The sequence below is a fragment of the Erithacus rubecula genome (assembly GCF_903797595.1).
Source record: "Erithacus rubecula genome assembly, chromosome: 5".
In the NCBI taxonomy this organism is placed as follows: domain Eukaryota; kingdom Metazoa; phylum Chordata; class Aves; order Passeriformes; family Muscicapidae; genus Erithacus; species Erithacus rubecula.
In genome coordinates this window covers 9,074,777-9,146,865 of record NC_136687.1, presented here as the reverse complement: position 1 = coordinate 9,146,865, position 72,089 = coordinate 9,074,777, and the positions used below count along the sequence as shown (strand labels likewise).

General features: G+C 38.5%; 2 protein-coding genes across 4 annotated transcripts; one reads left to right on the top strand and one right to left on the bottom strand.

Moving 5' to 3' along the window:
• Window positions 1-19,445: 19,445 nt before the first annotated feature.
• ACOX3 (acyl-CoA oxidase 3, pristanoyl) lies at window positions 19,446-52,453 on the bottom strand. Of its 3 annotated transcripts, XM_079306647.1 has the most exons (19): window positions 52,299-52,439; window positions 51,679-51,743; window positions 49,996-50,173; window positions 48,355-48,588; window positions 47,596-47,667; window positions 46,797-46,886; window positions 46,201-46,344; window positions 45,288-45,376; window positions 34,318-34,414; window positions 33,760-33,942; window positions 32,357-32,479; window positions 30,635-30,755; window positions 30,041-30,160; window positions 28,747-28,860; window positions 27,205-27,320; window positions 24,500-24,674; window positions 23,965-24,032; window positions 23,195-23,281; window positions 19,572-20,075 (listed from the first exon to the last, which is right to left on the bottom strand). In XM_079306647.1, the coding sequence occupies exons 3-19, from the start codon at window positions 50,161-50,163 to the stop codon at window positions 19,956-19,958; spliced, it is 2,121 nt and encodes a 706-aa protein (XP_079162773.1). In that variant the 5' UTR covers window positions 50,164-50,173; window positions 51,679-51,743; window positions 52,299-52,439; the 3' UTR covers window positions 19,572-19,955. The 3 variants fall into 3 exon arrangements, with proteins under 3 accessions (XP_079162772.1, XP_079162773.1, XP_079162771.1); XM_079306646.1 differs by lacking the exon at window positions 51,679-51,743 and having other exon boundaries at window positions 19,446-20,075; window positions 52,303-52,453; XM_079306645.1 differs by lacking the exons at window positions 51,679-51,743; window positions 52,299-52,439 and having other exon boundaries at window positions 49,996-50,174.
• TRMT44 (tRNA methyltransferase 44 homolog) lies at window positions 52,397-68,772 on the top strand (the record flags this gene model as incomplete). Its single annotated transcript, XM_079306648.1, has 11 exons — window positions 52,397-52,799; window positions 54,331-54,448; window positions 55,299-55,518; window positions 56,598-56,666; window positions 58,811-58,918; window positions 60,324-60,395; window positions 63,067-63,173; window positions 63,800-63,983; window positions 64,584-64,974; window positions 65,791-65,907; window positions 68,325-68,772. 11 exons carry the CDS (start codon window positions 52,397-52,399, stop codon window positions 68,555-68,557), a joined length of 2,022 nt encoding a protein of 673 aa, XP_079162774.1. The 3' UTR covers window positions 68,558-68,772.
• Between the last annotated feature and the right edge of the window lie 3,317 nt (window positions 68,773-72,089).

Here is a 72,089-nt window from a genome sequence, read left to right as displayed (position 1 = left end):
TGTGTCTGCTCCTGTCTGTAGCTCTTGATAGAGTAGCTAATTTGGGGCAGAAATTGCAGATTTCCTAATGAATTGACCAAAACTTGTCCATAGTAAGGATGGCATTGCCTGTCTCTGAAGGGCTGGGGTCCAGCCTCTGCTGTGCAGAATCAGCCTGTTATTGAACAGCCTCGTGTCCAGGACAGCTCTGGACATGGCAGGGACAGTGCTGGGCTGGCCCCACAGAGGGGCCCAGTGCCACAGCCAGGCACCAGAGTCACTGGGCACTGCCTGTCCTGCCAGCTGCACCAAGGACACTGGGATCATGTCATCCCACTCAGGGGCATCATCTGGGCTTGTGTCCTTGCACAGACACTCACTTTTCAAAGGCTCAACTCAGAGATGACATTTAAAGAATAGTTGCAGTGAAAGAAGGAATAGGCAGAGGCAAAACTGGCCTTTTAGGTCATATCCTAATGATTACAAATTGAGCCAAAATATGAGAGAGGTTGGGTGATTTGTCTCTCTCTCTTTCATTTCTTTTTTTTTTTTTTTTTATTTGTTTTGGGGATTTTCCATTATTCCTTCAGCCTAGGAGGGCTCCTGGCTGGGCTTTGCTTTATGCCATTGTGTTGAGGCAAGCATGGATGTGCAAGTGGGAGGCTTAACAGAAAAAGTGATCTGCCAGTAAAATGTAGCTTGTTCCAGGATTAACAGCAGCTGAATGAGACTTTTCCACATCACACTTAAAAACTTAGATTACTATTAAACTATAGCTGACTCCTTTGGAGTTAGCCTTTAACCCCTCTGCCTGTCTTTTTCTCTCTATTGAGGATATATCTCTCCCTCCTTGTACCTCAAAGAAGGGTTTATTATCTATCTTATATTACCTCATCCCTTCCACCTTCCCACCAGTAGATGATTGCTCCTGGGAGAAGTACTTAGGATTTTGTGTGGTCCAGTTTTAAAAGACTTTGGACACAAGAAACAGCCTCTTTCCTTATGGCATGGCTTCACCTCCTATTTTGCTCATGGTATAAATTGTATTCCAGTTTAAATTTTCCTTTTTCCAAACTTTGTCCTGTGAGAGCCCATTTAATTATACCAAGCAACTAAGCCAATTCTCATTCAGCCAAATTGGTGTTGGCTTAGTCTAACTCCCCCTGATCTTGGAAAAGCACCATGCATGTGACAGAGTGGTAAAGCACAGACATTCCCCACAGTGTCCAGTGGGTTTGCTGAGACCTGACCCTGACCCTGCCATGGACCTGTGGAAAGTGAACAGCCTGAGCCCACACCCCCACTGTCCATCCAGATTTTCTATCAGTCTGATTTTTTTTCCTACAACCTGCTAAAAATGTTGATTTTCTTTTCTATTTAAAATAAACCCCTCTATTTTTCAGAAATTGTTATTTACTACAAGTGGGACTGAATCATGTTTCTGCATTTCCTCTCCCTTTTTCACTTCCTGAATCTGGGCTAGAGGCAAATTTGAAATGCTCTGTGGCAGGCAGCAGGGCATATGGAACATATGCTGAGCATTTTGAATGGACTCTGGAAGGAAATTTAGCATTTATTAGAAGATGGAAACACTTTTGTTTCTAATGTGCAATTAGGGAATTACAAATCTTTCAAGAAAATCCAAATAGTTCGGAATAAAAAATTCCAACAGCCTAATACCCCTAGCAATATCCAGGCCTGGCACTTAAATTAAGCATCCCTCTCTTTCAAGGTGTGATCCTTTTCACTTTCCCATCCATGGCCCAAAGCAACATTTATGACATTTGTACACTTTGAAAATCCAGTCCTTCTGCTCTATCAAGGATTCATGTACCCTTTTCTTCTGCCCTTTCCCAAAGCAGGGAAAGGGTCATTTAAAAACTAACACTTTCTAAGAGAAGTTGTTTAACAGGAGTTGGGCAAGATTGGATTTTTTCCAGAGCAATTCCTAGAGCAGCAGCTGTGAGGGTCCTGTCAAAACACCAGCCTAAATCATTTACTTGCTGTCCTTTGCCATTCCTTTATTTGTGAGCAGACTAAAAATAGAGATGAATTATGGGGCTCCAAGAAACTACACTGAGTGTAGCATTTGAGATGATGGTGTGTACTTAACAAGAAATGTTTTATAATTGAAACAGAAATAGTAGGAGCTAAATACAGACCTCTAAATTCATTTGGACTCTGGAGCTGGCAATTTTGTCTTTATAGGATTTGTATGATTTCCTTATTTGAACCAACATGAAGTGGTTTTATTTCTCTTTTCTAGACTGCAAGCATTTCGATGATCCAACATTTTTGGTACACACCAGCATGGAATATCTAGCAAGTACAAGCCAAATTTTAAAATCAGATTTTTTTCCCCTTAGACAAAGTTCCTGTGATGAAATCAAACTGGGCAGTAGTGAACCCCTCAATGGTGACAGAGGGAAATAACTTTTTTTGCCAAATCTATTAGTTTTGTTTAATTTTGATTAACAGGTCTGGGGTGGTGATTCTTCCACTCTATTTGTAGAGAGACATGAGTTATTTCCTCCCACACTGATGCCAAGCCAGAAGTGCTCAGAGACAGCTGAGTCTGCTGTGCACAATTCATTGATGCTATGCCAAGCTAGTAAGTCCTCTTCTGTGATTTTCCCCTTGAACAGCTCTTGAAGAAATCACTGCACCACATTGTGGATCTTCTCTAAACTCTCCTGGACAAGTGGGAAGCAGTCTCCTTTCCTGTGGGGCAGATGTTGCCTAGTCATTAAGAGCAAAGGCACATTGGGTTGTCACTGCCCGTGGACACCTGGCTGCTGGGCAGTGTGGGTGTGACAGAAAAGAAACCAGGGTAAGAAAAACAAAACATCAAGGTTTCTTAGTCCTTAAATTTCCCAGTAAATGGGCAGTAAAACATTGAGAGTCCTCCTTTCACCTAGCTGCAGCTGCCTATAAAACAGGAGTTGGGTATCAGCTAATTGTATCATTCTAAGACTGGGAGAAAGAGGATTAATCCCATTGTAATACAGCATTAGTACTGCCTATTGGAAGTGTGCCACTCTAGTGGATACTGAAAAAGCCTAGATGCCAGTTCAGAGTCAGACAACCCTATTGGAGGAACAGAATTACCCAGAAAAACTCAAAGATCAATGTGGGTCAATAAATAACTTGAAAGTGTTCCTGTAAAAGAGATTTTAGACAACCTTTTCTTTCCAAAACAAATTATTTGGCTGAAGATACCAACACTGCTTCAGTTCAATCTCAGTAGAAATAAACAAAAAATATTTTTCATTAAAACCAACAATTACTGAATAACAGGATATAACTTCCCACCACATCCTATTTCTAGCTGCAGGCCTTTTGAAAATGCACCAGCATCCCAGTGGCAGAAGTGGCATTGTTGTCTGAGCTCTCTGGTGAAAGAGCTTTCCAATAACAGCAAGTCTCATCTTCACCTCTCCATCAGGGCTGCCAGGGGTGAGTTCAGAATTAAGTCAGGAGGGGCAAAGACATCACTGCATCATCTTTCAGCCCTTCGAAAAAAACAAAGAGCACATACTTGGCAGCACTTTAATTTCTATGGTTACTTATGAATAACAGCACAGCTGGGGAACTGTTGCTACAACCCACTAGCAGAGATCATTTAAGAGGTCACACTTAAGCAGACCCATTAAAAAAGCACTTTTCTTTCAGAGATAATAAAACTGAGGACTGCAGGTTGTACTTTTTATGTTACTACCAAGTGGACTATTCTGCTAGCCATAGATTCGCCCTCACTGTTTTGAAAACAACAGGAGGAAGGATGGCTCTTTATTTAAGACAACAACCAAGGCTGATGATTTCTGGACAAAATCTTGACCAGGAACATGATTCACTGAGATTTTGTCAGTCACAGATGTGGATGTCTCCCATGCTAATGCAGGCCAGTTGGAGAGCTCTCTGGCTGAGAGACCTGCATCAAGGCTTTGCTTTCTACCAAGGGGACAGCAGAGTCCAGAATTTTCCAGCAAAGTCCAGAAAAAATAATTGAGTAATCCTGAATCAGAATGATTTGGGAACTGTGACACAGATTTCCTGTACAACCTGGGTGAAATGACTGCTTTGTGCCTTCAGTTTTGGTCTTTATTTTGTTTCTTTGTTATCAGGGCAGCCATGAAGCCCTGGCAACATCACTGCAGCAAAACATATCTTTAATTGGTGGAACAGACTTTAAAAGCCTTTTGGCCAAGGAAAGGTTATTGCTTTGTGTTTCATAGTGTTCTAATCAGCAGGGAAATGAAGGCACAATTCAGCCTTATTTTGTCTGCCATGCACTTACTGTGGTGTCCTCTGAAGCAAATTCACTCCTGAACAGCCAGGGATAAGGAGTAAAATAAGGACTTCAAGTATTCTTTTACTTTTGCAAATTCAAAGAGGCAGCATGTCCTCAGGGAATGGAAAAACTGTTCTTTTACATGTTTCTGTGAAGAATTTTAAAGAACACTATTACAAATATAAAATAATTACCAAACGTAGAATCACAGAATCATAAATCTCGGTTTGGGAGGGACCTTAAAGATCATTTTGTCCCAACCACCATGGGCAGGGATGCCACCCACTGGATCAAGTTTCTGCATTAATGCCCTGAGCCTGTGAGCTGGCCCACAGAAATGCAAAAGTTGTGTTTGGACTTTTTATTCAATGTAATGCAGGATTACTGTCAGAAGAGACAAATGAAATCCATCTAAGTCCTTTTTCAAGATTCTTGTTTTTACATACTGTCCTTGCACACACTGGAATAAGCACATCATCCCAAATAAAGCCACTGACATCAGCAGAGTTTCACCTGGGACAGATTTGGCTTACTTTTGCTAATTGCATCACTACCCTCAAGCTACACTGAACAATTCATTAGTGGCAGACAGCTGAATTTCTAAAAGTGTGTGTAACCTAACTCTAACCAGCAGCACAGTAGAAACTACTCTCAGTAGCTCCTCTGGGCAACCAAGGACACCATGAAATTGAGTAAATAAATATAAACAAATAATGTTTTCCAATCTCCTTCCCATCTGGAGTACTGGCTATTTTTCCAGCTCTTAAATTGAGGCATCTTTGCATTCTGTTAAGACAATCCTCTGCCTTTTGCCATCTCTGATGACTCCAGTGAATTTAAGAGTATTTCTGTAGATTAGAGATTTCTCTTTTCAGCACTTCTAAAGAATAAGCCAGTCTGCCATGGGTTGCTAAATTTTGAAAATTCCTTCTTAAATCTTTTTGTTGTTGTTGTCGTCTGAGGGAAAAGTCAAAGTATGATTTTGATTTTTATTCATTCTTCCTAAATTTTTCTTGCCCATTTTCACCCACCCATTCAATTCTTACAAGTAGTGAGGCATTGCTGGGCATGGGGCTGAGTAGTGGCAGGGCTGGGTGACAGGGACAGGCAGCTGCTACCACCATTTAAAGAGGAACAGAATTGCTTCATCCCTCTTGTGTTAGACTCTGGATAAACAGGATGTTTCCTACAGAGCTTGCAGTTTGACTGGTGTGTCTAATACCCAGTGTAGGATTTAATTAAATAAATATCCCCAATCCAAACAATCTTAGTTGTTGGCTAATTTCATTTCCTGAGACACAAGAAGTTACCTAACCTAAAATGTCATGGTTCTTGTCCTCATAGTTTTTGTCAGTCAGGAGAAGAGGGGCCATCACTCCATGAGTGGGATACTCTTCTTTCTCCCCATGATGGCTGGAAGGCTGTGTGTAGATACCCACAGGCTTTTTTCTGGATCTCACCAGTGCTGGTTGGGTGCAACTTCAGCAGATCTGGGGACATGTGAAATAGACCTGTAGGTATGTGCCCTAACAAACATTCCACTCTGGAAACAAATTACTTTTTAGTGTCTCCAGAAAATGTGGTTCATCTCACCCCACCACAGACCTCTGAAAAAGCTGCTATGAACTGTACCCTGCAAGATCCTGTTTCTATGCAGTGATTATAAGGCAAATCCAGATGATCACCTCAGCTGCACTTTCAATAGATTTCTAAGGCCAGGGGAGGCTGGTTCAGACACCAATCCCCTGATGAATGTAGGTCTAGGTGGGGAATTCTCAGCTCATCACTTCATCAAGTGTCACATACTGTATCACAGATTTTCTCACACAGGTACTTCCTACAGAGAAAAATCAGAGATCAAATCTTCTGTTTCTCCTACTTGTCTCTCTCCCCTATGTATTCAGAACCCTTTGGCCAATGTTCAGCTTGCAGACTGAACCCAAGTTTTCCTTACACTTGTTTTTGAGGAAGACCTATGTGTTCCAGTCCCAGAATCAGCATTTTCAAATTTTTCAAGAGCTGGGGTTGTGCCCAGAGAAATGCACTGGGGACTGCATTTGTGAATATTCCTGGTAGATGCTGACTAACGTGCACCTGCTCCTCAAACAGGTCCCTGTCAGCATCCTGGTTGTGGTCTGGGTTTTCTGTTGTCTCAGAAGTGCTGACTCATCAGAGCCTCTCCCATTATATGCTGGAGCAGTCTCTCCCTTTGTCCTGGAGTTTCTCCAGACTTTATCACCTCTAACAGCACAGGGTTCCCAGGAAAACAAATCATCCTTCACAAATGACCGCATAAAACAAGCATTTAATTGTTCCCCACCTCTGGTGAGCTGCAAAAATTCCATATAAATAAAGAAGCTGAATCATCTTTTTCACAAATGTTTAACTTGACCCAGTCTATAAAAAAAAGGAGAAGAGTAGAAAAAGATTTTTATAAACATACTGTACATGTCCAATTTATCCTTCTTCAGCAAAGTGTAACCAAGAACTAGAGAGGCATTGACCAGTACCTGGTAGAAAATTTTCTTATCTATCTATCTATCTATCTATCTATCTATCTATCTATCTATCTATCTATCTATCTATCTATCTATCTATCTATCTATTTTAAGCAGATTTCTTGCTATAATTATCTCATGAAAATAAGTTTAATTTTTTGTCTGAAATAGCTAAAAGATTTTAGGGACCATTTAATAGTTATGTACAGTCCAAGCACATAAGTAGAACAGAAACAGCTTTTCAAATCTTAAGGAATCATAGCATGCAGCAACGGTAATTTGACACAGAACTTACAAAACAGATTTCATTTTTTCTTAACAGAACAACAATTGAAAACTGGCTAAGCCCCTTAAATAAACCAGTGACAGCTGGGAAAATCAGCAGATTGGCCCTTTGTGCTTGTTTATAGTAGATTTTGGCAGCAAGATAGTTGATTTCGTCTCTATAGGACGCAGCTATTATATCTTCCAGATGTGGTTGACCTTTATCTTGGATAAAAAAGCATCTTGCCATAGAAACTATCAATTTATGTACTCTTAGCCCAAGTCATCAGCTCCTTTAAGAGGCTGAAAAACCCCTCTTGTGATGGTAATTATTCCACTGCCATTCAGTACTGACACCTAACTTGTGAGTGTCCAGATTTTTCGAACATGAGTCCATAATTCAGATCAATGCACCTCAGAACTTCTAATATGAGGAAGATCTGTAACAGGATAAGGGTTCTCAGTGCTAGCAGAAGGACATTTGGGAGGTCCTTTCTTTGCTAGCTGCTCACAGTGGATGAAAGTAGAAAGAAAAATTACAATGGCTTTTTCACAGGTTGCATTATTATTTATTTATGTGTATAGAGTGATGATACTGATGTCTTTAGGGCTTTGGGCAAACCATATCAGACACAGTGCCCAGGGAAGAGCTGAGCTGCAGGCAGCTTAATGTCACCTGCCAGTGGAGAAGGTCACAGGCCACCTCATACACTCTGACTCAAGGGCACATCTGTGGCAATGTTAATTGTCCCACTGGAAAAACCCCAGAGCCACGAAAGGATAAAGAGGAGCCTCTGGCTGTAAATGCACTTGAGTCAAAGGAGGATTTTCAGTAGTTGATTTGATTCAAAATTTGTGTCAAAAACCACAGTGGCACTCAGAGTGGCACAGGAACAGAGTGAATGTCAGACATCAGTGTTTGTGGGGAGGAGAATAGGGGACATAGTGGAGCAGAGGAAAATAGGGGAAACAGGAAGAGTGTTGTAGGATGAGAGAGAGCCTGTGAGAACTCTGGGCTTTGCTTAGAGGCACAGAGGAGAGGTTGAGAGCACCACATCATCTTGAAAGAGGACTTGTTTTGATAGAAAATAAAGCAAGATGATATCAAGTGTGTTGTACTTGCTGTGACATACTCAAGCCTCTGTGCTACTAGCTGAAGAGTGTGACTACCTGCCACCCAATGGTTTTGTGGCATCTGCTAACCCTATGGTGACTGAATTTCTTGCTTTTCTATTTCACATAGATCAGGCATGAGCACTCCTGATACAGAATACGGGTTCAGTGCAGGAATCCAGGCTGACACACTCACTCAGATCTGACCCCTGGTCAGTGCATCTCAGAAAACCTCAGTGCAGAATTTCAAACCTTCTCCTTTCATCATGGCATGATGTGATTTCTTGGTCCCCCTGTGACTAGGCAGGCTCCTATGTGTGCTTGTCACCTGCTCTGAGGCACAGTTCTCCCACAGGGCCACCTCATCATGTGATTTTGCATGCAAATAACTTGTGCTGGGAATTTAAAGGTTTGAGGTGAGGTGTGGCAGGGTAGATTAAGGATCCAGCAGAAGAAACCTTGCTGCAAGAAAGCTAGAGCTAAACTGAGTGAGCCTGTGGACCACTGACAATGATGGATACAACTTTGCCCTCTACATTGCTGTGGGAGAGGAAGATGAGCTTACAGAAAGATGGGAGCATACAAGTGATGAAGGGAAGAGGGAAGAAAGAAGCTGAACAACATTCTTTCATGCCCACATTTCACCTGGATATGAAACTTTTGAGATCCTGTGACACAACACCCAAAGGAGTAGGAGGATTCTGGAATGCAGTTTATGGAATAGCATGCAGCACTGTTTCTGCAGTCGATTTTCTGAGGAATTCTTTGTGGGAAATTAAAAAGAAACAAACCCACAGTAACTGCTCAAATTTGACCTAAATTGAGCATTCACCAAAAATCTTGGTTTTCAGCCTTTGCGTCTGTCTTCTGGCTCTTCTACTGAGTCAAAAATTCCAGCTGGCAACAGATGGATGGCTCTTTCTGAGATGTTGTTTCGTGGAGATAGGAATATTTTTAAGAGAGGTGATAGGCAAGGCAGGACTTTACTTCATACAGAGTGTCTGGTGCAATGTTGTTGTAGGACATTGCTTAGTTTTGTGAAGTGGCAGCTCTAAACAGCTCTGCAGAGCTTCCTGGAAAGGATGTATTCTGTCTATAAATCCCTGCTGAGGAAGATGCATGGTGCATGTGCCAATTCATCCACATGATTTAAGCTATTTCACAGGATTTTTAAATCTTGAAGCAAAACAAGGGGGACAGTAAAGCAATATGGTAAAATGTATTTCATCAAAATAACCAAAATGTTGAAAAAGGAAAAAAAAAAGGGAATTTGACTGGTAGGAAGAGGAAACAGCTGTGTCAGTAGCAGTTGTTACTTTGCTGTGTAAACAATTTAAAGCAATTATAAATATGCTTCTGGTCACACTTTGTTGTAAATAAAAAGGTTTTTCACGTACACTCTTGCTCTGCTTTCAGCATAAGTCCTGCTCCTGGATCCTGCTGCTGTGGCAGTTTGGCAGTGCTGGTGAGTTTGTGCAGGGACACAGATGTTGCAGACAGATGTTGTGCTTGTCTGCACCGCTGGGAAGGGCAGGTGCTGTCAAACCCCAGGGCTGGGCAGCTGGGCTCAGGCCATGCCCTACACTCAGGCTTGGTGCCAGGCTAGACCTCAGCTCATCTCAGTGCTCCCCTGTGACCCGTTCAAAATGCTGCTCAGGTTTGACCCACACCTGCCACCTTTGACAGAATTAATCACTTTTACTCAGGCACCTCACGATGGTTCAAGACGAGCAGCATGTCCCAGACTAAAGCCCAGGGACTGTCCCTGTCCTGGCCCAGCTGGGGGACCCTTTGGGGAGCTGCTGCCCTGGGTTTTCTGTCCACAGGCTGCTGCACACCCCTGGTTCTGGGGGGGCAGCTTGGGGTGCATGGGGCACTGCCTGCTGCCTTCTTTCAGCTTCATGAGCTGAAACCCTCTGGCTCAGAGAACACTGCTTACTGTAGGCTATTCACTATTGGTTTTGGGGGTTTTTTGCTGTGGTTTAACCACTGACTTACTTGCTGTGCCATAGACACACACCATAACCTGCCTGAGACATGGCAGAGTTTGCATAGGTCTCAAATTTGAGGAATGGGTTTGGGCAGAATTTGCCTTTGAAGTGTGGAAACAGTACAGTGAAATAATTGAAAACACATTTTATTGCCTCAGTAATCAGAGAGGGTGTATGTGTTGACATGGAGTTTGCATGAAACCATCAAGCTTTTCTAACCATTTATAGTTTACATAGCTATATGTTAATCCACAGACAATCTATAGCTCTCAACAGCCCCATAGCAACCACAGATCAACAAATGATTTCCCTGGGCTCCCAGGCATACCACTGCCATTAGGTCCTCTGATTTTTAATTAAGAGGAAATGTCTCTAAACATCTTGAGGTAATTAAAGTGGTAATATCTTCTGTAAGATGCATTTGATAAAATAACAGGAATTCCCCTGTGTGACTCCAAAATATAATTGCAACTTCATTACAAAAATTAGATTTACTGAATTATTCGTTTTGTATGAACTTAAAATGTAAAATATGCTCACAGTTCTGCTGTAATTCTTGAATATAATAAGAGAATTCTTTCCCCTGCACTTTATAGTGCAACTCTTCATATAATTATCTCATTAACTTTTATTATGATTCTAATTAATATACCACATTACAAATAGCTCCTTATTGTCTCTTTGCTGTTCTTTACACTTTCATAAGGAGATGATCACTGTCATAATGTTATGACTCTTATAAAAACATACATGTTAACCTAGATTTAGACATTTATTTCTGGCTGAATTCTGACAGAAAGAAGTAGCACCCAGAAAGAGAATGATTTCCATAAGCCTGCTTAAAATTGTTTATTTTTGCTTCTGAACACACATGCGTGGGTTGAGTTTTGTAAATAAGTGTGTGTGTATGAAACCTGCATATGGAAAAGTTGCAACATGTTGCAATGAACCACTGGATTTTAGAAGATTTTAGAAAATAATATTATTCCAGGTGTTGCCTAGATACATATGGAAGCAAAATAACTGAATAAAAATTTTAACAGATGTAATTACTTAAAGCAGTGGTTTAGGGAGAGATTTCCAGTGTGGATGAAAGCTCACCATCAGCCAGTTTTGTTCTTATGTCCAAACTATCTCGAGACATTAAAAATCTTTCGAGTTCTCTGTAAAAAACTATTGACTTCCCTCTCAAACAGAAAAACATACTTATAGAATATGTACCCATTATTCTTTTTTCTCTCTCCTTAGAAAACACACCTCTGCCCTTATCATTTCCATGCCAAATAGAAGACATTGCCTGCATTTTCTCTTAGCACAGGACTTGGCACTGTCCTTTGCTTTCTTTGTCTCTCCACTGACTTCATTCCTACATTAAGTGTAAACCCTTGGTCTTTGCTCTCAGGACGCATTATAGTGTAATCCTAAATTTGAAACCTTTTATTCACTGATGGGATATTTACTCCAGACTCCATGATGCCATTCTGGATGCTGAGCACTGGCTACCATTTTTCATGCAAGCTTCTTTTCCAAATTAGGAAGGCCTCAGAAAATTTTGGCTAAAAATGGCAAATGGAGCATTGAGATTGCTGCATGTAGTGCTAGCCAGTACTGACATACTGATTTGTTCAAAGTGCATAATTTCTTGTCTTCTCTTTAAATTGCAGTGTTATGGAGATCTATTTGTTTACAGCACTTGGGATGGTGGCTGTGATTTCCTCTCTCATGCATTACAAGTCCACCAAGAATCTACAAAAACATGTGATGAAAAAGTATTAGATTTCTAAAACAAGATCTATGCCTGCCTGTTCCAGGAAGTAAATTACAATTTAACATTTAATCTGTACTGAAGAAAATGTGAGATTTCAGGACTAACACAGCTACCATTAATCTTGCCTTGAAAAACAGAACTTGACCATATGACACTAGAGTAACTCCAGTTCCTGTGATGTGGGAACATCTATGAGTGAGTCTTTACTGGAGCTCCTAATTGTTTTTCTTGTTGCATCCCTGAATGGGAATTTGAATACATGAGTGAATCTCTCTGCAAGTTCAGAGGTGAAATGATGGTTCTGAGAAGTTTGAGACACACCTCACTACAAATGATGATGCCACCATATTCCTCCCTACTAAAACAAGCTGTAATCAATCATGGTACAGATTGACCTTCTAAGGAATGTGCCTTTCTGTAGAATTCTTTTGCTCTCTACCCAATTAAAGCAAAATACAGCATGAGCCTTTCTTCAGTCAAAATGAAAAAAAAAGACAAGAAAAGATTTTTTTCTTCAAATATCTAAAATCCTGTCTTGTGAGATTAGTAAGTGAATCAAGTTTTGAATAATATTATTATGGGAGAAGTCAAGCAAACAGAAAGATGACTCAAACAGTTTACTGCCAGGACTATTTCTTAACACAGAGGAAAATCATATCTGGTTGCATATGGAATCCTCCCACAATGAACAGGGAGCCTGGCAACAGAAATAAAACTGCAAATGCTCCAACTTTTGCTGTTGAATTGTCCTCACAGCTGAAGTGTAATGAGAAGACACCAGAAATTTGGACACTGAGGTGGAGAAACCATAACATAACCATGCCTATTGCCTTCCTTATTGTCAAAACAGACAACCTGGTCATCAGAAAGGTAAAATTTGGACACTGAGCTGGAGAAACCATAACATAGCTAAGCAATTCTATGCCTATTACTTTCCTTATTGCCAAAACAGACAACCTGGTCATCATAAAGGTAAAATTTTCTTGAATTCTCCCTCTCCATCAAAAGAACCAAAATTAAACCCAGAGCAAAAAGTGATGTAAAAAGATAAAGGGAAAATCCCTGAAGACTTGTTGTCTGTGTAACCACAATGGGCTGTGCAGGCTGAGAATCTGTTCCTTGTGCTCCAGTAAAATCCAGCAGGACAGCCCTGCAGCACCTCCAAAGGATCAATTGGTGGCTGCCACAGCCACTGGGAACAGAGGCCAGCAGGGAGAGCAGAGTGGCTCTGGCTGGATCTGTGCCCATGGGCTGTGCCTTGCATGAACACTGAGTGCAACTGATTGCTGTGACAAAATACATGATTTTCATCTGCCCTGGAGCACAGCTCAGCCATGCAAATATTTGTGTTCTGAGCAAAGAACTGGGCTGCTGCTTGCTGAGTGTCTGAGGCACTTGTGTGTTTGTCCCACTGCCCCACACTTCTGGCTGCAGGACTCACCCACAGATTAAGGACTGGAACAGGATATGCAGTTCTGCAGGGCTGGAAGACATCCCTTTAATAAGAATTTGTAAGGAGATCAAAACAAGCACAGAAACCCAATTCCATCCTATACGTGTCAAAAATAAATTTACAGCTGGGAATACTCCCCAGGAGATATGTTTTTCCTGGCTTCTCCCTCACACTAGTGAAACACAGCCAGTGCTCAGTTCTGGACTTTGCAAACACTCATCATTGATAAACTGGATGGAAAAAGCCAAGTGTTTGTGTGGGCTCAGAAAAAAAAAAAAAAATCATTATTTAATGACACTCAGTCAAGTATGTTTTTGGAGGGCAGCTCATATGGCACCAGCTGTTCTGATTTAAAGGATCTTGGTACAGCATGTAAGAAAACCAAAGACCATGGTTTGGTCATCCCAAATAATGTGTATATGCACAAACCTTCCTTCAAAGTAAACCATACCCTTAAATCTCTCCCCAGTGATCAGGCACAAATTATATTTGTTTTGACATACAACATTTTGCTCCACTTTGGAGAAGTTTATAATACTGCAATTTCTCCAAATTTTAAGCCCCTCTTTGACGTGCTAAACATTGAGTTTGTTCAGCTTCCTGTTGTACCACACTTCTCTGGCTTTGAATTCAGTATTTTTGCTCCTTTCTGTTGCTTTGTGCCCTGTAAGGAAAGCAGGACTTTGGCATATGGTTTCTGCAAGCACAGATGAATAGTCACACACAACACAGTTTCCATTTTCTAGGCAGGCTGGCATTTGGAGCTGGCTTTTCTAACAGGAGGACTGGACAAGAATCAGTTCTCTGATCATATTAAGGTTATAATGATCTCCCATTGTCTCAGTCTTCCTGTGACACTCCTGTGGCATTTAAAAAAAATTCAATTCTCTCCCAAATATATCAGTTGAGGTCAGTCCTTAATAAGAGCAACCAGAAAAAAACTGCTCATCTTCTCTCAGCTCTGTCTGGCCTAGGATGACAAAATCTCTATTTATCCCTGCATTAAAAGAGATGTACCATACTTGGGTCAGTAAACCAGTCTGGTTTAAACTTATTAAACACTTCAGATTATATCTGTTTTTACCTAATTTACCAGTCCACCAATTCTGAACATTTTAATAGAAGAGATTTTAAAATTATTTCCAGCTCACTGAGGAAAATAATAAGCAGTGGCAGGTCTAGGATTATCCTTAACAACATCCCTAAAGCACAGAGAATGATTTCTCCACTGATGGCTTCCTGAGATCCTGTCAGACATGAAGTTCCTAATACAATTCAAGTGTTTTTACTGATAGAGAGAATGTTAATTTTTTTCAACTCAGTGTCATGAGACACTAAATATGGTGTGCTAGAGTTAAATGTTTATGTTAAACATCACATATATGGAAAAATCAGAGTTTGAGAATACCTGAATGAAGTCAGGTTTGCCTGACAAACTCTATTTTCCATAAAATTTCAGATTAATATTTTGTGTATTACTATATGCCAATTATTTTACTAACTTAATCCCCCTTCAGGTTTTCCATTCGTTTGTTTGTTATATAATTAATTTTGTCACTTTTCTTCCTTTTAAATTGTTGGTAGAACAGAAAACTCTATTTTGTTTTCAGTTCTGATGGAATTTCTTTGATACTGTTAAGTATAAGAGAAATGTGTATGCTTAGGCCAGTCAAGTCTTCACCATCTTTTGTTACATGGCACTGCTGATTTTAGTGCTTACCATTGCATGTGTTGCTTAACAGCTTTCTGGGTTACTGGGGGATTGGAAAGCATTTCATCACATCCCAGTGACAGGAACACATAAACAGAGTGCAGAACCACTTGTTGAATACTTCTTCTGCCTCTTTATAAACAATTTTGTCATCAAAGCTCATATTTTTGCCAAAGGAAATTATTTCTGTCTAGAGATTCTTGGTTTGATTTTTACATTAAAAAAAAACCAAAAAAACCACAATCACACTGTTAAAAGAGATTTCATTCTCAGCCAGTGGTTGCTCATTGCTTGTAGACAGGCTGCCCCAAAAAGCCCTGTGGAGTGGGAAGGAGGTGGTAAGTGCAGTATGTGCTGCACAATGCAGTGGCATTTCCTCTGGATGCCCTGGAACCTGTCCTGGCCCATGGATCACATGTGGAAAGCATGAGTCACATCCCAGTCCCAGTCATAGGACAAACTCCAGATCCATGTTGGTCCTTCCACAGGTTGTTTTCTAACTCCTGGCTGTCTCTCCATGTCAAATATGCTTCAAGGCATATTTCAAAAAAAACCTGACATTACAAATTGAGGCATTTTTTCTACCCAAGAACACGTAGTTTTAAAATATCCTTTGCTTAAAAGGAGGAATAACAATGATTATTTTATAATTTGGGAAAAAAAAAAAACTATTTAGCAAAGCCCTGAGTAGAGAGATGAAAAGTGAAATGAGTTGGGAAGGGCAGGAGGATGGAAGAACATGGGCAAGTGAAGGCAGCTAATGCCCAGTGATGTTGGGTCTTTGGAGACTGATGCAAATCTCAGCAGATGCTCTACACTAAAGCTGACCAAACAAAAAATGTAAAAAATTGTCTTCAGGAAATACACTGGGAATTTTCTAGCTACACACTTACTAGTCTATTATTTGATAAAAACAGTGAAGAGATTCTTGATGGAGCTCAAATTTATTCAAGAGAGATCCATGCTGTGGGAGTGCTGAACAAACACAACCAGGCTGCAAACATTTGAGAAAAAAACAAGGCAAGGTAGTCAGCAGAACTGCTGTTCTCAGCATTTACCTCTCTCTCTGCCTTGAAAGAACTGATGTGAAATGCTCTGCCTGTATTTCATAAACCTGTGATTTGACTTGCTTGGAGAAGAAGGAAGCTTTCTGTTGGATTGCCAGTGGTGTGGGCAGCCTGCTGTGGTGCAGCTGACCCCTCTGGCTGCAGTGTGTGCTCAGATGATGCCATCACATGGATGGCTCATGCAGCCAGCTCCCCTCTGCCCGCAGGGCTGCTCCACTGAACCCAGTTAAACTGATCTCACTGATCTCAGGCTAATGAGAATGGGGAGTAACAAATCACTTGAGGCCCGTGAAGGCAGGGTGCTGCCAGAGGACACACAGGGCTCTGAGATGCCCATATGGCTGGAACAGAGAGAATGGTCCTGCTGGTAGCACGGGCTGCTATGAAACCACCACTTGCATTTGGAAACACACTGAGCCAGTAAAGAAAATAAATGGACAAAGACCAAGAGGAACTTGCATCCCTGCAGCATGTGGGATAAATCATTTATTACAGGGGGAGAAGGATCCATCAGAAAACAAGCACCTCTGAATCCACATCCATGAAATTGCAGATGTAAAGCATGGCAGGGCTTCCACCTGCCCCACAAAGCATTCCTCCTGAAACCACCACTCCTAGAAAGGTGATGTGAAATATTCATGCATTTATCTTGCCCACCAGCAAGGGAGGCGTGTGCATTCATTGTTCTAATGCACATAAACAATTTGATTCTTTCTGTTAGAACCTTTTTGCTTTTGAGTCACATCAGCAGAAATATTTTACTATAGAAGAAATAGCTGGATTGAAGTACCCTGGGCAGGTAGGTGGTTTGACAGGCACAAGGCAGAAAACTGCCACTCCCCAGGAGAGAAGCAGGGCACAGGGCACTGGGGAAGCAGTGTTAGGGCTCTTTCAGATCTATTTGGATTCAGCTTTCTGGTGCCTTCACGTGGCAGCTTAAAAGGACAGATTCCTGAAGCTAAATTGTTTTGGACTGAAGCTATTTGACTGACTTTGACTCAGCTCCCCAACCAAGATAAAATGACACATCCAACTTTATTTGGCATTTGAAGCGGGAGGGAAATTACTTCTCTGTTATGCCAGAGACCTATTTTATTTAATGTTCTACAAAGAGGAAGAAACTGCATATAATAATGACATCTTGTGGTAGTTGTTGAATTATTGCCCTTTGATTTAGTAGGTGATTGGATGCCAAATTTCATGACATCTCTCTCTTTCCATGCTGCAGTTCTGCAAGTTCAAAGTTACAAATTCTCCTGCTCTGAGGAGCTGGATGTAGAAGACCTCTGGAACCTTTGGCTGTTGACTTCAGGGGAAAAGGATGTATTTGCCCATTTGATTACACAGATCTAGCTAAAAGGTCAGAAATTCATAGTCATACCTGATTAAAGAACCTGATCATTTATCCAAGTATTTATACAGAAAATACTACTTTTGATAATGTTGAGCACAGAGTGGCTTTGGCCCACAGCATGAGCCTGCCTTTGCTGCACCATGGCTTTGTACTGGGTGTGAGATAAAGAGTGACAGCCTTTGCTGCAGCATGTGAAGCCTGACAGCTGCTGAACACTGCACTGAGCCTGCAAACAGCCCTGGTGAGCAGCCAGTGGCTGGGATGCAGGAATCTTTTAGAGCAAATGCCCATGGCCTCACAGGGCTTATACTTATTTCAGCCTTGGTGCTCAGGTCTGTGGCTCCAGCCATCAGCCAGGTGTCCAAGGGTCCCACGAAGCTCTAAGCTCACTGCAGGCTGTGTGACACTTCATGTTTAGGGTCCATAACTGTGCTATTTAACTGAGTATCCCATCTGCATGCCCATAATCTTGTCCTTGCTGGTGCAGCCTCTGCTGTGCTTGCTCTAGGTGAAGTTAGAAGCTTTTCAGAACAAACAGCACTTTTTCCTCTCAGTTTGTATTGTCCTTATCAGCAGAAAAGGCTCAGCTTTTATCAGGGAGTTTGGCTACTGCTGGAATAGTCATAATAAATAAGATTAGCAGGAACTAAGGCTAAGGGATGTATTTTTACAGGGTTCTGTTTATCCTGTCATGTTTTGGTGAGTATCTTTGTGGTTCATCAGGTCTCTAGGTCTGTGCTACTGTGACACAGTTTTGCTGTGGCTTTTTTATTGGGATGATGGTGGCTTAAGCCCTATGCCAAACACCTTTGTATTTTCTTCTGGGCTACCAAGGCCTCATAAACAGACTTACAGCTCATATGAAAGATTTACACACAGCTGTTTCCCAGCTGTGGGGAAGGAGGCAAAGATCAAGTCAGAGGTGCTGGTGAAATCAGACATGTATTACAGTGAAATAATGCTCCTGACCAGCACTGATAGTGCAAAATGGGGCCTGACAGATCAATGCTGCTACATTTAATGCAGCATCTCTTCCCCTTTTGCCTTTTCCATTGCCAAAGTCCCTGGTGTTCACACTGGATATTGGGCATAGAGCCCTGCCTCTTTCCTTTAGAGACACTCATTGGATTCCCTATTGATATGGAAAATTCCTAAAGATAATAATGAGACCCCATGACTCCATAACATCTAATGGTAGGTGTTCAGCTGTACTGATCTATTTTTTCCCATAGGATGATGCCACCTATTGGGCTTTATTAAAAAAAGCAAAACAGTAAAAGAAAATAAATACTTTACACTGGGTTGTTTTCTTTTAGCAAAGAAGGTTAAACTTTTCTAAAGTTCAATTGCAAGAAAAAGAACTCCTATTAGGACATCCTGAGTTATGGTACCTCATTAGGAAAGAAAACAGAATAGAGGCATAAAAATCCCAGGCAACACTGACTATCTCTGGTGAAGAAAAAGAAATTAAGGAAAAAAATACAGTTTAACTTTTTAGCTTTTATCCATTTTTCCAGTGGGACTATAAACAACAGCCATTGAACTTCATTTTTTTTTTTTTTTGGTTTTTTTTTTTTTTTTTTTTTTTTTTTTTTTTTATCTGAAGTGTGTTGAGGGTAATAATTTTTAATTGACCTTGAACTTGTGGTGGTAAAATGATCAACATTTAACACTGCTCTCAGTCTGGCTAAGAAGTTATCTTTACTAAAAGAACATTCCTGTCAGCTAAAAGCTAACAGTGTGATTGTTTCCAACTTCCCACTTCTGAGCTAAGACAACACAGGGTGTGCCACTAATCAGAGCCATCTTTTCATACTGCCACGTTTCTCACTGCTTGGTTCCTCAGCATCCTGTGCCTCCAGGGATGGATACCTGCCTTTGTTAATATTGAAATGATTGCTTTTTGCTTTCCCTTACCTCTTCCTTTTTTTTTTTTTTTTTTGTTTTTCTCAAAGGCAGTATAGGTTGGTTCTCTGCAATCTGAGGATAGTGATGCAGATGGAAAGATGCACCCCCAATGTTCTCTCACTATAATCATAGTTAATACAGGTTTTGTTCAGCCCTAATTTTTTTTTTTTCTCTTTTATCAGCTTATTCATAATCCCTGGAGGAAAATATTTTAAAATTATTTACCTTCTGTAATATAAAAGTAATGACAAGAGATTAATTGGATTTTTTTTTAATGTAAACTTTGCAAAGCAGCAATTATAATAAATCTTCATATTTTAAAAATTTAATTGAGTAAATATGTATAGTGTGCAGATATGTTGCTCTTGCTCTTGTCATTATTATGTTAACAGTTCCTCAGATCAAGCTGGACTTGATTTCAAAGTTATTTTAAAACTTGGCACCTCTCAATGAAAATATCTTCCATTTTCAGCATTAGACATATGGTCTCATTTCCTCCTGATGTTTGTAACAAGGTGTCCATCTCAGGCCCATGCAGATTCTTAAAAGTTGTTTGGTTTACAATCTTGACCTCAGCCTGCCTATAACAGGTTTATTGATGCAAAATTCTGCCCACCATGAAGCTCTGTTCAGGGTTTTGTTGCCTTGAAGGATCTCTCCCCATATATTTTTATATAACTGCAAAATAATAGTAAAAAAGGATTAATGCATAGAGAAGAAAACTTCTGCAAAATAAATTATTAAATGAAGTTATTGGCTGAAATGAGATTTTGATTGAATTTCTAGACAACAAATGTGAATAATTATGTACAAGGCAAGAACAAACAGAAGAATAAACACAAAATTTCCAAGTACTGTAAACAGATTTCTGTGCAAATCATTTAGACCATCCTTGGCATAAGAGCAGGAAACTAGTAATTTTATTATTTCTTGTTTTCAACTTGACTGGAGTTGTACTATCAAAGGTAGAAATTTGGAAACAAGATTACATTAAGCTAATCTTTGTTCTGTCCAAACCTGAGGACTGTGTCTGGCAGCTCTCATGGATGGCTGCTGTTATCTTTGCTTGAACACACTTCTGCAAAGTAACAGAACTTCTCTCCCAGCATGAACTGTTTGATTTGAGCTTAAGAAATCATTCTCTCAAGAGCAGATTGTTTATTTGTCATTTTGCCAATTTGCAATTTTTTTTGTGGAAGAGTTAAAAAGAAGTAAATTTTGCAAAAGTATTATTTTAGGAATGTGTGTCAATTCATAATTAACAAAAGGGTAAAATTTTAAATAACTTTATAGAAAAATCAGGAAAGAAAGAACATATTTTCAGCAGTAAGAGGGTACAGTGTAACAAAATATTAATATATTATTAAAGCAGTCAGTGAGGTAAAGTGAAATGCCTTTTTTCTTCATCAAAAGGTGCTGTGGCCCTATATGTGCTCACTTCAATAAATATTGAAATATAATATATTTAATATTGAATATATTTTAGCTTGATGGCATGGGTAAATTTTAACTATGCATTCCAATTTAATTTTGATTAAATATTTTCTAACAAATTCTAGTTAATCCTGAAATAAATGTGGTAATACCTTCACAGACTTAGGCTAAGACAGTCAAAACTTTTATGGAGAAATTATGTCTATACCACTGAAATTTCTTTTAAAGAGAATCTGAATTCTTCTTTCAGGGCTTAAAGCTGCCTATAAAAAATCCAAAACTTTTCCTCAGCTCCAGCTATGATCTGTGGCTTATGGTGCAAGGCACTCCCTTACACAACTTAATCCTGAATTAAATTCACCTTTTTGTTATACTTGGATAATCTATTCTTTACAATACTCTAATTTTTACTAAAATGTTTGCACTGGTTCTTAGAAGGTGCAAAGATAGCAATGAATAGAGGATTAAATGTAGACAGACAGGAGACAAGGATCTTTATTAAGTATTTTCTTTGAGTGAGGAATTGGCAGCCTTTTTTGAATTTCAGTTGAAAATGTTTACACAAGTTGAAAACCACAGACTTACAGGCAGTTCAGAAAACCTTCCTGAATTCTATAGAACATGGGTTGAATAGCATTGGTTAAAATTATTTTCTCAATGATTCAATGAATTTATAAAAAATTAAGTACATGAGGAAGTGTTAAGATTCCTACAAGCATTTCTCAAATATTATACTCCTAATATTAGTATCTAATATTAATAAGTCTCTGTGGCATCTGCTTTTGCAAGAGCTAAGAGCTACCCAATGAGGAGCCAGCCAAATCCATCATGACAGCTTTTTTTTTTTTATGAGACATTTCCAGGTGACTGCTAGAAAGGGGATACTATTCTAGGAAGGGATCACTGTGTACTTGTGCCATATTTTATATTTCTGTCTATAGCATTTGCTCACAGCTTCTGCTAGAGACAGAAAAATGTGCTAAAACGGGCTTTTGGCCAATAAAGATACTCATTCTAACAAACTAAGTTCCTTCTCTGAAGAGTTACCTTTGGAGGTTCCCTCCCATGACCTCTTGCATTAATTTAATCCTCAAAAACCTATAGAAATGGAAACAAAGTTTCCAGTGATGATTAGAGCTCTCTGGGAGATGGCTGGAGAGGTAGAGCCACCCTTTCTGCCTCATTTGCAAAGACTATGCTAACAAAGTAATCATTGTGTTAGGTCAGGCTGGAAACATCTGTCCTGCCCTCTGTATTGCTGGATCACCATGGGAACAAGGGGCAGCTTCAAAAAGAAGTCAAGGCAAGTTCTGAAAACCACAGAGTCTGATGCAGCATTCCTGTCAAACATCCTGGCAGGCTCCCCAGGCTCCAGGGATGGTCTGCAGTGTCCATCCACACCAACCCAAACTACTGCACTGTGACACTGGTCTCTACAGAATAGTTATCCCAGCTTGGCCCTGATGAGTAGGTTTGGCCCACTAAGCAAGAATTTCAGTTTGCTGAGACTTAGGAATAAAAAACAGATCTTGAAATATGTCAGAAAAAGGCAGGGAGGGACCAGGAGCTGTTGTAGCCAACTGTTGTAGCCAGCTGTGGGTGCACCCACATCCCAAGTCCTGCTTGTCGGTCTGGTTATGCCACTTCAGAAAGGATATGGCAAAAGCAGAAAAAAGAGAAGGAAAACAAGGTCTGCCAGAGGAATGAAAAGGCTCCCACAGACAGTAAATAGATATGGACTGGGACTAGGAAGTATTTTCTCACAATACTCATAATTAAATTGTAGAAATGATGGTGTGATATAAGCCAAATGACAGCTGAATTTGAAAATTGATGGAAAAATGGAGAATAGACACATCCGTGGCTACTAAACAGAATGATACAAACAGAATCTATGGCATGAGAAATTTCTTAAACTGCCAACAGCTGAGACATCAGGAAAAGAACATCTTGCTGTTTCATCTGTTTCACAGTGTTCCCTCTGGCTACCCATCTCTGTCAGTCACAGAACATTCTGTGAATTGAATCCAATATAACCCTTCTTATGCTCTTAACTCTTGCCTTGTGTAACTACACCAAAAAATTTCTCTCAGCCCTTTTTTGGTTCAGTGCACAGATGTCCATAACAGCAAACTACAGATTACTGTACAATTACTGTACAAGTTTCCCATTGAAGCTTATCTCTAGAAAATGAAAAAGTTCATTTTCTGCTAACATCAATTTAACTCTGGTAGTATTTTCCACTGAAAATTTGTCTTTCTTCTCTTTTGTATTCATGAAATGCCTTGAATATGTTAAGGCTAATTGCAGGCAATAATATTCTTCATGATTAAACTTACAAATTTTAGAATGGGTTTTCTTACCTCTCCACTTGCTTTACCAATGGCAGAATTGAGAATGAAGTCAGGAGGAGCAAAGACATCAACCAAGGCAACTGCATCATCTTTCAACTGTTTAAAACCAAAAGACATACATTTGACAACTTCTGTAGTTATTTGCAGCTGAACTACAGAGCAGCATAAAAATTATTTTTATAAAGTGCCAGCTTTGGTAATTTAAGAGAAATCCACAATAAGTAGCTAGTTTTATTTTGATTTTTTTCACTCCCAGTGTACTGCCAAAAGAGACTGTATTTCAAATATTTTCCTCCTTTACCTATGGGGTTTAAAACACATTTTAACCAATATGGTGCTGTCTACACAAATAAATACATATATTTTTGCACTTTAAAAACATAATGACCAGAATTTTCTTTGAAATTTTGCTGACCTGTAAAGAATATGTTGTAGTTTGGAAAGCTTTTGTGCTAAGGAAAAAAAAATCACAAACTAACTCAATAATGAAATAAAAAGAACTGGATTGAAACATTTCACTGGTTTTACAATGAAGATTGCAGGGCCACAAATGTTATGGTGTTATTTGGTAGGACATAGTGTTTTCCACTTATTGATAAATAAAGTAAGACTAGATTCAGGGTCAACGAGTTGCTAAATTTTACAGAAAATTAGTTAGAAACCATTAACATAATATTCTGCTGATTTCCCCCTTGGAGTACAGAGCAATCTGTACTATAAACCATGTATCTTTTTTAGTATTTATATAGTAGATATTTAATCACAATAAACAGGCTTACCCTGTAGCAGAGCTCCAAAATAGCATCCTGAATAACCTTTCCAGGTTGTTCACCTGAAGCATAGCCACCTTTAAAAACATTCACAGAGAAGCTTATAACAGTGAAATTGATACAAACTTTTTGCCAAGTTCACGAGTTGAGCAGTCAAGACTAAGTAGCTGCAGCTGTATAATTGAACTGACAGTCTTTCATTAATGAGCTGACTGCAAAACTTTTAATCTAAGCTATGCAGAGCCTTTTGCAGTAATGAGCTACACTACAGTGTCTTGCTGCCTATCCCTCATCCTCTCACACAAGCACTGGATCACAGCAAAACCTGTGATCTCTCCATCATTTCTGAGGTAAGATAGAGCCTTTTGGGTTAATTTTTCACTGCAGATTCCTGCTCCAAAAAATTTGCTCGAGAATGACTGTTTTGTATTCAACAGGCAGTAAAAAAATGCTGTAACATAAATTGTCGCTAGGATCCCCTGCCCCAGCCAAGTTAGGACTTTATAAAGTGACATGCACAGCACACTCAGGGACCTGATCTCACCTTGGTAGAGCAGAGCCAGGTGTTTACTCAAGGACCAGAGCCCATAGAGAGCACTGAGGTTCCTCAGCACTGGCTGCAGAGCTGCTGGGACGCTGGGGTGGTGGGTGCAGTCGTGGTAGCGCTGCAGGGCTGTCTGCTCAATGAAAGCAATGGCCAGGGACCGGCAGTGGTACACCTTAGGAGAAGGAGCAAGGACACTGAGCAACAAAGCTCAAAGATACACTCCACAGCCTGGGCAGTGCCACTGGCCTGGTGAAGTTAGTGAGTTCTGCTGATTTAGGTGTGATGATATTGAGGTATTCTAAGAAACAGTAGGAGAAAACACGTTCCACAACATCTGTGCAAAGGTTAGGTATGAAATGCCTATTAAAAGTAAGACTGAATGCCTATTACCAGCGTAATTTGGCAGTGGCAACCAGACTTTATAGGATCAAGAAGCTACATCAGAGAGCAGACAATGTAAAAATCAGGTCTGCTGCATTTAGGATTGTCAAGAAGCCTACATGAATCTAAGAAGAAAAAGGTAGGTTTATATTTATTTAATATGATCCAGAATTATATAGAGGATAAACATCTTCCTATTGAAAAATTATTACAATCCCTTCAAATAATAAAAATCTGATCATGTCACCATAAGTGGATTCTGATGATGGATTGCAACAGATTGCAGTATGTTTTGAAAGAACTATGCAACTAGTCCTTGCCAACTATCTGATGAGAAAGACAAGTCACCAGTTACTGTTACTGCAGAGTATAAAACCTTAAGTGATTGTATGTATTTACATAGAAACACTTGTCTACATTTATATACTTCAACTTTGCAATACCTGCTCCTCTGGAATAGATTGCTGACTGACAACATTCTAGCTGGTGAACAGAAGGGGATTATGATGCCACTGCTGTCCTGGCTGACTTGTTGCAATTATGTAACTCATGTTTGTTTAGTTTGTTTTGTTAAGGTTTGGGTGTTTAATTTTTTTCACATAAAATTACTTGATTAGTTTTAATTATTTTCTTTCAAATGCTTGCATTATCCTTGCATTTAGATGCACTGCAGCATGTAAAAAAGGCATATTCCAAAGATCACTGTCTCTTTCAACAGCAGTGTGCCCATAAGTGGCACACTTATGTCCAAGCTCAGATACATATATGAACAGCAAAATGGACATCATCTATTCTCTGCAGCATTATGGAGGACTGCTTCCTTAATAGATGGTTTTTTGAGATATGCTAATTCCCTAGTCAGAATGAAATAAGTCTTAACATCACAAATGAAACATTATTTTCCTGTTATTCTCCCCTATAATTCTACTTTCTTCTTTACCAGTGCTTACACTTCTGTATTGTTTCTATCAAGCTGCCCCACACCAAAATAACCTAAGGATAGACTAGGAATCTCTTCCAGATCCCCCATAGCATGAACAAATATTTTGTATTAGTCAACCACTAGGATGACAGAAAAGTGTTTCTTCATGCCCAGAAAGTTTTAAATCAAATATGTACACGTCTTCAAAGCACAGCTTGTAAATATATTTCAGATGTTTTTGAGGCATGACATTTAAAATAAAATGTCCTGCTGTCCTGAGGATGAATTATAGAGAGAAAATAAAAACTAATGACCTAAAGTATATCAATGCCTCTCTCAACAGCAGTTGTGTGCTTGAACCTCTTTGAGTTTAAAATACAATAGGCAAGACAATCTTCATACTTCTGAGCTCACCATTCTCTCTAATGCACTGCCCCCAGTACCAGCTTCACCAAAATCTGGCTGACAGGCAATTACACTAGAGTTTCTGGCAATTCTCATTCTGGATTTGACCCTGTAAATTTCTCTAATAAGCTGCTTCTAGGGTAAAATCATGAAAGATTTTATCCCCTCTACCAGTGGTTTTACACAGATAATCCCATGTTGAAGCCATGCTGGGTCTTTCTAGGTACAGAGTTGACTGTTGACTTTTCCTTCCTGCTTTTTTTTAGCTTTGCAGGTAAGGTAAATGACACTGACCATCTTCAGGGAGCAGACCTTTCTCAGTGAAAAATTACAAATGTTCATTCTTAGCATGTGAGCCAATTTTTCTCATGGAGGTAGTAGAGGAATCTGGTGAGCTTGAGGATAAATACTGAAATTTGGAGTTAAGCCATTCCTAGCTGTTAAAGCTCTCTGGTGAGAGAGTGGATCTGCTATATGTAAATTGTCAATGTTTCCTTTTCAGGTTCCAATGCTGTCAGTCTGGTATCTTTCATGAGTACTTTGCACTATAAGAATTAGAGATTCTTAAGACCCATTAGGTCATCTAGTTTACCTACCTGCCAGAGCAAGATTCTTTCCTACACTATGTATTTGGCCACAAGCACAGATGGAGAAGCAATAATCAGATGCTGCCATGTATTTAATACTCACAGATTTAGTCTTCAGAAGTTGTGCTATCAAAATTGCAGACATCACACAGCACATGCCTGCAACTTTTATGAAGGGAAATATATCCTGAATATATCCTGGAAGACTTCTGCTGATGGTAACTGTCCTCATGCTATCATGTTCTATGCAATGCATACGGTCAGGTATTAAGTTTTATTAGTTATCTGACTTGCTGCTTTATGGTTCAGGAAATTGTTCTTTATGGCACAAGAAGATAAAACTAACAGAAACTGACAGACTTAGATGAAAATAAATAAATAAAGTATGAAAGATTAATAAGTATTACCTGAGAGTTGTTTTTTGCCTCAAAATCACTTCGTCCAGCCTGCTTCTCCTTATTCATTTTTAGGTCACTTTCTCGCAGCAGGTAGCAAACCAGCCACTTATAAGCTGCTAAAGGAACTATGAAAAAGAAAAAAGGAAAATTCCTAACATTTACACTTATGATGCAAGAAGTCATGTGAAAATTCTACTGCAGTCCCAGATTTTGCTACTTGAGATGAAAAGTGAAAGCATTAATTAATCAATCCATTGACGTGCCACTTTGTCCATTAATGTAGATACAGATCTGGGGAGAACAGTCAGATTGTGAGTGTACAGTGAAGACATAACCATGTCTGGCCATACCCTACTTCAAACTGACCCCAAGCTGGGAGACAAGGTATATTCACAGCTCAGTTTAGACTTCTTACTGGAATAAATTTTTTAGCCTAGTTTTTTTGGTTTTTTTTTTTTTTTTTTTTTTGGGTTTTTTTTTTTTTTTTTTTAGGTTTTATTTTTTGTTTTGTTTTTCATTGTTTGTTTTTTTCCATATTAAGACTTATGCCTGCAAGATATGAAGTCTCTTCTGAGAATATAAGAACAGAAAACAGTCCACAATTACTGGAAGCATGTGACTTGCAACATTGTTCACTGGTGGCTGAATGTAATCGCATTTAAATTACTATTTTTGTATATAATTGTGTCATATTTCTAAGAGCAGCCTAGAACTATTAAGGTAAGAAGTTATTCAGCATAAAGTCCTTGCATGAATCCTGCTTGCTTGTCTTTTAGCTGAAGATTTAATGTAGAGCATACCTTAGGGTACATGGAGGGTTTACATGCTGCCTAAATTAATAGTCCAGTTTCTAACAGAATGGATCAATAAACAGATTCAGATGTTTTTTGAATTATGGTCTGGCTCAGTAGGTATTACATGAGAGGACAGAACATGTGCTGCTGCTCTCTCATTATGTGTTGGTATTCTTTTTAACTTTTGTGTCCAACAGCCAATCTGGGCTCATAGGGATGCACAAATGGGAACAGCATCTAATGTCACTCTTGACTTGATTATAGCTGAGTAAAGCAGGAAAACTGCAGATAACTCTTTTTCCACCATTATTCATTTTTCCTCCATTCAATTAAAAGCAACTGTCAAAAGCAGATGAACTTCATGCCTTTTCAACATACTTGTAAATCCCTTGCATGGTTTTCTAAAAGAAGCTATTTTAGTGAGAGAAGGCAGTGGCAATCAATCCCTTTAGTACTGGAAAACAGCAATACAATGGGGAAAAACCCTTCCTCAGAGATGTTCTTTTAGAGGAGCAGAAGAGAAAAAACAGTATCTGATGCTATCCTCCATTTCAGAAATAAATTTTGGGAAAATTGAATGTATTTTGAAATGCAAACTATGCTCTTAGTAAAGAAAAATGCAAGTAAATACAAAAAATGTCAGCAAATATGACAAATATCTAATAAGTAGCAGAGGCTGAATCTCAGATCTTTGGATTCTTTCTTTTGGAAAAGATTTTAAAATTCCATAATCACTTTAATAGCAGTAGAAGCCTACCTGAAGAGTCCATGCAATCTTCAACACTAATGGCTGTGAATTTCCAGCCAAGGATATGATGGTAGTCTTGCAAAAAGTTTATTGTTCCCAAAGGGGATTCAAAAGGAGCTTTATCTGAAATACCAGAGAAAATAAAAAAGATTTATGAGAAAAGAAATCAGACTTTTTGGAACTAAAAGCCTATTATAAAGCCATGCATACACTTGACAGGCCAGATGCAATTAGGCCATAATACTTATTTTATTATGGCCTAGTCCAGCCAAAAGAGGACTGGTGGACAAGTGTGGAAAAACCTGACATCACTGCCTATAATTATTCCCCATAAGATTCAACTCCAACTGCTGAGTTTTCCAGCACTGTAAGATGCTAGTGAAATTCATTGCTGGAAAACTAAAACAAAATCTAGAGAACTACAAGATGTGGTGATGGATATTGCTACCAAGTCAGGTGATATGAACTGTTCCAAGTACAATAAACAGACTTATGATGACTTTACCAATACAGAGTGACAAAATTACAGAATAGTTTGGGCTGGAAGGGAACTTAAACATCATCTTCTTCTAACCCTCCCACCCTGGACAAGGATTTTTTCCACTAGACCAGGTTGCTCCAAGCCCTATCTAGCCTGGTCTTGAACAGTTCCAGGGATGGGGCATGTACAACTTCTCTGGCCAACTTGTACCAGTGTCTCACCACCCCTGCAGAGAAAATTTCTTCTGAACATCTAATCTAAATCTATCATCTTTTAATTTAAAGCCATTCCCCTTTGGACTATGACTATCTGGAAAAAGTAAAAAAAAAAAAAAAAAAAAGAAAATTAAAAAAAAGTAAAAAGTAATATAAAAAGTTTTGTAAGTACTTTATTATAAGTACTGGAAGACCGTAATGAACCTTCTCTAGGCTGAAGATACCCAACTCTCCCAGCCTGTCTTCATAGCAGAGGTGGCCTCCTCTCTAATGGGTCCCCAACTTTCTTTTGCTTAGGACCCCAGACCTGGATGCAACGCTGAGGTAATTTCATCAAACTAAAGTGCACTTCTCAGGGAGTAAGATATGGCTTAACTTGATTAGGGATGGCAAAACATCTAGCTAGCTTCTGCAAGAGAAGAAAGAATATTTCTTGCAGCAAATATTTCTGTATTGTGAATGTACCATATGATGGAGTCTGAAGCACATTATTTATGCTCTACAAAAGCATTAAATGACTGTCAATGCTTTCAGTATGAAATTACCTCCTAATTCCATTAGCTACACGTTGTTGGGTCCAGCATAAGATTCCATAATGAAAACATACCTCTTATGCAATTCATCCAGCTCATTAAGTAGTTGCTGGTTTGCTGAAGCAGGACATTGTTATCTCCCTCATAGGTGCAGTTTGGATCATTGTCATTTCGGATGTCACCCAGACGATTCACTTAAGAACAAGTGCAGAGTTTAATAATATTGCAACATATTAGTGGAAGCTGAGAGAGATTAAGTAATTATTCTGTGACAAAATGCAGAAGACGTTTCTATTCCTGTATGTAAAACTATTGTTACAAACAGATGAACTTGAAAATTCACTGATTACCTTGTACAGCAAAGATTTTAGAAAAGTGTGGCATTAAACTTACATGAGAAATTTTTATCTATAAAGTCTTAATCTTTATATTTGAAACTGAGACTGAATTACTCGTACAGTCCAAATGCTGGTGAAGATCCTGTATGGGTTTAGGGAGTTTTTTTTTGTGACTTCAGCTACGAAATAAAATTTAAAAATATGAATATGAAGATAAAATACTTTCGAAACACATTGCTAAAATTCAGAAATCATGGCACAACAGCAGTCAAAGAACACACAAAATAACCATTCTCTTTCTGATCAGTGCATGCAGTGTGTGTAACTTACTGGCAAGGTAACCATGTCCTCCACAAGCCTCTCGGCACTCCTGGGCTGCCTGCTGAGCCGTCCAGGACGTCAGGGGTTTGCTGGCAGCAGACAAAGCGTGAATCTCACGTCCCAAATCAGCCTTTGTGAAAAACAAATTATAAAGGGGGAACAACTTCAATAGAAATTGAATTGGTGACCAGCTAAAGCCATAGATACATGTACTGCTTTACAGCAAACAGTAACTGGCAATATAAGCATAAAACTCTGAGATCTGTGTAAGTGCAAAGCATATTCTTTGGTGCCACAGAGGAACTCTGCCACAACTGAGGAACCTCCAGCACCAACTTTCTTATATGAGACAGAAATAAATGTGCCATATAATGGGCACATGGGTGCTCTCAGCTCAGCTGTAACAGCTGGCACAGCACTGAGTGAGTTCACCACCTGCCAAGCTTTCCCTCCCAAAAATGGAGAAAGAGGTGGTTGAGGGTGGCCTGTCCAGAAAAAACACTTCTATCCCCTCTGTGTTATAAGCAATATCTGTCTCTCTCTCCAGCCAGCAATAGGATATATTTATTGCCTTTCACAGTTTTCATTGATCTTTTAAGCATCACTTTTGCAAAGAGCAGGAAAACTTTTATGTACACCCTCAGAGACTCCAGAGAATCAGAGCAGCCTGCATTTACACTAACTCAGTTGACCTTCTTTTGAAAATGCATTTGGAATTCTGGTTTCTGGAGACAGGGGCTTGATACAACCAAAGCTTGTTTAAAAGCACCTCCCTAAATGGTGTTCTTTGTTCAATGATCTTTGTAGAACAAAAGGAATCTGTAAGGATTACATTCTTAAAATTTTCAACTGTGAAATTCTTTCCTATCATGATTTTTTCCTGATAGCCACTGTTTTCCCTAAGATTAGGGACTGCACTGCAGATCCCCAGAGATGAAGTATCAGGTAAAACAATCAAATAGATTCTTCTGTGTTTTCTGTAGAGAGGAGAAATTAAAATATCCTGCCATTAGTAAAAATTATTTCATGAGCTTTACTTCAGATAAAAAAAAAAGCTTGATGATTTAAGTAAGACGTGAGCAATACACAGCCAACATGCAGGACCTAAAATTTTTATTGCCAAAAAATTATAAGAATTATAAAATTTATATGCTGTAAAAACACAATACTGAAGTTAATTTGATTAAGAATCAGTCCACAGAGACTGACTAAATAAACTATTTCTTCTGTAAAGGAATGACTTTCAGTGGGCTGATTGTGGATGAAAAATTCATCACTAAGACTCAAAAATCAACTTTTTTCACTAGAAGTATTTCTTTTAATGCACAAATTTGAATTGCAAACTTAAGCCAGACTCAGAGAGTCTGTGCAGGAATTAAGATTAGTGTATTTTCAGAAAATCTTTGATATATGTTCCCTGTAGAATCATTTACAACAGTTATAAGCTAAATTTACACCATCATAATATATTTATGATAAAAAAATATGCATGAGAACATAACCTTCAATACTACAGAAATCAATAAATCTTTAATAACTCCATCAAAACTAATTTAAATGCATTTCTAAATTCTACTTTCATCAGTACTTCATATGCCCCATATTTCTGAGACATTGCTCTATCATTTTTGATTGTAAGAGAGTCTAAGCCTTCTAAATAGGTCTGCCATTTAACAGTGCACAGTTTATTAAGTAAGAACTCAGTGAAGAGGAAATATGTAAATATCTCACCTGTCTCTGATTCCTTTGCTTTGTCAACACACCTGCAAAAAACTCTACAAAGTTCTCAAACAGGGACTTTGAGAAATAATCTAAAGCATACGCAGCAGCCAGGTAAGGTAAAAGACGCCATTGCTGGAAAAAAAAAAAAAAGAAATAAATTGATTACAAATTCATACTTGCTTTAAATAGTTATTATATTGAACCAACTCAATTTTTACTGTGTTCAAAATGGAAATCTGCTTAATGGAGGAGAGAACAATAACCTAGAATGTAATTTAATTACATTTAATTATTTTATAGCTGGTTATTCTTCTCTCTATACAAGTTATGGTTGCATTGTTTTAGTTCTCACATTTCATGAATTTGTGATAAGCATTCTGTTAAACCAGGGAAAAAGTTCACTGAAGTTTTGGGGACTGAAGACATATTTTTGCCATGTGTTTATAAAATGTCTGGCATGCCAGGGGCAATCATGATTCATAAGTTGCTTCAGCACAGACACGACAGAGTTGTAACCATTTAATGGGGCTCGTGAAGGAAAAGAAAAACTGCTTGAAAGTCTTTGTGGTAAAGGAAAAAGGGAATGAGAGTTTCAGCAAGCAGAACCCACAGAACAAGCAAAAACTGGGAAAAATTGAGAGACTCAAATAGTAGAAAACAGATCCTGGCTTATTCTGAAAAGGTGGAAGGAAGGCATCTACCACCAATTCGCAGAATCTCATTAAATCTTTCAACATTGCAAGATAAGTGTCAACCTGGAAAAAGGCACCCACAATTCAACTGGGCAGGTCTGTTTTCAGCATTTCTTGTATATTAACCTTGGTAATTCAGCACATCTGAGTTTTCCTTTTTCCCCAGTTATTCTACATACACTTTTATCTATTTTTTTTTCAGAGCAAAAATTGTTTATAACCTGCATAAACTGCAGGTAAATCTTATTCATAATCCCTTTAAAACAGTATTAGCTTGAGACTTCTCCACAATGAATGTCACTGAGTTCTGTACTTTTAAAGCATAGAGGCTACAAATGAGAAACTTAGTGTAGCAACAAATGAAGCAGTGATATTTTGAAACAAATGCTACTTTTTACATCTGCAGTACTTTCACATGTGCACGTAAAACAGATTTTCTCTTAAAAGGTTACTATTTTAGAAGACAAATGTTTCTAGGTACTTCAGAGAAACATGTATTTTTTTGGTTTTGCTGCTCCAAGAACTTATGTTAAAAACCTGGTCATGCCAGGAGAAGGTTTTGAGTTGGAATGAACCCCCATAGCTGTACTAGAATGACGCTTCAGGTAACAAAGACAACTTTAATTTCACTAACTTCAGGGTCACTACCATGATCTGCAGTACCTCTAAATGTGAGTTTCATCATCTAGGAGTCTGTAGATGCAATTCCAAAGTATTTACCTGTGTTTGGTACTCAAGGACAGGTATTTCTTCATCCTCAGTTGGTCCAAACTGACGGCGAACTGCTGAGAAGCGAATGGCTATTGCCAAGGCAAGCTTTAAATTGGTCATGGACATTCCTGTGATCATAATTCTGCCACTGGACAAGGATCCCAGAGCTGCACTGAAACGTTCTTTAACCTCCTGAATGAATAGAAAGCACAGAATGAATGCTAATGAGGCTAACATTTCATTTTACCCCCATAAAGATGCAACTTGGCAGTATGATCAGAATCAATTTTGCCAATTTTGTTTCTTGATTTGTTCAGATGAGATATTCAGGTGAGACTCAGATCAGCCTTGCTTGAACACAGTCAAACTCTAAACTCCTTGGGATCAGTGGGGTCATCTGAGACATCTCTAAAATGCAATTAAAAAAACAACACTCATACCTCATGTGAAATCGTCAATAGCTTTCTTAAGTTCAGGTATTCAGTACTTCCTGACATAAGAAGCACATCACTCTCTCAACCTACATATATCTTTACATATTTAATGACACAAGACCTTGTTTCCTACCTTGATAGAACTTGAGTACTTCCCCTCAGCTGTGACATCTCCAGCTATATTCAGTAGGTTTTCTTTTGGTATTCTGACATTGTGGAACATGGCAAATCTGTTTAAACAAGCACACAAACAGTATAAAATTGATGTCTACATACTCTGAGGTGTTTATATTACAGAAAAAAGATCATAAGAAGAATAGAATTGCAAAATTATCTCAGGCATGTCAGTGAACTGAAAACAGTGCCTGTCAAGCCATGTAAGCAATTTTAGGGAAGTATGCCTGGGTCAACAAAGACTTTCAGGCTCAGAGCAGTACAACAAATTTAAGAAGATAAATTATTCATTATAACTTCTGATTTTTGATTTTTCGCTTTAAAAAGATGGTGTTTACAAAACCAAAAAACCACTTCATTGATTCTAGGAGACCATTTCAGCAGCTTTGTAAGGAAAAAAAGTAAAATAAAAGTAATGGAAGGAGGAGCAATAGTATTCTGGTTAAGGGAAGAGACAAGTTACTTATTAGAGACCATGGATACAGTCAGTTTGACAGGTACTTTCACTGGCACCTCAGAAAGCTGAACTGAATTCTCAGGCTGCATGACTTAGGTTGCCTAGGTTGGTATCTTAGCTGTCAAAAAGCTTGGGAAGATGAACAACTTCCTTCTGCTGCCTAGAATGGAACTGGGTCATTCTGATTCCAAATAATTCACTGCCTCAAACAATTCTGCAGAGTTATATTCATAACTGAGGTGCTGTTTAGTCCAGTCTGGAGACTGCTTTGGAATAGAGACACTATATATTTTTATCAGTCTAAAATATAAATCTGTGAGGATCACTCATTCTACTGCAATACAAATAAGGACATAGCTGAAATAGTGCTATGAAAAGCACTAAAGTGCTGAAAAGAAAATTTTCCTTTGTTTAAAATCAAATTCTGTTCCCTGAAAGAAAAGGAAGAGCAGGATAACCCTTTCTAAATTGCAGCACTCTAGCAGCAATAGAGGGAAGGTCTTAAGATAGAATGCCCTGAGTATTCATATTCTTCAGGAAGAAAGTGATTGAACTGTTTCATCAAATGGGCAAAACAGTTTGGCACAATAGCAGCAGTATCAACCCTACTCACAAATATCTATCTAATAGCACTTGAAAAGCTGTATTTGTAATCAAAGAAAATTCCTTTCTCCTGCCAATAAAGGCTGATCTATTTAATATGGCTCGTGAGAGCCAGATTTTTCACATTAATAAATTACATAAGGGCTGCATTGCTGCATGTGCTTTTAAATTATGAGTTGTTTCCAAGGAAACATATCTGAATACTGAATTTATTCAGCCTTAGAGATACACAGTATTTTCAGACTTAGACATGGAAGAAGGTGTGCTATCCTAACCAAGAACCAGCTGCCTCAACAAGGCTAATAAGTGCTTTGTTAAATGCTAATTTCAGGGAGACTACACTACTTTGTAATGGAAGCAAATTCAGATTTTCCAAAAATCTGATTTCCATCTATGTTAATTTTTTTTTTTTTCATAACACTGAACTTTAGAAAGATCTTTTGGCTAAATTTGCATTTGCTGCTCCCTATATCCCAAACAGAATCAAAACTAAAACTGTACAACAACTAGTATTTTTAAGCAATAGCATGCTTAAAATTAATTATTACTTATCATTACTTGTTAATTATTATTAGTCATTATTTTAATTACAGAAGAGTGTGTGTGGCAAGGTTTAGGTTTCTAGTTTACAGTCTTTTTTTCACAGCTGCTGTCCATCCATAGAATTCCAAGAAGGTGCTTCCCTCTAGGACCTTACAATACAAGCATAAGGCAGGAAGCTACAAATATGTTCAAACAGTGAAGCAGACACTAATTACTGAAGAATATTTTCCTGACAAGATGCCTGCCAGTCACAGCACATCAGCAGCTATCAATTGCATTTTTTATAAGTCATTAGGGCAAATGAGAATTTTAAGATAAAATCAGAGTGATGAAAGTAAGGGAGCTCCATGGACGTTTATGAGGATCTCTCTCAAAAAGGAAGGGAGGTATGGAAGAAAGCAATGAAATAATTTTTTTAAAAGCTATTGAATGGGTGATAAAAATTAAAATTATAAGTCAGACTAAAGGAAGAGTTGGCCTAACAGAGAGATACAATCTTTGGGGCACATATTAGGACAATATTTCAAAGGGCTCCAATTCTTGGCTTTCTCTCTGCAAATACATATCTGGAACAAGCTTAGCCTTGTATGTGATTAATGGTAAGATTTCATGGCAGCATTCATGGAGGCACAAGGGTGGAAAACACCTCCAGTATCAGAGTACAACCATTACCCCAGCAGCACTGTGTTCACCCCTAAACCATGTCCCCAGGTATGACATCCACACATCTGAACACTTCCAGGGATGATGATTCCACCCTTTTTCCCTGGGCAGCCTGTCTCAATGCCTGAACAGTCTTTCAGTGAAGAAATTTTTCCTGGTATCTAACCTAAACCTCCCCTGGTACAACTTGAGGACATTTCCTTTTGTTGTGCCATTTGTTACCTGGGAGATAATGACTGAATAAAATGGCACATTATCCTCTGTTATATGTTCTGTTTTATACTGTAGTGATTAGTTCAATTCACAGAGCAAAGTTGTGCAGTTATAGAAATTCTTTTATACTGACCTGTGCTTGAGACTCAAGTGTTCATAAAAAGCAAATTGAAAGCTACTACTTTATAAAATCTATATAACAATTGCCTTCTTCTAGGAATTCCAAGCCTACTCATAATGAACATGTGACAGATGTGTGCTGTACAAAAAAGTTCCCAAGATGACCTAAACTGTTTTACCCACTTTCACGTGCTGTGATACAATCCCAAACAGTTAAATCTAAGGGGAGTCTTCTGTTGGAAAGAGTGAAAAACCTTGAAGGAAGTTTTATTATAATCTGTTGTGCACAAATATAAGGAAGCTAATTCTATAACACATAAAAAATGACCTAAAATTATTATGATTAAAAACTAAAAGCACACCCTTCTTTAATAAATTCTTTCACAGCTAGTGAACCAGAATACTGAATTTCCTATAATTATATGATAGCCTATTTTCTTAAAATCAAAATGAATTTAAGTAACAAATTTTGAAAGTTTAATTTTTTGCCTTGATATTATCCATTGCAGATACATTATATAAAATATGTGGATATGCATATCAGATGAGAAAAGCTTTAAGAAGCAAAGCAGAGAGGCAGAACTAGCAATTAAAAATTCAACAGAAAATTTCTATGTATAAAGAAATAAGATATTTTGCCTATAAGCACGAATGTTGAAAATAAAAGCAGAACCTCACAGGACTGGTGGGTTAAGTGACCTTGTGAGATTGCTGCCAACTGCTGTTATGCTTCTTCTCCAAGAACTTTGCTGTTGGGAATTGTAAGACATACTGGCCAATTGGAACTTGATATTGGAACATATTAAAAATAAATAGTGAGATTTAATGAAGTCAACGATCACGTTTTTACCGGTTATTAGCCTAGAAAGCACAGACTTGGCCCACATCTGTCAACACATTAAGGGGAAAAAATCTCCTTAAAGAATTGAAGAAATATCTTACCATAATGGAACTGTATACAGAGTCATGGGGATATCATGTACCAGCAAGTTTGGAAAATGGCTGAATTTCACACAGTGATGACAAGAGCAGAGGTTTGAACGCTGCCCTACTCAGGGCCTCTTCAGCACAGCACATATTGTGACTGAGATTAAAACCTCTCAGCAGGACAGACAGACAGCTGTCACTTTAAATAGATATCACAGGGCTCTGTGTAGACACATCTTTTAGCACAGATTTTAAAAAACCCCTGTATCACATGGATTTCTACCAGGAGCAGCTGAGCAGAGTGAAGTGTCATTCCAATAGCAGCATTCTTGTTTGGGCTCTTTGGCCAGTAGTTTAGGGAACATTTCAAACTAAGTTAATCTCACTGACTTTAAATCATGCAATAGTAATTCATCTGGTGTGCAGTAATGCTGATAAAAGAGGAACAGCTGGAAAAGCTACAAGCTCCTTTTGCCAGTACTAAAGTAATAAACTGTTACATATAGTACAAATAGCTCAAATATGCTTTGGTGAACTTCAGACTCACTAAAATGCCTTTTCTGCCAGCTTTTGTTACTGACTACATTAGAGATGGTGCAATCACCAGCCAGAAACAGAAAGCAGGTGAATGGTATTGGAAGGCTGTGAGTCAATTGATATCAGGGCTGTTTATGGGATACAGTAAACCTTAGGAAGAATAACATTTCAGAGGTTTGATGAAAAACTTGCAGAAGGAAAGAGAATTGCCACACATTCTGGAATGAAGCTCACAGAAAGGTTAGAGCTGAGAAGAGTTACAGTGAATCTGGGGAGAACTGCATGGCAGTATTTTAGTTTTATTTTCTGCAATCCAGGCTCTAATCGAAGAATGCATCTCTGTACAGTAATGCTCAATAGCAATGATAAAACAACATAGCAGTTTATAGGTTTCCTAATCCTAACCTAACAGACTTCACAGGGACATAAAGACCCACTCACACTAAAGTTCTTACAGTCCAAGTGCCAGTGCTGCAAGAAGCTCTGGATGTGCAGACTCCTGCAGCGGCTGAGAGCTGGCAGAGCTCTGCTAAGGAACAAAAATGGTTGGTTGAAGTTCGCTGCAAATGTGAGGCTGTATTTCTGTGGGTCACAAAACAAATGTGTGACTAGATCTAAATCTACCTTTCCCCATTTTCACCCACACCAAGTGCCTTTCAGTGTGCAGTAGCTATGGCTGTAGAGTTCTGAGGCACAAGAACCTGACAGAAATGAGGGGATAAGGTAGCACTCTGCAGCAGTGTGACCACAGCCCAGTAACACACACAACACTGAATGTACCCACAGAGTGTCCAACCCTGACTGCACAACCTACGTCAGGAGGGCAAAGAAGGAAAATGCCAATGACTGCAGCAAAAACCATGGCTTTACCTTAAACTTTATACATATATATATGTATAAAGATATCTTTATATATGTATAAAGATATATTTGCAAAATACCTAGCTTTAACTGTGAAAGTGGAACTTTTCACAAAGACTAAAGTATTCACGGTATATTCAGATAACATAAATACAGGCACAGACATTTTAACATTTTTTTTCTATAACCAGTTCATTGCTATTGCAATTGTTTGAAACTTAGATCAGAGGCTGTAAGTCAATAAAAAATATTAAACAAGCTCAAGCTTGTTTATTTGGGAAGCAGGACTGATTTTTACACTCAATTTCTTACATCTCTGTTCTTTTTCCTATACTGAAACAGCCACTCCTAAGGCCTTGCAGTGAACCAGACCTAACAAATTATCTGACTGAAAACAGCAAATATTGATGGGTTGTTTTTTTTTATCAGTTTTCAGGCAGTTCCAGTTTCCTAGCTGAGTCCCCTACAGCTTCATAAATGTTCATTGCAGCAGAAAGAAAAAGACAGTGTGGGAGTAGAAGCAAATAACCAAAGAAGCTGATTATGATTGAAAGATGAAGCTCCAAAGACTATTTAGGCTTCAACCATTTATTATAGCTCCTATCTTCCTCGTGAAATAACTGCAACAGTTGCAAAATCTACATGAGCATGAAGAGGATAAATAGTAGAACACAAAAAGGAGCAGACTTCCATTTGTTCTGCCCTTAAACTAGCACTAGCAGAATCATAATGTATAATCAGCAATAGCAACAAAGAAACAAACTATGAATTAACCATTTAAAAGCAATTTGTAACAGCTTGGAAGTCAAATGATGTATCCATCTTCGCCAACATACAAGAATTATAGTGAGAGCTTTCTAAAACATCTCTTTCCAGAAGGAATTATTTCACACAGTTTATTGCTTTTCTGTCCAATAAATCCCGTTTACCCATTTATTCTTGGGCATTTTGTTTTGTTTCCAATATCCAGAAAACTCAATCTGTCCTCACTGATTGCTAGAGAACATGCTTAGTGTGTTGTATGTGTGCAAAGATTGACCACATTTTAATTGTAAATGAAAGGCTGTTAAACAGCTAACAAACCCCATCAGTTTTCCCAAGCCCACAATTATCATTAGATCCAGCTAACAATTCTTTCTCCAGAAAGACCCATTTCTCTACTACAAAGACTTAAGGTAAGATGATAGTTTCATTTCTTTAGTTCTTCCCTTACAAAAGGTTTTATCTGCTCAACATACATGTTATCAGTGGACACAGCCTAATGAGCTCAAAACATGTTTTACAAAGACAGGCATTACAGCTGATTTTCACTCTTCCCCTGCAGATTCAATTGGGCATCATTTCCATCTCTGGAGAGGGGAAAGCAGAAATTTGCTACTAGTTAAAACTGGACATGAAACTGGTTCATCACCAGTTCAGTGTGATGTGAATCATTTACTGATGTGCACAGAAGTAATGGGTAATTTGGGCAATGTTTCAGTACCTAAGGTACATCCTTCCCTTGCCCACCCAAAAAAAACCAAACCAAAACAAAAACCCCAACAAAAAAAAAACCCACACCAATGGAAGGAAACAGAAATCAACACACGGTCAGCTCTAGCTTCATGTGTGTGCCACCCCCTACTCCTCATGCCTGTCATGCATTTTACTGAAAAGCCCCTGGAATCCCAGATACTCAGTGATTTTTTCATTAGTTTTTTTTTTTTCCTCAGCTAGTACCATTTTGGGTCCTCAGTGAGCAGCATATTTCACAGACTGACAGAGCACTAGCAACAGGTGGATATTTTAATACTGTAAAATAAAGACTAAAGCTTTTGCATCCCCTGGTGGCAGTCTGATTCAACTTTGCTAACAAAACCAGTCTAAACTCTCCATAAGAAAAAAGAGAACTCTATTTTTGCCCCTTTATTCATTGATTACACAAATTATTCTATATTTCCTAGAGAAAGAAAAGTATTTAAAAATATTTTACAGTAATTTTGTCTTTTTTTTTTTTTTTTTTTTTGCTCAGGGCAGCTAAAGTTACAAATTCAACAGTTTATACTGAGTGTTATCATGCAGCACTTAGAGGACAGCCAGCGTAGCAGAATCAGCCAGTGTGGGTTTAGGAGGGGCAGGTCATGTTTGACCAACCTGATCTCCTTTTATGACCAGGTGACATGCCTGGTGGTGCAGGAAAGGCTGTGGATGTTGTGTACCTGGATTTCAGCAAGACCTTGGACACTGCCTCCCACAGCACACTCCTGGAAAAGCTGCAGCCCCTGGCTTGGACAGGAGCACTCTGTGCTGGGTTAAGAGCTGCCTGGATGGCCGGGCCCAGGGAGTGGTGAATGGAGCTGCATCCAGCTGGGATCAGTCACCAGAGGTGTCCCCCAGGGGTCTGTGCTCGGGCCAGCCCTGTTCAATATTTTTATGGATGACATGGATGAGGGCATTGAGACTTTCATTAGTAAATTTGCAGATGACACTAAGCTGGGAGCATGTGTTGATCTGTGGGAAGGTGGGAGGGCTCTGGAAGAGACCTGGAATGGTTGGATGGATGGGCAGAGTCCAGTGGGATGAGGTTTAATAAGTCCAAGTGCCAAGTCCTGCATTTTGGCCACAATAACCCCCTGCAGTGCTATAGGCTGGGGATGGTGTCCAGGGACAGTGCCCAGGCAGAAGGGGACCTGGGGGTGCTGGTGAACATCCAACTGGACATGAGCCAGTGTGTGCCCTGGTGGCCAAGAGGGCCAATGGCCCCTGGCCTGTGTCAGGAATGGTGTGGCCAGCAGGAGCAGGGAGGTCATTCTTCCCTGTACTCAGCACTGGTGAGGCCAAACCCTGAGTGCTGTGTCCAGTCCTGTCCCCTCAGTTTAGGAAGGACATTGAGACACCTGAGCACGTCCAGAGGAGGGAACAAGGCTGGTGAGGGGCTTGGAACACAAACCCTGTGAGGAACAGCTGAGGGAGCTGGGGGTGTTCTGCCTGGAGAGAATGAGACTCAGGGGTGACCTTATCACTCTCTACAACTCCCTGAAAGGTGTTTGTAGTCAGGTGGGATTTGGTACCTTTGTCCAGGGAGCAACTGACAGAAAGAGAACACAGTCTTAATCTGCACAAAGGGAAAGATAGGTTGGATACCAGGAAAAGGTTTTTTACAGAAAGAGTGATAAAGTACTGGAATTATCTGCCTGGGGAGGTGCTGGAGTCACCATCCCTGGATGTGTTTAGAAAAAGACTGGTGCCATGGTTCAGTTGAGCTGTAAGGGCATGGGTTGGACTCTACAACCTTGAAGATCTCTTCCAACCTAGTGATTCTATGATTCTGTGTGAACCACCTACAAACACCATGTGATTTTTGGACATTCAAATTACGAAACTATGAGAATTATTTGAAAAGATAATTTTAGAAATGGATTTACACTGCAAAAATTCCCATATTAGTTCTGAAATTCTTTCTCTTACTAAAAACATCATACTCTACATTAGCAGGAAACCAGCTTTCAGCCAAACAAGAAGAGATTAATTGTTTTTCAAAGCCAGAATGGACAACTATAATCAACTACTCTGTTTTCTTACACAGCATAAATCAATAGCGTTTTCCAAGGAGGCTCTGGAATTTCTTCCCCATGACCTTCATTAGTGCTCAGGAACTTAACTCTCTGTATCCATATTGAAAATTATTAGCGTAAATTTCTTGAAGCACAGGAACAAAATCAAACATCTCTGTCAAAGATGTCAGACTCTGATCCCCACTGTAACCACATATTGAGTGTAACTACATGGAAATAGACATGATTTACTAAGTGTTCAGGCTAGTTGAACCAGACTTCACACACACATTCAGAAAAACCTGGCAATGCATGTAGTGGAGACCAATACTTGTAGTCACAGCATAGGGGAATGTTTTCTCCTCTCCACATACAAGTCCATGTTTTCTCTGGGATAAATGAGGATGGATGTAAGATTGCTAAACAGCCAAGGAGAACACCTTGACAAGGCAGTATCTGGTGAAATATCTCCTTTTGGATCCTGGGATTTTGCAGATCATGCTACCAAGAGCCCACTTTCTAGGGTGGCAAGGCTTGTTGTCTCTGCAAACAAATGCAGAACTTCCTCTCTAGTCCCCATCCTGACCTTTGTGTACTTCTGAGAGGCAACATCTACAAGCCCTGACACTTCTGACATCTCAGTGTGAGCAGGAAGGCTGCAGAACAAAACCAGGTTCCCTGGTTTTTGAGAACAATATTGGCCTGCCTGTAATCTTAGACCTCTCCAAAAAAACAAAAAAAAAAGAAAAAAAGAAAAGAACTGAGGTACTTCAGGAACTCAGTTTTTAGCTAAATGAGTTTTTAGCTAAATGAGGGGTATCTATTGGTAATCTTGGGCTCTCTCATCCTTCTCTCAATCTCCCAGTGCTGTCTTAAGGTTTCTAATGCAGGGACTGTCTTAATGCATACTTAAGAGATATATACCTATGGCTGGGGCTCTTTGGGCACTACTGTTTGAACACCATAAAAGTTTTTTTTAAAATAACATATAGAGTAAATAGGAATGCCCTACCACTGCTTTAAATGACATATGATGTCAAATAAGAAAAGGGACTCTATCCAACAATAAGATAGGAAGTTACTGGTATCTCATTTAAAGGGTATTTTATGGATTATAATTTCAAATTATTCAATTATTACCAACATTTTAAGAAATACTTTATTTTTTTCCCCAGTAGATATTGGAGACCTGGATTTAAAATTATGTACATTTTAAGGTCATATAACAAGCATACTCTTCTGTCCTGTTTTCACATAAATCTATATTGCAATGTAAGAATGAACACCAGATTTTAAACACTTCTACAAAAATATGAAGTTGAAAAACATTTAGATTACTTAGGCCCATGCTGCTGTGCCATCTGCTGGCTACTAGTCTGTAATGCAGAAGCAGGAAAAATCCACCGAAGTCTCCATTTTCCTCCATAAATTAATTTTTGGGTTGATTCAGGTTTTTAGAATTTATTTCTTCTGTTTCTTCAGGAAACAGAGTATCGATGATAAAGAGCTAAATAACCATAACATTCCCACAACCTTCTGGAAAGACAATCAAAGCCATAATATATGAAACCAGGATACTTCAAGAAGTCTACACTGCATTTATATGTTTACTGCAATGGTCTGTTTTGAAGGACAATACATAAACCTGTAGTGAACTGAATCAACAGAAAGAAGAAAATCTGAGGCATAAAGAAGTGAAACTCTTATTTATTGTTTAAAGTTTATAACTTTACACAGAGCAGTGTAACGCAAGAGTTTAAATGATTTTTACATCATGACTGTTTTAATGCAGAAATCTACCTCTGTTTCCTGACTATATCCTCCCCATCAGACACCTTTGGTTAGTAAAGTAGACACAGAAAGGCCCTTAGAGTCCACAACTAAGAAATGGAGCCAGGAACTTTTTTTCTTTCAACTGTACATATATAATACAGAAGAAAATAACTAGCCTCTTTCTTGGTGCAGTCTAGAAATAACACGGTTTAAACAAGATATATAGTTTCTCTCTTTGGGCTCATTAATCTGAATATTTAATGCAAATAAATCTTGTCTGGGGACCACTACTAGCTTTCCTGTGGGCTGGAAATCCACAGAAAAAATAAAGTCTTACACCCAAGTGGGTGCAGAGCCTGATAAAGTTCTTCACTCAGAACTTACTAGAATTTTTTTTCCACTATTATTGTTGAAGAGTCTATGGCTGCAAGAGTGCCTGGGGATATTTGCAGAATACGAGGAGCACTTCACATTTAAAGAGTGAGAAAGGCTGAAAGGCTGTTTATTCAGATAAAAATACTGAAATTCAAGATCCTTCAGTCTGGGGTTTGTTTTGTTTAGTTTTTTTTTTAATATCAACAATTTAAAACAACTATTGAACATTTCAGGAGTAAAGACAAAACAGATACAAGGGGATCTTTGTACCACAACGTTATGATATGACTTAAAATGTTTTCTCTTTCAAATGTATTCACTTACCCATTATCCAACCCATTCTGCCCAAGTTTCTTTCCTATGTCACCTACCATCACACCTGGCATTGGTAGCAGAGTTTTTGTATCTCGAATCTGTAGAGAAGTGAAACAAAACATTTCAGTAATGGAACAATGAAAGCTATGGGCTGAATATTTCAAAGGTTGAAAATGATTACTAATGATAAAGAGATCTCTGTTTCTTTCAAGCACATCATCCTGGATATAACTTGTACTTATGCATTCTCTCATTCAGGACATAGGTACTTCAATGAAAATGACTTTGGAAGATGACACTAATTACATGAGTGTGTTAAACATCCCTTAACACTGATGACTGCTCTCATCAGACTAGCACTGAAACCTTCTTGAAGTGTACACAGACACAGCAGAAACCAATGGAATTTTTATGTAACAATCAGCTTTGAGATATTCCCCAGTTCTGTAATAAACTTTGTTTAGTCTGCAACTTGTTCATTTTACTATGTACAAGTTTTTTATTGCACCAACATTTTCCAAAGTCTTTAATCTTATAAAACAATTTCTGTGGTAGAAGTTTGCAGATTTCATGCAGATCAGCCTGCAGCACTGGTAGACATAAACTGTTCTTTGCAAGACTTTCAGGATTTCATATGACACAGATGAGTTCTAACTATACAAGTACTGTGATCATCAGAAGATTTTTCAGCTCTTTTGTATTTTCAGAAGTTCTTGCAGAAAATTTGAAGAATAAAACTAGTTCTACAACCTTCATAAAATCAATGAACACTTTAAAAAAAGTATCCTGGTTACAGTTGCAATAAACTGATGGCATTAAATAAAGAACCTGCTGTCAGGTATAAATAACAGCATAACAAAGTATTTAATTGGAACCCACTCTTCCCCAAAAGAATAGAAGGTTAGCAATATTTCCAGCCTACCTGTACAATAAAGGAATGCAATCCTTGGCACTGTCCATCAGGAGTATAGAGCTGAGCATACAAAACTGCATGAGTAGCATGTTTTCCCATATTACCAACCCAGAACTTTGCAGCTTCAAAGTCAGGTGTATTTATGATAAATTCCTGTAGCCAGGAAACAAAAAGAAAATTATATAAATAATATAAATCAGGTGACAGCTATTTTTTTAATCACCCTGGCAATGTTTTTAAAACATTCATTAACTGCCAGGATTTTATTCTGCATTCCAGCATCTGAGATCTCTCTTATGGTGTTCAACTTTGGAGAGAACACATGTAATAAGGAAAACATTTAGAAGTCAAAAAGCTCATTGCCTTATTGTAAAGCCTGAAACTCAGCTTTCTAAATTGCTCATTTAAACAGTTAAAAAAAAAGGCAGATTAATGGACTGGGAAGCATTTCCTAGATCTTCAGTTAAACTGAGCTTTGAGTTCAAGTAAAGAACTGAGAAAGTTGTTTCAGCTGTGAGAGCTGAAGCTTCTGCAGGGATCAACTCCTTCTGACAGAGTTTTGCATGGAAAGGAAGCCTGGTTGACAGTGTGCATCAAGGACTAACCTGAGAGCTAGGATCAAATGTGGCTGTAGTCCGTATGCCTTTGGTGTTAGTTCCGTGGCTGAGTTCAGTCAGAGCAAAGCATCCAAAAATCTAAATAAGGAGATACAGGGCACAATTCAAGACCACTTTATTACATTAACTAAAACTGCAAGACTTTCTAATTATTTCAAATTCAGCTATTGGAGAACAACTTGGCAAAAAACCCCCCAAAACAAAACAGGAAGCAATAAAGAGCAACAAAAGCAACAAGTTCAGTTTAAGTGTGATCAGAATATTTATATTACAAAATCAAAGGGGGTGTGGCCACAGTGAAGGCTGCCCACATGGCCTAGACTGGAGAAACTGTTCAGGATTGGCACCTTCTGTATCAGACAGGTTGCATTTATTCTGCAGAGTACTTGGTTCTGAGTCCCCACTGAATTCCATGTGATGTTTCTTTGGCATGAATCATTTCTCATTTTACAGCATTAGAATGGAATTTTTACCACACCACATCATAGTTGAGAGCATCCTAGTAGGACACTCTTAAATTACTCTGGACAGAACCTAAACTAGTGTAATGTCATTTATACTGCCTTTTCCCAAAAGGTTCCCAAATTTTGTCTGCATGTTAACTTGGACAGTCTAAAATATGTCTAGGAAGTAGCTTATGAGCTCAATGCTTGAATCTGCTCCATGGTATTTTCTTTTGCTGTTTAGAGGTACTTAGGTATGTTAAGAGATCAGAAATAACACAAAACTCCAAATAGTGACACAGTTCTAATAGTGGCCATTTCTTATAAATTATTATAAAGATTACCTCCATGCTATAAATTTGTTTCAAAATGTGTCCAAATCTCTTAGAAGCACTCATAATTGGACCTGCAAATACCTGTAAAAACAGAATAGTAAATGAAATCAGTGCCCTGTGATGAAAAGGAACAATTGCACATGATTTTTAACAGTGATGTCCAGTAGAGACCAGGTAAAATAGGCTGAATAGTAAACTATAATTAGACTATAGATGGGGGAGGTAAGTCAGGATTTGATCTTGTCAAGGCCGCTTTGCAGATGACTGAACTTGTCGCAGCTCTAAAATGTTCAAGCCTTTATTCAAGCTTAAAAATACTTCCCACTTGTCCTTAGTGATGCTCCCTGGAGCAAAGGAAAACTTAGAGATTCTGCTCTTCATTAAGACACTAAGGCTTAAGTAGGTAAATTTCTGATACCTGCAAATCTTTAGCAAACACACAGTGACCAACAACCAAGCTCTTTGGCTGCCCTAGAGAGGAGACAGAGGAGTAAACAAAAGAAGGCCTCCGAGTTTTTTTCTGTATCTCTGTGTGTACTGTTTTACCTTTACTTTTCAGGTGGGATCCCAGTGGAGACAGGGTTAACAACAAAGATTACCCACACCTCTCTGACTCTTCTAAACACTTAAAACTTAATACCATTTTTGAAAAGAAGGGATAAGGAAAAGATCAAGTTTTAACAAAATAGACATAAAGCAGCAGAATTACGATATTAGAAGTTACTTAAATTCAAACATACACCACTACAGCCCTAGAACTGTACTTACACCACAATGTAAGCAAAGCTGGATGGATAGAGACCAATCATACATTCCTAATGAGAGCACAATATTAAAAATCTTTAATGGGTTCTCCATTGCCTCTTGCTGAGTGAGAAAGTCATACTCAAAGATCCTTTTGGAGCGCAGGAATGTCAGCTCCTGGTATTTCTCACGGCACAAATCTTCTCCAGGATGATGTGCAAAGAGAGGATCATTTTCCAGAGCAGAGAAGATTCTGTTCTTGGAGGGGGAAAAAACTGACATTAACAAAAACAGTTAACTTTCTTCTAGAGTAACATTGGGTCTCAAACTACAATTATTTGCTGGAAGCCATAAACTTATTAAACAAAAATTCCAGAGAATTAGAAAATATATTTAAATGGTCTGCCATATATACAACTCATGAAGCTAAATGTTATGATATTCCCTTCACCATGAAGTGACTCACTGATTACTCTGAATTTACAAAAACAGTATGGTAAAACTTACTTGCTTTGTGCAGCAGGCTTCACTACCTCAATAGATGAAGCTGCTAATCTAAGAATCTAAGGGGCAAAGGTCTGAGGATAAAGGTAAAGCTCCAGGCTTATATTCCATTAGAAATATGATGGTAAAGCCATTAAGCTACCACAACTGCTCTGTTCCCACATGGAAGTTAAAAAAGACTCCACTTAATGGAACCATCATATGCAGCCCTTCAATATGAGGCTGTGCATATTTTAATGTTGTAATTTGGATTCTTTTTGTATTAGATAATATATTACAGCATTTTTTTATTCCAGAGCTGTATCTTCAAGATATCTACATCATCTTAATTGTGTTTCACATAAAAAGGAAGAAACCCAGACTTCCTGTGCTTTCCTTTGAAGGGCAATCATTCCTTTCCTCTGTGTGAACAACTCTGCATGCCCACACAGCTTTGAAACTCCTTCACACACAGAGCAGTTGTAGTTTTTTCTGTGCTCTAACACACACCACTCAGATAAAGAACAAGGTCTTTTTGATTTGTCAGATCTACCTCCTAGGATTTCTATAATTATGGTGAAGATTCAAGATTAGCTTAAATCCATGTAAATCTACACCTCCTTCAGAAAGTTGGTTCTTTCTCCTCCTATATCTCCAAGTCATGCATTTCCACACCATCTCTTGTGCTGCAGTTTATCTCTTTTCTTGGTAGGGTTAGCTTTCAGCAAGGTTTGCATGCTAATCTCCAACTGCAATGCCACATAAGCACTAATGCAAGCACAGAACATTGTAGGAAATTGGGTCAAAGAAAGACAGAAATACTGTTTGACAGTGGCTCTGCATAAGTGCCTTGCAAAACCATGAGATCTGTGTTTTAATGCAAACAGTAAAGAAGTGTGGTAGAATACAGTTCTTTCTTGGTTTGAAATGAACACTCAAGTTCTGAAATGTAGCACCTGCTGATCTCCCCATACTGATGTTGAGTAATTAAATGAGTCTTATGAGACAGTAGATTGCTTAAAATTTCAGCTCTGTTCTGAAAACTGGCTGCAAATCAAATTTCTTATTGCTCCCTATTTACACACTATTATTAACTACACTCCCTTTAGAAAAAAAAAAAACAACTTACTTCTACTGATATCTCCACAATCAAAACATGCTTACAATTCTTGTAAAATTTACCTTCAGCTGGATGATATCTTCACCATCTATGAACACTGCCATCTCCTTCCAGTTGAAGGAAGCTTTCTTACGATATGTGGAAAGTGGCCCTTTAGGTAAGTCTGGCAGCAAACCATCCCATGAACTTTGGTTGCCATTCATTTCTTTCTGATTCAGTGTAGATGCCATTGTTAGCTAGCTGCAGCAAACAAGAAAAAAAATGCAAATTAAAGCACCACAGATGTCTGCTTTCTGTAATTATAAAAAGAAATTAAAAGAGTTGTTAATTAAATCCATTGACTTGTTTAAATGTATGAGTACAGCACTGCAGAGACAACTAAAAACTAGCCCTTCCCTTTTTCCAATTCAACTGGCTTGGTACAAAGTAAGAAAAAATGCCTTTGATCCAATGTAAACTGATTACATTGCCTTTGTTATGAAAATATGAGCTAAATATGAAACAGGGACATCACTGGTTATCACTATATCATGTGATAAAGGGGGTGATAAAAGACACAGGTGAGAAAGTACCATGTCTTAAACAACAAATGGAGCAAGACCCCACAAAGTCTGCTGGCAACTTGTTGTGTGCATCTATAGGTCAGTCAAGAGCACTACAAAACTGCTCAGACCCTGCAGGATTTCCTTGTCAGGTACAGCTGGTTCAGGAGAGGAGGGCCTTGCTTCTCCCTGGAACCCGGCCAGAGAAGCAGAGGCTGATCCTCTGCTGCTCCCAGAAGCTGGTGTTGGAGAGCTCACAGCACAACCAGTGATCCCTGCCACCAGCCAGAGGTCTCTGCAGAGCCTGGAGGGTGCAAAATCCAGCAGGTTGAATGGCACTGGCTAAAAGAAGCAGCTCAAAGGTTTAGGTGGGACATCCTGGCCCAGGGCTGGCCAAGGGCTCAGAATAGACCTCGAACATAATGAAGTACAGAAGAACTTCAGCAGTCTCCTTTTCCCCTCTCATCATCTTGATATGTCTCCTTGATACCTTTCTTTTCTTTCAACCTTATGCTTTTATGGAGGTCATCCTCTAGGTCTGAACAGTACAAACATAGTAGAAGAGAACAGCAGGATAGAATTTCTGCATGTGACTTCCAAATGAGCTCTAGGAAGATGCAGCTCCAGTACTGAGTAACAGGTTTGGAAAGAAAGGGGGGGCTGAAAAAAAAAAAAGATATTGAGAAAGTGTTTCAACCTCCAGCCAAATAAACAGATACTACACTTCTAACTGGGAAATGGGTAAAGCAGGCAGCAGTTGGAGGCTTTTCATTCATATAAGAGAAAAAAATTACATTGTAATACTGCAGCTATTACACCTAACTTTATTTACATTGCAAATCAGTGCTATTACACAAATAAGAAAACTCAAGAGTTCATTATAAAAAAACGTTCTGAACTTAAAATACATTACAAGTTCTCTGACTTCACATAATGTTTTAATATAATTGGCTCCAACTCAACAGTTTCAAAACTAATTAAGAAATCAAAACAGGTGCTTACAATAGGAAAGTAACAACAGGCTGCCCTAAAATTTCAGTGGTTATTTCAGCCCTGCTTTTAAATTTTGAAAAGCATGTGAAGGTGGAAGTAAAAACCACATTGTTTTCAATTTACAAAGAACCGCTGCAGTTTCACTGCGAAATGCTGAGATGGAAACCTTTTCCCGTGGAAAGTGCTCCTGCTAGTAATTCAAATTCAGACCCGGGCACCAAAACCGGGTCACAGATAAGGAGGGAAAAGGTCAGTCTGCAGGGTACTGTCCTCACCTTACGGGACAATGACACAGATCAGGCACTTGGTAATTATCAAGAATAATGATACTGTACCCTTACGGCTAAGAGACGACATAACCAGTGATTTATTTTATTTTATTTCCTAGCGGCTCTGCGTTTCCGAGCACTCTGCAGCTGCCCGGAGCAGGACAGCCCCGGGCAGGTAAAGGCAGGGCACGAACGCTCCTGTGCGGCGTCAGCCACGGCCGAGCCCCGCTACAGCCCACAAAACAAAACAGGGCAAAAACAGGCTACAAAACGTACTGCTACTGGCTACAAAAGGGGACCGAGATGTCCCGCTGCCGGGCCGGGCTGACTGTCCGGTGTCAGCCAGCTGTCCCGCTCTGGAGTTTGCTCTCAGGAAGCGTTTTCAGCTCTTCTGCACCCGCTGCGCCAGCAGGACAGACCCTCCCCAGACAGAGCTGCCCGTGCGGCGACGACCCTCCAGCCTCTCGCCCTGCTGGGAGCCGGCGGCTCCCCGTGTTTTCAGCCGCAGGACAGGACCGCAGCGGTCTCTGGAGCCGCAGGCCGGGCGAGGGGACCCGGTACGTACCTGCGGCCGCCGCCGTCTCCGCCTCGGGAACTGACGGGAGCAGGCTGCGACGCGCTCCGCCTCCCGGCACGGCACGGCACAGCGCGGGCGGCGGATGGGGCCGCTGGGGACGGCGGCCGTGCGGGACCCGGGCGGCGCCGCGCTGCCCCGCGGCTTCTGGGCGGCCGTGCGCGTGTGGCTGGAGAAGCCGCAGGTGGCCAACAGGAGGCTGAGCGGCGCCGCTGTGCAGGCGGAGGGGCCGGTGCCGCTCGGCGAGGGCGGGGAGATATCTCCATGCTTCGCCGCAGTGGGAGCGGGCGGGGGCGGCCAGGAGGGGCGAGCGGCGGGGGCCGCGGAGCTGGGCCGGCTCTGGAGGGAGGTGCGGGAGCAGCTGGCTCTGCCTCCGCCGCCGCCCCTCACGGCCTGGGGCGGCCCCGGCGAGCTCCGCGCCGTGCTGCGGGCGCTGCTGCCCCGGGGCCGGCCCGGCGCGGCCCCGGCCCGGGAGCTGGCGGTGCTCGGTGAGCGGGGCCGTGTGGGGGCGGCGTGAGGGGCCGGGCCCGAGCGCGGCGTGTGGGGCTGCGGTGCCGCGGGGCTGTCCCCGCTGAGATTCTGTCCAGAGGAGAGAAATGCCGCTTTCCCCCCTGTCTGTGGGAATGAGGATGGATTTATGTCCCGATCGTGTGCTTAGGGTTAATTTTTAGCTTGCGTTGTTGCGCTAGGAAGCATTGAAGTTAAAATACAAATTAGGGAGGCCAAAGACCTGTGGCACTCAGGAGCTGCTGTCACGAGTGAGCTGCCCACGCACAAACGCTGCTCCTAGTGCAGAGATAATTATTGAAAAGAGTAAAAGGCAGCTGTGGCACCTGCCTGGTATCGACTTTCTTCATGTTTAGTATTTCTTAAGAAAGAAGCTCAACATTTTTTTTCTTTTTTTTTATTATTTCTTTGTTTTGTTTTTATTGGCTGCTTTTTTTTTTGTTTGTTGGGTTTTTTTTGTTTTGTTTTGGCATGCTTCGGGATGATTTTTTACACTGTATGATGGTAATACACTCCAATAAATCCTGCCAATATAAAGAAACTTATATAAGGTAGAACGTGACACTGTTTTTAAGATAAATTTCGGGAAAAAAAAGTGTTGATACACGTTAAATTCCAGTACAAATGTTTTGGAAAGAAACATAATTCCAGAAACAATTCGATTTGCAATTCAGAAAGACTGATAGTCATTTATGGGGCACACTTGGGATGTACTTGAGGCCTCTGATTCTTACCTGATGCCTTAAAAAAATATTATATGTTGCAATTTTGATTTATGTTTTCATTTGATGTCAAAAGCTGCATCTATAGAGTGTTTCTCTGAGAAAAAGCCTAGGAGATTTTTAAAAATTAATTTGTTTACTATTAAAAAATGGTAAGAGGTGGAATTGCTAAAGATGGGCAAGATAGTAAGACTTAACATTTACTCTATTGCTAATTAATTCTTTGTATAACTCAGAAAATTTTTGGAGTCCATTCAAAAACTGATTATGTAGCCAATATGACATTTTTAGTTGCAAGAATATTTTTTTGATGATAATTTTAAAACCATTTTCTAAACTGAGAACTTAATAAGTTATTCTGAAGAATCCACCCTGGGTAAACAATAAAAAAGATTTTTTAATTTTTAGAGGAAGTAATTCTGCATAGACTCCTGGTTCCCAGGACTCTGGGTTTGCTGTGGGATATGGAGAAGCAGCAGTCCTATACTAGAAAAATCTCATTGTTTAGTTTTTACATTATTAAAATAGCAAGGTTTATAAAAATGAATACTCCTCAGCCTTAGGTATTTTGGAAACATCATGCAATAGAATGCCACCTTTGGAGAATTCAAATAGTCTGGTAGTTTCAGATGTCAGTAGCACCAAGAAACAGATCAATTCCTGGCACTGTGGTTTTTTGTCTGTTGTCTTAGATTTCTCCTCACTGATTTGTAGGCAGAAGTTCATTTTGGTACTAACCAGGGTGGGTTACACTGTGGAATAATAAACCCCTATTTGCATATCTTTTCAGATGTTTACAACGGAACTGTGACCTTTCTGCCTTTGGAGGAAAACAGTGAAGGAAAATACCTGGTTAAAAAGTGCAATATTTATCAAATTCAACTTAAACACATAAAAGATGAGGAATGGTGAGTGTGGGAGTGAGAGAGAAAGCAAATAGTAAGTTATTGCAGGAGTCACACAGTGGTTTAGTATTGGTATGTAGACAATTTAAATTTTATGATTTTCTGCTTGATTAGTAAATTACAATAGTAGTGTGATAAGAGTCCATGCTATTCTCTGAAAAGAAACATTTACAATGCTTACAATAATGTGAATCAAACCTGTTTCACCTTTGAATGTAAACATTAACTGTACCTATGTGTGGTCTAGAAAAAAAATGCCTCTTCTGATCAGGAGGATGTGGCAGTATCTGTGGGAAAGGTTCTGTGGGTGCTGGTAAGGGTGAGGGTCAAACTGAAGTTGCTGTAAACCCACTGAACTTCAGTCACTGAAATGTAGACCATTCAGTTTTGTCCTGAGCATCTGGGGATGTAGGTCTAACAAAATCTGAATAAAGTCAGAGATTATTAAATAATAAGTTGTGACAATGGATATTTTTTTCTCCTAAATTTTCCTGGTATTTTTCAGGAATTTCATAAGTTGAGTTTCACTGTTTAGCATTTGGCTATCTCGTGAAATCAGGCTGCTCATCATACAGGAGTCCTCTTTTATTGTGTTAAATGCAGCATGGACTCTTATGTACAGTGTTTAAATTGAGAGATAATGAGCTAAAAAATTCAGGGGAAATTGTTCCATTATTTAGTAACTTCACTGGTTTATTTTTCTTTTGTTTCTCTACATATTTACTTATTCTCCAGTCTGGTTTTGTAACACTGATCTGCTGATTTTATCCACTTAATCTTTGTTTTCTCTGTCCCTGAGGTAGCTGAAATAATAAATACTGTATTTATATTAAGTTATTTGTTTATTTTTAAGGTCTATATCTGTTGTAGCTCCATTTCCAGAAGATTGGTTTTCAGATGGAATTGTGTACCCCAAACTAGCATGGCTTGGAAATGAACTTTTATCCAAACTGGCTAAATGGTCTGTGGAGCAAAAGCCCAGTGAGTTTAAAAGTACACTCTCACTCATTTCAGTAGCAAAATACAGCAAGGTTTATCAGGACCTCAAAGAAAAGTACAAAGAGATGGTAAAGGTAAGTTTAGCAGTAAGTGCAGTAATGTTATCCTCCTTGTTTCTTTTTTCTTTAGTAAAAGAAGCAATTAAATTATAGTGTATGTTTTTTGTTTTAATATTTTGGTGTTTGTTAGTTTTTTTTTTTTGGTATATATGCAGAATAAAAGCAGTTTAGTCCTTGGAGGAATTAGTCATTTTCCAAGATGTATCGCTTGTGACAAAAAGGAAGCAGCAGGTTAGTGGAGTAAATAGTCATCCACATTTTAGAAGGCACAAATAAAACACCTCCTTCTCCAAAACCTTTGGATATTATCTTAATATGTGTTTGAGTTAGAGGAGCAGTTTTGTAATTTTTTTCCTTATACTGAGGATCAGAGTGCTGTATGAAGCAATGTTTGTATTCTTGCAAATTTGACTCTAGCTGCAAGCAAAAAAAAAAAAAAAAGGTAAATGCTTTTGCAAAACAGTGAGAATGCTGAAAGGTTTTAGTGTTAATATTTTTGTACTAACAGGAAGATACATGTGAGTGGAGGATTAGAGATTTCTGTAAGGCAGCATTCAGCCTTTAGGTCGTCAGTGGAATTGCTGGTGATGAGTATTTTAGTCTTTGTTTCAATTCTTCATTTACAAAGTAACACTTGGGAATAATACTTGCTCTTTCTGTATTCCTACTTCAGATTTTGTTTCTTCATGTTCTGCTGTGCCAGGGTAATTATAGGTCTGTTCCCTTGTGAAATTTCCAAATGTTCATGTTCTCAATGTTGCAGAGGTATAGATAAGAGGTATAGATAAGATTTTTTTTGTGAGAAAGTTAAGAAAAGATACAGTGGTCTGTTAGAGAACAGATGCAGCTGTTTACTTGTGACCTACATATGTAGAGTCAAAAAGTTTTTAGAAACTTTATTGTTTGGTTGAATCAAACATCCTTTATTTTCTCTGGGTATATTTTAATTACTTTAAAATGCAAAATCTGTGAAGTCCAGAAACCTACTGAAGTGAGTATACAAATTGCTGTGTCTGAGCATTTTTGAGGTTATTTCAGATGATGCAGAAAATAAACTTTTCTATATTTTTCCATTCTATTTTTTTTTCCTGAAGGTGTGGCCTGAAGTGACAGATCCTGAGAAATTTGTTTATGAAGATGTTGCCATTGCCACTTACTTGCTGGTAGGGATCTGCTTTATCTAATAATATGCTGTAAGATTATATTTCTTGATAATTGAACCTCTCTAAAGATGATAATTTTAGAGGTAACCAAAAACTTCTTCATGAAGATATGATAACTATTTGCAGTCTTCTGTCACAGGAAATATATAATCTACATGCACAAGATGTATTTATTTCTAAGTGAGAAAGCCAAAAGCACTAATGTAGAAGTGATAAGATGGATCAGTTGGAGGTTAGGATTGATTGTTTTATAAATTTTTCTATTACTTGTTCATTTTCTAGTATGAATAAATAAAAACTTATGGTTTTCACTGCTGTGCCTTTTCTTTATAAAATTTCACCTCAAATCCTATCTTCAAGTATAATATGGTCAACTGCAGATGCTAGGAGTGCAGAAAAATGCTTGGTGCAGTTTTTTCAAGAAAACTTTCTCAAGTTTTCTACCTACTTAAGATTCTATGAAAATTCTGCCACCTGCAGTTCTTAGAAACTTCAGGTTTTTAAAAGGCTGGCACAGAAATATTTTTGTTTGCCATTCAGAGTGTGGTAAGAACATGTCTACATTGAACTATACTTATAGCATCTTAACTAAATCAGTATTTGTGAGTAAGTTAGCTCGTTTACAGTACTCACTGAGGACTAATTTGTTTTAATAATTAAGTATTCAACTGCTTAAAATCTTAGATACTGGCTTGTGGAAAGAGCTATGTAGTAGACTCATCTTTACCATTTTTACCACCAACTTAATATTCAATGTTGAAAATTAGGAAGTTAGTGTAGCCACAAGAAAATTCTGGAGTGATAGCATTTTTATACAGGTGAATGTTGCTTTACAGTGATTATGTCTTGGCTAATATAGCAGTAGTTTTCAGAAAGCTATTAAAGTCATTTAGTATGCAGCTTATGTAAATGAAAAACTAAAGCATGGTATTAATAACCTAACCTGCAGCAAAATGTTCAATATGCTGGTGTATGAAACTGTTTAGAAGTACATTAAGAAAAGCTTAAGAAAAGGTAGGTCCACTGTTATTATGGGTTTATGGCATCTATATGTGACCTCATTTTATTCTGCAATCATATTGAGATGACTCACTGTCTAGAGGCATGGCCAAGGACGTAACTGTTGAGTTTGTGTTGTGAAAAACTCTGCAAGAATTGGAAGATAGGTAAGATCTGTGAGGAGGTAATTAGGGATTTCTGAGATACTGCCTAGAGTGATTGGTAAATCTAAAAACATAATCCATGAGATTAGCAGACTATGTTTATCTTCAGCTTCTTTCCCTTTAGCAGAGCTGATATTTGAAAGTGAATGTTACAAATACCAGTTTTCATAGCTAAATACTCTTCAGGATTTTTGGAAGTCATAGGGGAAAATCAGAGTGCAGAGTTATGAATGTGTGGTCTCTAACTTCTCAATAAAGGAAAAAGAGTTGGAAAGTGGTAAAAGTTAATCCATGCTCTGCAGAGGAACAGCCACATATTAATTATGGATTACTTATCTGTGTAAAAGTACCTGTTTATGTACAGATCAGGGACTAGAACTTGGCTAAAGGCTTTGGGGTCCCTTAGTTGGTGTAGAATTTGGGGCAGTTAACTTGCTAGGTAACACTTGCTTTGTTCAGTAAAAGGGATGTTGCACGTACCTTTGTACTTTGTATCACCAAGTGATTACAAAGAATATTTTGGGGTTTATTTTCAGCTCTGCCATCAATGCTTTCTTTAATACAATGGATATAAATGCAGAGACACTGGTGAAGTTTACTTGATACATGGCTTGCTTTCTATTGTTCTTCTCTTGCACCCATTGTTTTGGCAACTTCTTTTACTTTTATGCTTATTCTAGCCCAGAGTTGTAAAGCCCTGATTGATTTCCACTCCCAATGACTCAAAACAGAGTGGAGGCTGTCCTTAGCACTTAGAAAACTATCAATATTTTGCAAAATAATTCTTGCTCCACTCTGTAAGCAGTGCTTTGTCTTTTGTTGTTTTTTTTTTCTGAAGTTATTTTACCTGAGAGTGCAGTGAATGTTTTCTCTCAAATCTTCTTTTCCAGCTTTTTCCTATAATCTCCAATAACTTTTGATGGTTTCTTATAGGGAAACTTGAGAGCAGAAGTCTTAATATGTTCTGTTTTCTTGTCTTAGATTATTTGGGAAGAAGAGAGAAAAGAAAAAGGGTTGACCAAGAAACAGTCATTTGTGGATCTTGGATGTGGAAATGGTTTGCTGGTTCATATTCTAAACAATGAAGGGGTAAATAGAATACTTTTTAAAATATTTATTAAAAGCTAGTGTTCATATTCTTGTTATACTCCTTTTATCTGGTATGCAAATAGCCAAGTAAATTAATTCATGTTGCTAAAACAGGATTTTTGTCGAATTACTATCAGAAAATCCTATCAGAGGATTAGAAACCATTAATATATTTATCTTAATTAGTGTATTTTATTTAAATTCAGGGCTGTTTTTTCTGTTGTAAGAAACTAAGAGGAAAAAGAAAAAGTAATGGAGTATTTTAGTTTCGCAAAATGGAATGTGGAATTTTTATTCCATAGATTCTCTCTCATAAGATGTGTTCATCAACTTATTTTTATTCAAACTCAATTCTACTTGTGATGTCCTGAAAATGTTATTTTACATCTTTGAAAGCAATCCTGAGATTTCTTAATTAAAAATGTGTAACGGCATACTATACTTGTGGGAGTAAAAATGTGGCAACAGCATAATTCAATTTCTTGAGGCATAGTTTCTGAAATAGCAACAAAAGAAAAGTGAGACTAAACAAAACCCATTTAAGTTGGGTCTGTCTGTTTCAGAAAATTGCATTTTCCACTTTTGGGAGAACATGGGAAATTTATAGAAGAAATTAATATCTCTTATTAGATAAAGGTATGTCATTGGGGGAATAGGAAAATGTTCCAAGTTCTCCTAGCACAAGGTTTCTATTCTTGTGTGGCCAGGAAACTTTTATATAATATATGCTGCTCTTTTCTGTGTGGACTTGTCATTCAGTGAGTCAGTCATTCATTCATGCTGTGCTGACAAACATTGACTGCAAAAAAAATAATGTATGAGAGTTTTATGAGACTTTTTAGTAATTGATTTGCTTAGTTCTGCACAAGGTTCTTGAATTTCAAATACTACATATTCTTCATTTCCTTCTTTAGTTTCCAGTCTATTTCCTCTTCCCTTTAATTCAAACAGGTTAAAACTGTTTGGGCTTCAGTAGTTAAAAGCTGGTTCTCCACTAAGGACTGCTCAGAGTAGCATTCTTCCTTGAACCCTGTGTGTACTGCAGTAGGACTCACCTTCTGAAAGGTTTTGATATATTAAAAACAAACAAAAAATCAACACTTCTGCTTTTACATTTGTAGAGATACAGATTTTCAAGAGCAGTCTCAGTAGGTGTGCCCAGGTAAAATTTTGAACCAGATATATTTTTAAGGTTTCCTAGTAATTCCCTTCATATTTCAGAGGGAAGAAAGGGAGTGAAAGTATTCAGCTTCTGCCTGAAAGGGCAAAGCTGGATTTTGTTATGTGTCTAAAATTTAGCATGAATGAAATAATCAAATTTAATATGTACATTTACTGAACCTATTTGAAATTAATGCTAAAAGTGGTACTTAAATTGGATCTTTCTGTTGTTCAAATCTTTCAGCATTCAGGCAGAGGAATTGATGTGAGGAGAAGAAAAATATGGGACATGTATGGACCAGAGACACATTTAGAGGTATTATGGAAATGTATGTCAGTCTTAACTGATTTGTCCATTTATTCATTTGTTCATTGTTTCAGGTTGTATTGATGCAAGTGTAAGGAAGCAAACTGGGTACAGACAGTTGTCTGAAGGGGCCCATGGGTTTGGTATGATGCTACCCATATCCTTGGGGGTAAAGTAAATTGTAAAGGGGATCATAAAAAATACTGTATTGTACCCTTGCATATTTGCAACTTTCTTATTTCTCAGCCAAGAATCACTAGCATGATTGTCATTACGTGTACAGGTATGCACACCATGAAACAAGCTTTCTTTTTACCAGAGGATCAATATTAAGCAGCTTTGTTTACACCACTAGTTCATAAAAGATAATAAAGCCACTCGTAATTTTGGATTTTTTTCTTGAAAGTGATTCTGACCTTCTAGTACTATGTTCTGTTTAAAGGGCGAAATTGTTCTTGAACATCAAAAAAGCCAACCTAAATAATTGCAATAATAGCCTTCAAAAATGATCAGGAAAATGAGTCTGCAAAAGGGGTTATATTTCAAATTTCATGTTAACATTTTTATGAGCACAGGAGCATTCGCTTTGCTTCCAGGCATTCTTAATCTGATGCTCATTAAAGCGTGGTGCCAATGAGCAGTTGCCCTTTGGAGGTGAGGTGTTCCTGGTTTCTTGTTCTGCAGGACTAAAATTTCTTACTCTGTTCTGTCAAAAATTGTCAGCTCTCAATATAGTAAAATAGTTTTTCGCCTGTGATTATTCCCTAGTAGTGTTGTTTAAAGTTCATTCAACATATCTTTGGGTGCTAACACATTAAATTAGGAAAGAACATCAGTTTTCACAGATGAGAGGTCACAGATTTCAGTGTTGTATGCCACTTTGCCATTTTGGGTACAGGTTGCCAAAACTGTCGTATTCCTTTGCTGCAGTCTGCAAGCAGATCTTACTGAAAAGCTTCAACAAACAGCCCAAACATGAAGCTGTGGTGCTCCATTATTCCATTTGTACTAAGTCACATGCTGAACAAATGCTGGACAGCATTGTCTCTTTATCTTTGTGTTACATGTTCCTTTTTCTGCTCAGAAAGAAACAATAAAAATATACACTGAGGAAAGTGATGATTTGTGCTAGTGGGAGTTAGACAGTGAACAGTAAAGGGAAATTGTTTTGCAAGGCTCCTGTAGCCATAGGAGCCACAGAAGGAAAAAGCAGCTGCTCACAACCTGTTGTTACCTCTGAAGCTAATTTTGTTTTGATCTTTACTTACAGCATGAGTTGCAGGGTGGATGTTGCCACCTGTGTGGTTCAGTCCAATACTAACAATGTAAATGGATGTAAGAGGTGGCACTCTGTGTATCCAAACTGCTGTCAGACATGGTGAATACAAATTTGGTTACGGGTGACTGTCAAAATGGGCAGGGTGGCACTGATAATTCATGATATGCCTAAATTGAATTATCAAAACTGTTATGTAAAGTATGAGGATTGTGTTTAATCAGCCTTAAGAAAATACTTACCAAAGGTTTGGTAATTTAACATCCAGTACTCTGCCAAAAAAGACCAGCTTGTTACATTTGTTATCTAGAAATATTGATACATATCTAAAACTCAGGTGTAGTATTTAAAGTGAACAATTTGAAGTGAACAATCACCATCTTGATCTTTAAGAGGGATTTGGAAAGTGACCAGGATAGTCTGAAATTCCCTTATAAGTGGTTTTGTTTTATTTTATTCTTTAATTCCTATACAGATACTGCTTTGCATGTACATGTGAATTTTAAGCTCTTAAAACTTATATTTTCTGTATAAAAAGAGATTATATTTTCTGTATAAAAAGAGATTATGGGCATAATTTTCAGAACTTTTCCTAAAGGTCTGTGAAAATTCAAATCTAAATTTTTTTTTCAAAATTTAATATTCAAAATAATTCTTTTAAGGTTCCTACACATTTTCAGGGAAGAGTGTCTACTTACCCTAGTGTCAACTTAGTATCTTTCAGTACTTTCTCTGCTGAGCTTAGTTCAAAGTGAAAAAACTTACTTGTGAGGCACAAACATTATACACATTGTAGAACATTTGAGTTTAATTTGTATGAAGAATTCATCCTGTTGGTTTTATTTGGCCTTTCTTTTGTTTATTATTGTTTTATTATATGTGATTGATAGCATGTACAGAGTGGTGTTCTGTATACTAGGATTTGATTTGGGCAGCATCTGTGAAGGAGGAGAAAATAACAATGAAGCTGTGTTCTGATTAATTGCTGTGTCAGTCCTGTAGGCTGCAAGACAGCAAATTAAGTGCCTTTCTGAAAAACTGAGTTCAGGCATACAAGTGACAAAAGGAGATTGGCAAGAAATCATAATTTAGTGTATTTGTTATATTTTTTTATATTTATATATTAATATATATGTTTGTATTTATATATTTAAATGCTAGGTATTTTAATCAGAATAGTTGTTCCACTTTTTTTCTAACCCATGTTTTGTGGGTGTTTGTTGCTTAACTACTTCTCTGTAGTGATAAAAAATTGCTAACTGAGGAAAACGTTGGTGTCTGTGGTGCTCATTCTCCTTGTATTTGTCAGCTGATATTACTTTATATTATTGCTTAATGCTTTAAATAAAATGCTTTAAAGAAACCTGTAATAGGATTCACTTACTGTGTTGTTCTGTTTTTTAGGAAGCTAGTATCATTCCAGGTGACAGTCACCTCTTTCCAGATACTGACTGGCTCATAGGAAACCATTCAGATGAGTTGACACCATGGATACCTGTAATTGCAGCTAGGTATTTTTTGCAGGAGGGAAGTGGGATGGAAGGAATTAAAAAAAACAAACAGGCAGGAAAGAAACCAAACAACCCCTCCATAATTACCTATGTGGGCTTGGTAAAAACTGTCAGCTTAGGTTCCACACCTCTTGTTCTTGTAAGACTGTATACTTTTGATGCAAGTTGATTATTTTTACAAAGTGTTTCTCTTTCTGTGGAGAAGCACAGATGCAGTATTTACTTTCTCTTAGAGTTCAGTGCAGCATTTTGCTTTTGAAATTCAAAACTATTTTTTATTTCTTGTATGTGAAGCTATTTTTTTTGTTGTGTTTTTTTTCATGTAAATACCAGCTTATGGTTCTGCCTTGCCTTGAGCTGTTGTGCTCTTTACAGCCAGCAGCAGTAACTTAGAGTTTTACTTCTGCAAAGTAAGTTGGCAAAGTAGGTTGCTACATCAAATCCTTTAGACTAAACTAATAGTTCAATTGAAAGAGCAAATTGTAAATATTATTGCATGAAGCTCTGTTGCCTAATAAAAAAATCCAATTGTTGGTTTTATAGGTTGATTGGGCTGATAGGTTGTTTGCTAAATTTTTGTGTTTTGAGACAACTTACTGTTCAGCAGTTTATTATCCTTCTTGTAGGTCTTCCTATTCATGTTGCTACTTCGTGCTGCCATGCTGCTTCTTTGATTTCCATGGAAAATACAGGCGAAGACAAAGCAAGAAAACTCAATACAGAGAATATCTTGATTTTGTTACCCAAGTGGGATTTGTATGTGGCTTTCATGTGGAAGAAGATTGCCTTAGAATTCCATCAACAAAAAGGGTAATTTTGGCCTCTGTAGGGCTTCTGTCTTTTTTTTTTTTAAATCTGATACAGTAGGCTCTGAAAAGACTTTAAAAATACTCATTGTTTTCTTGGGAAGTCTACTCTTAATGTTATAGGTACAGTACTAAAACAGGAAAAATTAAATGTTTACGTTTTTCTCTTAAGTCACTATATGATGGAAAACTTAAAAAACCTTATTTTTTTGTCTTAATTTTTCTAGCTGCTTGTCCTACTTTTTTTACTTAATTTTGCTGTTTTTCTTGTCCAATGAAATTTGAAGTGAAATGTTCTTAGAGTAGGAAGAAAAGTCCAGCTTTAACTTTAAATAATCTGAGGGTCAGGAACAATATTTTTGCTGTGTGATTGTATAGTATGTGATTATGCTATTTGTTTTTAGGATTATGATTTGTTTACTGGATTTCTTCTGGGGCACCAACATTCAAAGCCTGGAATTAAAAACCTCTCAGGTGTTACTGAGCATTGAGTTGGTTGATTTTATTGTAGGCATTGAGAAGCCTGAATAAACATGTGGAGTTTGTGGGGCTGACTGTTAAGTACAGAACTCTGCTAGTGATTTACCTGTTTTTGCTAAAATAGGTCAGCTTTATTGGGAAAAGCAGGACCTACCCAGCTGCAGAACGTGCTCTGATTGACAAGCAGATAACACACTTTATTAACAGTCGTCGGACCTGTGCCGTGGCCACGTGTGACAGAAGGGTTGGGTTTAACCACAAGGATCACTGTGGTGATCTGTGCAAAGAAGCAGGCTCAGAACCTCCTGAAGATGAGACTGAGACAGCTGGTACAGTTTGGATGCCTGGATTTCAACCCAGAGAAAAAGTAGAACAAATCAGAAATTGTGCTTCCCTCCCTCGGGATTTTGTAGATGAAGTGGTTCTCAATGTGGCAAACTTGCTGTTAAATGCAGCCCCCCAAAAATCATATTTTGATAAGCAGGGTGGAAATATGAATACCTGGAATCAAGGAGGTGAGGTTATCTTTCCTTTACACTATCTTTAGCTGGTAGAACATGACTTTTCCAGCAAATTTACCTGTTTGTGAATAGATTTTTAGGAAACACTGAGAAGAATGCAGTCGTAATCAAAGGTGCTTTTTTTTCCACTATATTTTATTGCACATAGAAGAAGAATATTCTGAAATTTCTGTGATTTTTTTTCCTGGTTTACACTTAAATACTATTACAGAATCCATTTTTATTAAACCAAACCCAACTAAACCCACAACTCTATTTGGGAAGAATATTATGGTTTAGAATATTAACATAATAATTGGCTATAATTCTGTAAGAGTTTTCAGGAAGTGCTTCAAAGTGCCATTAGGTTACAACATGATTAGGATTTTTAGTTTTAGGAACAAAAAGAATGTTAAGCTGCTGTTTATTGTATAAGCAGTCAGTTCTCACTACTACCATTTTCCATTTTCTTCCATCTGTTTTAATTATTTACTCACTGTAATTTGTCATATTGTTACTGACTGAGTCTTCTAACTACATGCTTATAAACAGTGCTTATTGCAGTGAGGGTTACATGCTACTGTAAAAAAAGCAGAGCAAATAAAAAGTGTGTCTTACTGTGGAAATTCTGACCTGAGTCCTGTAAAATGAAAGCTGCTGTTTTGCAGACAATATACATGTAAAATATATACAATATTGTGAGAAAAAATTGCTGCAGTGCTGGTAGATAATTCCAACATTCTGCTCATATCATTACCTCATATAGAAGTTGAATTGTGTTAAGGTTTTATATATAAAAATTTTTAATAATTCTACCATTTTTTCTTGCAGAAAGCCTTTCCTTAAGAGAAGTGGCAGAACACTTGAATAAAGAGACTTTAAAAAAGCTGAAAAGTGAATATGGAGGCTTGCAGACACTACTCAAGAACAATCATCAAGTATTTGAAGGTAAAGGAGTTTTGAGTTTTGATTTTTTTACCTTAATAATTTATTCTATCTGCTCTTCAGTTAAACTTAACTGAAAAATTACTATGGTGATGTTTTTTTTAACTGCTTTTTGTATCTTTGTGGAAAGCTGAATAGTCTGTATGTGCCCATTGCTCCAAGATATTGTTAGTAAAGCTCTTATGAATGAGATTGGTAAGGCATCTATAAGCAAAATATTCTGCACTGGCTGTATCTGAAAAGACAAACCTTTAGTTCGAGGGGCTAATTTGATGCTATTCTTTGTCTTTTTATTTTTGTTTATTCCTGTTTTTGAGGCTGTCAAATAAAGAGCAGCTTTACTAAAGCATTAACTGAGGCTTAGTGTGACTGTACCAAGCCCCAAAGTGTAAAAGTGCTGATATGAAGCAAAATTAGCCTCCTTAACAGCCTATAATTGTGAGGCTTGATGAGTTTATGTAGCTGTGGTAGCTTGTGTTTGTGTAGCTTGTGGTAGCATGGCAGAAAGAACTCAGTAGCAGGTCTCCATGGCTGGCTGGGTTTGTTGATGGCAGTTTTTTGGGCTTGGGGCTTTTTTTCCATGTTGTAATGTGTGGTGACAGTATGCTTTGTGTAATTGGTTTGGGGCTTTTTTGTCAGTGTGAAGTTTTGCAAAACTAAAATGTAGCTTTGCAGTAATACAAGATCTTCAAGATCTTATCAGTATTAAAGTTGCTTCAAAGTGTGTCATGTCCTAACAGTTCTAAGTCTCCTGTAAAATATTGATCAACTAATCCATGGCAAGTAATCCTGAGTATGCAACCTGTTTGTTCCCAGTGGTCATCTTAAGCAAGTTTAGCATCCACTAAAGATTTCTGTGCACTTGGCTGTTAAAATCCTCCTGGATTACCATCCATTAAAAAGACTTGGCTGCATAGAGTTTGTTGTGTGTCTGAATTTGGCCCCCTATCATTAGGAATAGGTGAAATAGGTTTTGCAATGTGTTACATTGTAAATGGAATGAGCATTTTAAATTGGCTTGAAGGCCATGTGTACATTACCTATAAAGAAAGGTCTGACTTAATCTATTCTATCTCACTAATTTATGTCACAGGGATACTCTCTAGGGCTTGGGGAGAGATCATGTGAATCTTCCCTTTGTAGCATGTCACCATAACAAGAAACTTTTGGTGGGATCCATGGACATTGCTCCTGCCCAGGAGGACAGAGAAGAACATGAATGCAACTCTTTTGTCATCTTTATTGAATTGTTTTTCTTTTAAAATATGGAAATGAATGGATGCACACACACACACTCCCCAAACAAAAAGTAGTTCTTGGAATAACTGATTGGTTGTGGTTTCTTTAGATCAGGTATCATGTCCAATACAAGACTGATTTTTCTAGGGAAAAATTATGCTTGACCATAAATAGCTGCTAGTTTTTCTTTGTCTTTTGCAAGGGATTTTAAAGTTCAGTTAAAATTGCTTCTTGATTGGCTTAGTATGAGTTCAGATCTGTCTGTATCATATGGAAACCTGAAGACATTAATTCATCCAGTGTAGATTGTGTGATATTCAGCTTTCACTGGACTTGTTATTTTTTGAATAGCAATTATCAAATGCAGAATGGTATTGGTTAACTATCTCAAGCTACAAGTGTCTGATACATAAGGTGTGATTAAAGCAGAGTATGAAAATAGATCATGGCAACTTAAAAGTGGCAGATTCTTCCCTCTTCATTTTCACTGTTGTTTGTCATCTGTTTTTTTCTTCCTCTCTGGCTAACTTCCTTTCATCTATTTTGTTTACTTGTTTAAGGAGTTGACAGATTCACAGGTGTGTGCATGTGCAGTTTATGATCCTAATACAACAAATGCATTTGAAAAGCTCAAAGTGCTGAATCTTTATTAACCAATGGTAATTCAGTGTTGGTTCACATGAAGGATTAGACTTGTCATCTCCTCGGTGCAATGCTTTTTTGGGCCAGTGAACTGTGAAAGTAGTAGAAGATACTTGCTGGTAATCATATTTTAAATGTGGAATCATAAAGTTACAAACATGGGAAGAATTACAGTTCTTGAAATTGAAACTTCTTTTGTTCAAACTTGTAATTTAAGTTTAGTCTAAATGATCCCTACTGCTATATTTTAAATGGACTAACAAACTTCTACAAAGATGATGCAAAGGTGCCACAAACTATTCAGCATTCCAGTAAAACTTCTCTCAAGGAAATCGTTCAAGTCTTCTTTGTACTGTGTCTACATTGTCTTGGTTTGTTGTGTACTTCTTTCTGTTTCTGTACAAATGGCTCATCTGATTTTGCCTGAGTGATCCATTTGTAGAATGTTTTTTATTCACAGAAAGTCACTGCAATTTTTTCCAGTGCAGTTGCCATGGCTGTCTACTAACAGCTACATTTTTGTTTGTTTTTAAATTTAGTTCTGAATGGAAAAGTTCATATTCGTGACTGGAGAAAAGAGAAACCACCAAGTAAAGCTAAACCTGAAGTGAAACGGCGCCTTTCAGCTGAAGCGTTTAAAACACGCCTCTGTTGGTTTTTCATTCATCATCCTGATGGTTGTTCTTTACCTTCTGAAGCTTGTCCATATGCCCATGGGACTGAGGAGCTAAGGCAGTCTCAGATAATTAAAAAGAAAAAACATATAAAGTAATAAAATGTTGCAACTTGTGTTTAGACTTATGCACACAGCAGAACCTATGATTGACTTTGGGACTGCCTAGTGAATGAACATCTGTACAGTATGGAGGGATTTTCCTCATTTCTGTGCATCTTATTTTGCAGTTGGTTTACAAGTTCTGTATTTCTAATTCTTTATTTTTTTATTAGCAGAGAATAGATATAGTAAAGTACATATATATTTTTGGATTTGTCATGGCTTATCTAGCATGCATTCGCAGAAGTAGAAAAGTTTAAAATCTTAGTTTCCTGGGAAACTCCTCATGATACTTAATCAGATCAAAAGTACATGATGCAGCATTTTTAAACCCTGAAAATGAGCCTGTTTTATTCCACATTTTCAAGAAGTGTTGAGGAAACTTCTCTGTCCAACCATCCATGTGCCACTCTGGCATCCACACCCACAGCACCTGAGCTGGACTGAAGCCCATTCAAAACGGCTCCAGTGAGCCCATGGTTGCCCTACCTGACTCCCTGCACCCCTACACTCATGCAGTCAGACAAGGTTCCTTTACTCCCTGGCTCTGGAATTCCCATAGCACAGTCTCACATGTCTCAATCCTTAAAATAGTTTAAACTTGGTACAACAACCAAATAACAGCTCAAGCTGCTGCCTCTGATGAGGGACCTTGTACAAAGAAGCTCCTGGGCTTTTATACCCTCACAGGCACAGCACACAAAGTCTGGGGGTCCTCAGCTCTTGCCTTACCCCTGAAGGTCCAGTGGTGCCAAAGGTCCCCAGGCCCTTTCCTGTGTAAAGAGTGGCATTTCTCAGCCTCTTGCCTGGAGCTCCCACCACCCAGAGCTCAACCTGCAGCTCACACTGCAGCTGCTCACCTTGCTACCTGCACTGAGTGTGTTCCTCAACAGGAGGATTTATGGTTTCTTATAACTCATAGTGGCTGTTGGGAGTCAGAAATGAGAGAGATTCCATGCTTGATAGCTTCCTTTCCATGTTACTATGCAGTAATACTATATAATACTCTTCCTAGTCCTTTCCTTGCTTATTTTATTGATTCAAAGTAATTGGTTTGCAAGAACAACTTTCTGGAAAATTACTGTGGAAGACTTCAGAGGTAGGTGTAGGTTTTTAGGGGTTATTAGGCCACGCTGTCATAGATTCATAGAATGAGGTGCATTGGAAGCAACCTTAAAGATCATCTGATTCCAACTCTCCTGCCATGTCCAGGCACATCTTTCACTAGATAAGATTCCTCAAAGCCTCATACAACCTGGCCTTTCCTTTTCTTATTTTCCAAGTAAGGAGTAAAAGTAGAAAATGTGTTTAATTATATTGGGATGGTGGGGTTTCTGTGTATCAAAGAAAAATAACATTTAGCACCTTGAGCAAGTTATGGTTTTCTTTGATAAACTCTTATTTTCTGGAGAAGGTTTAACTTTTAAATGCACATTCTAAAAATAATGAAGCTGATGAAGGGTCTAGTGAACATGTCCTGTGAGGAGCAACTGGGAATTTGGGCTTTTTAGCCTGGTGAAAAGGAAGATCAGAGGGCTCTTATTACTCTGCAACCCGAAAGGAGGTTGTGGCCAGGTGGGGATCAGTCTCTTCTAAGTAACAAGTGAGAGGTTAAAAGAAAATGGCTTCAAGTTGCACCAGGGGATGTTTTGATTGGATATTAGGAAAAACATCTTCACCAAAAGATGTGTCAAGCATTGCAACAGGGTGCCCAGGGAAAGGGTGGAATCAGTCCACAATGCCTGGAGGTGTTTAAAAGATCTGTGGGTGTGGCATTTAGGCACAGGGTGGTGAACTTGACAGTGCTGGGTAAATCGTTGGACTCAATGACCTTAAATATCTTTCCAAATCTAACCAATTCTATGATTCTATCAACTTTCCAGTGAACCCAGTTATTACTCAGTGACAGTCATTGAACTGGTGTCATAGTCATACCTGTTAAGTACTTGTAAAATTCAATATGTGCTGTGCAAGCTTTGTGACAAGGACTTGTGTTCTGGCCCAGTTTGTACATTGATAGTGTAGAATCTCTGCTCTGATCTACTGATTACAAAACCTACTGAAGAAAGGGCAAGATTAAAATTACAGAAAAAAGTTACTAAGCAAGAAATGTGGAGGTGATAGAATGACATAGAAAGTGAGTGCAAGGGAGATCTAGGGGTGAGTGAATAAGCTGTGTGAGAACTCTGTAAGAGCTCAGGGAATCTGAAGAAGAAAGGAAGGAAATAATTGAATACAAAGCAGGAAAAATGAAAGATGGCACTGGAAACACTTTTCAAAACAGTTCCACGCTGCCTAAATTCAAGCAGCAGTGTGCAGTGCATTGCATGAAGATGAAACAGACTCTAAATCTATTGGCAGGATAGGACCAAAGAACTGACTGAAGTGTTGCACATTGTCCTTCCTTCCTTTGCATTTCTCTTCTGATCTTGAAAGAGGCAGCACTTGCTAGATCACAATGACTGATAATTGCAGTAGCATCTTGCTCTTAGACCATGTACCAGGTTATCTAATATGCTAAGTAGTAAAGGTACCTGGCCTTCCACTGCCAGGAGCTGTTGTGGGCTCTGAGATTTTCCTGTAGCTCTCATCTGCAGTGTTGTGTTGGGTATCAGATCCTGAGTTCACCTCTAATCGGTGCTGGGTTACAGACATTTGCAGATTTCAGGAAAGGAAAAAGTACCCTGAGGTGAATTGCCTACTAAAGGACATGTTGGATGTTGTTCAGTGAAGGTTATTGGACTAAGGGAAAGAACAGAATAAATCCCATGAGACAGGACTGCACAGAAGGGGAACACAGCTGATAGGGTAGTTACTGTTAGAAGAATCACAAAAACGTTTTGCTTTTTGAGACAGCAAGAGTTGAGAAAAGAGAGGAAATTGCATGAACTTGAACATAGTCAAAGGATGATGTTGCCTGAGTTAGCCTTTGTTCAGCTAACTGCAGAGTAAGATGAATTCCTCAAGAGGCTTATTTATTATGGTAAACATACTGGTATATTTGTTGAGAAAGAGGCTTCTGTAAAATTAAGTTTATGCTGTCTCCACATGGAGATTATTTCCAAATGGTTCAATGAGAGAAAAACAGACTTCCAGTTATTTTCCAGTCATTGGTGTCTATCCTGATAACTCACCTTTGGATAGGATGTGTTTACTTGAAAATGGTGATTTCCTGAGTTCACCTGTGGAGCCTTTCAGGTGGACTTGGAGGAAATCAGGATTAAGAAGCTGCAAAAAGGTTGGTTTTGAGGTTTTTTTTAAATTTCTTTACACTAAAAGAGGAATGAAATATGTGCTTGACTCATTGAAGTTACAAATATACACATGATAAGACTAGTGAATTAGTTTTAAAACTACATTTTTAGTGTTTGTGCAATGCTATGATAACTAGAATAGCTGCTGTTAGGGTAGCCCACCGCCTTCTCTGTATAGGCTTTGTTTCTGAACTCACCCACATTCAGTTCTGTCACAGATGTGTGAGGGCTGCTCCCCTCTGTGTGTCATCCCTGCAGTGAGCCAGAAAATCTCC

Excerpts from the sequence above, each read along its gene's own strand:
- ACOX3 (XM_079306646.1), bottom strand. The coding sequence starts at position 50,163 with ATGGCATCTACACTGAATCAGAAAGAAATGAATGGCAACCAAAGTTCA. Across the intron at positions 48,589-49,995 it reads AAGATATCATCCAGCTGAAG|AACAGAATCTTCTCTGCTCT; the intron begins GTAAATTTTACA and ends TCCCCCTCCAAG. Across the intron at positions 46,345-46,796 it reads CATTTGATCCTAGCTCTCAG|GAATTTATCATAAATACACC; the intron begins GTTAGTCCTTGA and ends TCCTGGCTACAG.